Raw genomic sequence first — 72,089 nt, forward strand, 5'->3', positions numbered from 1 at the left:
AGCTTTAACTGTTTGTCCTAAACTTAGGCTACACGACACTTATAAAGTTTTTTTTTTTTTTTTGGGTAAAGGGTTTTTTTTTTTTTTTGGGTAAAGGGTTACCCCGGTGAATCTATTATAAACCGCAAATTAAGTACAAGTAGTGAGGATGAATTCCACACTAGTTCATATACAGGACATGCCCCGTATATGTAAGCCAACAAATAAAAAACACCTAAGACATTCACATCAAACCTAGCCTACTACACATCATGCACGATATCTAGTAGACAAAACAAAACATAACCTAAATCTTCAACCGCCATCATCGAAAATGAAGTTCCCACAAAAGGGCAGCCCCTTTAAACGAACCGACTGCAAACTAACCATTGAATCTCTTTGTCGAAGAGGTGCTTGCCCCTGTGCTAGAAGACGAAGTATATGTACCCGCATCTTTGGTTTCATCATAAACAACTTCAACCCCATCCTCATCTAAATCCACATGAGTGTGACTACCCCTTTTGGCTCTCTCTTGCGTTGCAGCCCCACGTTCTCCAACACACTCAAGAGCAGAAAACGGATTATGAGTTTGGACTTTATGGGAAGTAGAAACCTGCTGAGGCACAACGGCCTTTTTCTTCCTATCCACCGGTCTGTACTCAAATTTTGGCTTTTGGTTATTAACTTGAAAGCCATTCTTCTTTGCACTTTTCTTAACCGGAACATCAGTGAAACCATCCTCGTCTACTGTTGGCCTCGATGTTGTGCCAATACGAGTAGGACATTCCACAGAGTCATGCCCAAACACACAGCAGTGAGCACATCTCGGAGGTTCCCATTCATACTCCACCCGAATAGTAACCGTAACATAATTGTTCCCATCCAAATCAGGAATAGCCATGGTTATATTACTTTTCAACTCTTGATCAGCTGGTATTTCAATGAGAGCCCTAGCATAGCTGCTCCGACCCCAAGCATCATTACACATATCAACAGTATACGAATCCAGCCTCACAGGAGAACCAATTTTTGAAGCCAGCATGCTTAACCCATCATCAGAATATGCCACTAGAGGGACGTCATGCAATTTCACCCAAACCGCGACGTTTTTAAACTCTTCTTTCTTAAGGCTGTTTGTAGGGGACCAAATGTTGAGAAACAATGGTTTGTTACGAATCATCCAAGGACCCCCTTCAAGAACAGCGTCCATTCCCTTTCTATCTTCAAACTTGAAGAAGAAGAACCCATTTGAATTCATCATCGTTTTCTGAAGACCATGTTTCTTCCAATTTGTTCTCACAAAGTAATCAACAACCGGATATGCAATTCTATCCCCCAAGAAGTAACCATAAAGAGTATTAGCTAACCTGTTATTAACTTGACGAACAGATTCAATAGGCAGCACTACATCCACACCCTCCAATGAGGCATCCGAGCTTAGCTTCCGAAAATTGACTTTCGGTATTTGGTTAGCCACTTCATTGGTTTTCCTAGCACTTTCCTCTTCACTATGAGCCTGGTTTGTATTACCAACCCGTTTAGGGCCATTCTGATCAACCTGTTTGTTTAGAACCACATCAGCATACAACTGTTGCTGTACTCGAGCATTTTCAACCTGTTCCTGCTTTCGGACACGAGCCGGGCTGACATCATTTAGCGGAAGCACAAATGATACCTTTCTCTTATCAAAAACCATTGCATAATCCTCATCAGGTGAATCCGAACAGCCAAGAACATAATCAGTATCATTTAGCGGAACCATGAACCGAACCTTCTTATTCCCCACTTCTGAAACGGTAGGGATTTGTGAATTCTGTCGTGGCTCAAATGGTTTCCCATCAATGCTTCGGATCTTCCTCGCAAAGACGTTTGAATCATTCTCAGTTCGTTCATCCATTGATCAAACGTATGACGGCTGAAAACAAACCCTAAATCGTCCAAGAATTGAATCCGAAACAAAAGTTTGACACAATAACAGCCGCCTCAAACAAACCCTAATCAAACTGAAATAACCCCAAATCCACAATTACTCAATCGAATGAGACTTAATCTGAATTCAGAAACGATTGACAACCAAACCCTAGCGCACGTAACTCAATCTGATTTCAGATGATTTGAACCTAAAGAAACGAATTAGGAATCCTTAGACACTAACCAAAATCGATCGAGACCAAGTTGTGATTGAATCGGCTAGAGTTTCACGAATTCACCAAAGTCGCCCAGAGCTTCCCCATTCCGTACTCACTCTAGGGTTCAATTCAAGGGTGAGCCAGAACGAACACACCTACTAGACTTGGCATACCAAGCCTAGGAAACAAAATGAAAAACAACCAGAACACACAAACCAACCACAAACAGCCACTGAAACAACCACACACAGACACAAACTAGACCCTACAGAACGATCAACTCAGCCCGGGTCTTCATCCGACGCCCTTGACGGGATTTTCCACTTTCTTAGAACACGGTTGAGGTCAGAATGACCTTTGAACTTGAAGCCCATCAACCGAAAACGCACGGAACTTTTAATCTTCTCAGATACTTGAGTAGCTGAACATTGCATCCTGGAAAATAATCTGTTATTCCTCTCTTGCCAAATAAAGTATGCCGAAGCCGCTAGAACCAGCTTGCTAACGATATGTTCCAAGTTCGTTGAGCTCGAGTATTGCTACGACACTTATAAAGTTCAGACAACCTTATTCAACTCGTGTGTTCATCATCATCAAATTCGTTATTGATTATTAGCAGTTTATTATAATCGTTTTCTGCATGCATATCATGAAACCGTATATATATATGTATATATATACCATTCAGTATTCGATCATCAGAACAATCACACAACATCAGACAATTACACATCAGACAAGTGTGGGGGGGGTTTCCCCTGTTTGAAACTCGGATAACACATGACATAGCATACAACCTCGGGCATATAATTAACATACAAATTCGGACATGGATGATCATGTTTTAAACTCGGTCCACTAAATAGTCATTTAAACTCGGTCCAAACACCATTAAATAAACTCGGTCCAAGCTATATTCATTAAGCTCGGACAACTATATTCATTAAACTCGGGCAACCTATAGTCATTAAACTCGGGCCCAAAGACAATCCCTTAAACTCGGTCCAATTGTCATTTCATTAAACTCGGACCAAAGTGAGCTTAATAAACTCGGTCCAATCAACTTCCCTAAACTCGGACCAAAGTGAAGACATTATACTCGGGCCATATGGAAACACATTAAACTCGGACAGGGTGTTTCCCCACCCCAAACTCGGACCATGTAATAAAGAAGCTCGGGCCATGTATGGTTAAATAAACTCGGCCCATCATCCTCATTAAACTCGGACATGTTTACTTGCTTAAACTCGGACATGATTTAAGGATTAAAGTCGGACTATGTGAGCTTCTCATACTCGGACTTGCATTCAATACAAACTCGGTCCACAATCAAGTATAAACTCAGGCAACATTCAAGCATTAACTCGGGTAACATTCAAGTAATAAACTCAGACTCTTATACACATAAAGGTTACAAACTCAGACATTAACAATACGTTTCACAGGATCAAGAATATCAAATCAGTTACGTTCTATGTTATCAAAACCCTAATTCATACACTTCGCAGAACGGCAATTTATCATCAGGCAATCATTCTAACATTCCTTGAATCTTAACATCATGTAAATGATCATTCACTAATCAACATCATCATCACAATATTCAATATCAATTTAAAACGCAGAACCTTCATATGATAATCTAGGGTTTTTCAAGAATTACAAGAATCATGAATTTGTATCAATCAAACAATCAATTACTAACAACCAACAATGATTAAGCAATTACCTTGATGGATTCTAGAGAAAGAGGAATCAAGTGTGATGATTATCTTGTGCCAATGATGATGGTGGTGATGCTTACTAGAGGATTAGGGAGTTACAAGTACGTGCTTTGATTTTGAGAGAATGATTAGGGAGGAGGGGATTAGGGTTAAGTATAATTAAGTTTTCACTAATAACTCTTCACACCCTCAATTATTCTATTTTACAAAGGTACACCATCTCAATCAATTGCACAGTTTCACCACCAAGTTCACATATTTGACAAGTCTATCCCAATTAACAAACAACCATGCAAAGTCACACAACACACTTCATTGTATCAAAACATATACAATTTCATAACAACTAACTGTGAGATCAGTCAACTAAATAATACATGAACGTGCAATAAATGCGAAATAGAATCTTGGAAGTTCGAGTTGTCACATTATCCCCAACTTAAAAGAAATTTCGTCCCGAAATTTGGTACGCACTCACTGAGGAAGCTAGGTAAGTTATATCGTTCACTGGTTTTCCTGGGGTGTCACATCATCCCCCCGTTGATTTGGAATTTCGTCCCGAAATTCTGTAGTAGTAGCTTCAGCCTCAGTAGTGGTTGCACGGTTTTAGAATAACTGGGGATACTTTTCTGTCATCTGGTCTTCGCGTTCCCAGGTGTACTCTGGGCCACGTTTGGAGTTCCAACGAACTCGGACAAGAGGGATTCTCTTGTGTTTGAGGACCTTAACATCCCGGTCCGTGATTTCTACAGGTTCCTCGACGAACTGCAACCGTTCGTCGATAGTGAGTTCCTTAAAAGGAACTATGAGGGTCTCATCTGATAGACATTTCTTCAGATTCGACACGTGAAATACATTGTGAACTGCACCGAGTTCAGCTGGTAGGTTCAGTCTGTAGGCTACTGGGCCTATTATTTCCGTGATTTCGAACGGTCCAACATACCTTGGATTGCGTTTGCCTCGATTACCAAATCGAACCACACCCTTCCAGGGTGAGACTTTTAATAACACCCGGTCCCCGACCTGAAATTCCAAAGGCTTGCTACGCTTGACCGCGTAGCTTTTCTGATGGTCGCGAGCTGCCGCCTTGCGTTGTCGTATCTGTGCAATCTTTTCCGCGGCGTCCACTACAATCTCTGGACCCGTAATCTGACTATCCCCCACCTCTGCCCAACAGAGAGGTGACCGGCATTTACGTCCGTACAATGCCTCGAATGGAGCGGCTTGAATGCTGATGTGGTAACTGTTATTGTATGAAAACTCCACTAAAGGAAGGTGCTTTTCCCAGCCGTTGCCGAGTTCGATAACACATGCTCGAAGCATGTCTTCAAGAGTCTGGATCGTTCGCTCAGACTGCCCATCCGTCTGAGGATGATATGCTGTGCTCATGTCTAATCGTGAGCCGAAATATTTGTACTTCGCTTGCCATAGCTCTGACGTGAATCGTGCATCCCGATCCGAAATGATAGAGGTTGGCACTCCGTGCCTCGAAACAACGTCTTTCAAGTAGATGTCTGCTAAGGTAGAAAACTTATCCGTTTCTTTGATTGCCAAGAAGTGAGCAGACTTTGTGAGTCGATCAACGATCACCCAGATAGTGTCATTCCCGCGCTGGGATCTAGGAAGGCCAGTAACAAAATCCATGGAAATTTGCTCCCATTTCCATTGTGGTATTTCCGGTTGCTGAAGCAGGCCTGATGGTTTCTGATACTCGATTTTAACCCTAGCACAAGTTAAACACTTGCCGACGTAAGTTGCGATAAGAGCTTTCATGTTTGGCCACCAATAAGTTGTTCTGATATCGTGGTACATCTTATCCGACCCTGGATGTACCGAGTAGCGAGACTTGTGCGCTTCGTCCATCACAAGTTCTCGTAAACCGCCATAAAGTGGGACCCAAATACGCCCCGTTACATAGTAGGCGCCGTCTTCCTTTTGTTCCATTTGTTGCCTTGAACCGCGTAAGGCTTCAGCTGTGACGTTTTCGGGTTTCAGAGCTTCCATCTGAGCAGCTCGTATCTGAGAAGAAAGACTAGACTGAATAGTAAGCTGTAGCGCTCGCACGCGCTTAGGTAGGGTGTCTTTTCGACTGAGGGCGTCGGCCACAACATTGGCCTTGCCTGGATGATACTTGATGGCGCATTTGTAATCGTTAAGCAGTTCGATCCATCGTCGTTGACGCATGTTCAACTCCTTCTGCTTGAAGATATGCTCGAGACTCCTGTGATCGGTGTAAATTGCGCACTTGGTACCGTACAGGTAGCGTCGCCATATCTTAAGCGCGAAAACAACCGCTCCCAGCTCTATATCGTGCGTCGTGTAGTTCCGTTCATGAATCTTGAGTTGTCGCGAGCGTAAGCAATGACCTTATCCCGTTGTATCAATACACAACCGAGACCCTGTATCGATGTATCACCGTAAACCACAAAGTCATCTGTGCCCTCCGGCAATGAGAGAATAGTTGCGCTGCAGAGCCTGTCCTTCAGGTACTGAAAAGCGGTCTCTTGGGAATCTCTCCAACGGTGGGTGACACCTTCCTGTGTCAGCATAGTAAGCAGTTGCGCGATCTTCGATAAGTCTTTAATGAATCGTCTGCAATACCCCGCCAAACCCAAGAATTGGCGTATTTCCGTCGGTGTACGCGGTGCAGGCCAGTTTCTGATCGAATCAACTTTGGATGGATCAACATGAATCCCATCCCAGTTCACCACATGGCCTAAGGAGTGGACTTCACGAAGCCAGATGTCGCATTTAGAAAACTTTGCGTACAGTTGCTCCTTTCGAAGAAGTTCCAAGATAAGACGTAAGCGCTGCTCGTGCTCCTCCTGACTCCTGGAGTAGATCAGAATGTCGTCGATGAAGACAATGACGAACTTGTCAAAATAGGGTTTGCACACCCTGTTCATAAGGTCCATAAATACGGCAGGTGCGCTCAATAATATCAAACCATCCATCATACCAAACATAAAATATAATAGGTAAAATAATTCATAAAACCCAACACGATTAATGTTCAAACCAAACTTTGTTTGAGTAGCGAAAACATAACAATGAAAACCCAAAATAAGTTATAAGTTCAAATATCATTCATTGCATCTCCTCGTCCTAACACGAAAACTCGACCTCTTGCCTCGTTGCCATTGTTGTTGTTGTTTCCCCCGTTGTTGTTGTTCCCGTTGCCCTGGTTATTGTTGTGGTTCTGATTCTGGTTCAACTGGGGACAATCGCGTTTGTAATGACCTTCTGCCCCACACTGGAAACATCCCCGGTTTCCACGCTGTGGTTGCTGCTGCTGCGGGTTTTGAGGAACTGGTGGCGGAAGTTGCTGGTTCTGATTTGCTGGCCGAGAGCTTCTACAATCCTTAGCCTCATGACCCATCTTGAGGCATCTTTGACATTGTTCCCTGCGACATCTTCCGCTGTGGTGTCGGTTGCACTTATTACACAATGGGTGAATTCCCCGATATCCACCCTGCCCCTGACTGCCAGATGATTGCTGAGTCGAATTCTGGTAGTCATTTGTCTTGCGCTGCTGAGACTGAACAGTAACCGATCCCTTGCTGGAATCCCCCTCCCATTTCCTCTTGTTGTCACTGGGAGTAGCAGAAGTGGTGACAGCAGTAGCAGTAGCCTTGACACGCTTTGGCAGTCTGTTCTGATCCACTGCCTGATCTGTAATACGGTGAGCGAGGCGCTGAATAGCCTGAATGTTGTCAAGATTGGCCGATGTCACATGGCTCTGGATCTCTGGCGCCAATCCCTTGAGATACATCTCAATGCGTTTGTACGGAGGGTCTACCATAGTTGGACACAACACGGCCAGCTCGTTTGACCGTTTAGTATACGCTTCGATCTCAGATCCAACCATTTTCAAATTGTACAGCTCGTCTTCCAACTTGTGAATATCTTCACGTGTGCAATATTCCCTTTTGATAAGTTCCTTAAAATCGTTCCAGGGTGTGGCGTTAGCAGCTGCCAACCCTAAGATCTGTACTTGCGCGTTCCACCAAGTCAACGCGATTCCTTCCAAAGTGCCAGTGGCGTACTTGACCCTGCGGTCCTCAGGGCATTCGCACATTTCGAACACGGATTCTAGCTTCTCAAACCAATGGAGGAGTCCCACTGCCCCCTCGGTGCCGCTGAAAGTACTTGGACGACAGTCCATGAAGTTCTTGAAAGTGCAGACAGGTTGCTGTGCGTGCTGACCTATTGTGTACGAATAGGACAAGGTTAAATACGAGAGTTAATGTAGGATCTAAAGATCCTAGTGTGTGTCTATACTGCAGGGTATACTACCTGCTTGAGCAGCTGCAAGTGCCGCAGCAACTTGAGCTTGAACGAGAGCCTCTAGCTGGGCTTGAGTCATGTTAATTCGTCCGGCCATTGATCTTCACATCAAAGGCAACATAAGTGAGAAAGGTTCGCGAATAGTGCGATGACAGAAGAGTGTAAGCACGTAAGTGTTCTTAAGCAATAACAAGTAGTGAGCAAAGTAATGTAAGCATACTACGAGCAAAGTTCTATGCAGTTCTAGCAAGCAGGTAATAAACATAAACCTTATTACCTAGGATGTCGAGTCTTGCACGTGGAGCGAAGCGTCGTTGTGGATCGTTGAGAGCACTGTTCTGGTTATAGTCTGGTTTTAATAAAAACGTTTTCCCATATTAAAACCAAGTTCTCTATAACCAATGGCTCTGATACCAATCTGTCACACCCCCAAAATCCACACGCGGAGTATCACCGCTTGGAGGCGTGACTGACCAGGATCAAGCCACCAATCATATCGAACATCTAAGTAATATCAAATATAATAAATGTAAACCAATCATTCAATATGATAGGTGTTCAAAACATAATCATAGTTTATAAGTATAGCGGAAGCATAAGTACGAAAGCCCAAATGTGTAACATAAGTTCAATAAGTTCAAAACATAATCCATGCTCCACAACGACCTGCTCCTCCCTGTGCAAGCTCCATAAATATCTAACGACCTACAAGGCATGTAACAGAGGATCAACAAACTAGTTGAGCGAGTTCACAGTTAACAGTTCAGTAATAGTACAGTGTGAGTAGTAGTATGTTCGTTCGTTATGTCGTGTATCGTATTAGTTTCCATCGCGGCCTCCCAGGCAGGTATGCGAAGATATTAGGGGATGCTCATCCCGAGTATTCTAGACTAGGTTTATCCGTATCGCGGCCTACCAGGCAGGTGTGCGAAGATTAGTAAATTACAGTTCGCGGCCTTCCAAAGGCAGGTGTGCGAAGTCAGTCATAATATCGCGGCCAACCCTTGGCAGGTGTGCGAAGATCAGTTCAATAAGTGTTACTAGTCTAGTAGTAGTTAAATCAGCGGAGTATGTACCATAGTTCATCAAATCACATCACTACGTTCCAGTATAGATAAGTACCAGTAAATAATCAAATCCCATTCCCACCCTGGGAACCCCATGCCTTGGCTGTGTGAACTCACCTTGGTTTGCTCGGTATGTTATTGCTTCTAGAGTTAGTTAAATGTATAGGTCCGCTACACACGACCTAGGATGCATTGCACGTGATTCAATGTAAGTGTTACGTTCAAGTAGGGTTTACATGTTACTTATGTCTAAACAGTTGTGATCTGTGTGAGGGTTGTGTACAGGATGAGATGATAAGAATTGTTCGCACATATAAGATCATGTAGTACCATTCAATAGCATATAGTCACATATAGTACATGCAGTAAGCTTTAACTGTTTGTCCTAAACTTAGGCTACACGACACTTATAAAGTTCAGACAACCTTATTCAACTCGTGTGTTCATCATCATCAAATTCGTTATTGATTATTAGCAGTTTATTATAATCGTTTTCTGCATGCATATCATGAAACCGTATATATATATGTATATATATACCATTCAGTATTCGATCATCAGAACAATCACACAACATCAGACAATTACACATCAGACAAGTGTGGGGGGGGGGGTTTCCCCTGTTTGAAACTCGGATAACACATGACATAGCATACAACCTCGGGCATATAATTAACATACAAATTCGGACATGGATGATCATGTTTTAAACTCGGTCCACTAAATAGTCATTTAAACTCGGTCCAAACACCATTAAATAAACTCAGTCCAAGCTATATTCATTAAGCTCGGACAACTATATTCATTAAACTCGGGCAACCTATAGTCATTAAACTCGGGCCCAAAGACAATCCCTTAAACTCGGTCCAATTGTCATTTCATTAAACTCGGACCAAAGTGAGCTTAATAAACTCGGTCCAATCAACTTCCCTAAACTCGGACCAAAGTGAAGACATTATACTCGGGCCATATGGAAACACATTAAACTCAGACAGGGTGTTTCCCCACCCCAAACTCGGACCATGTAATAAAGAAGCTCGGGCCATGTATGGTTAAATAAACTCGGCCCATCATCCTCATTAAACTCGGACATGTTTACTTGCTTAAACTCGGACATGATTTAAGGATTAAAGTCGGACTATGTGAGCTTCTCATACTCGGACTTGCATTCAATACAAACTCGGTCCACAATCAAGTATAAACTCAGGCAACATTCAAGCATTAACTCGGGTAACATTCAAGTAATAAACTCAGACTCTTATACACATAAAGGTTACAAACTCAGACATTAACAATACGTTTCACAGGATCAAGAATATCAAATCAGTTACGTTCTATGTTATCAAAACCCTAATTCATACACTTCGCAGAACGGCAATTTATCATCAGGCAATCATTCTAACATTCCTTGAATCTTAACATCATGTAAATGATCATTCACTAATCAACATCATCATCACAATATTCAATATCAATTTAAAACGCAGAACCTTCATATGATAATCTAGGGTTTTTCAAGAATTACAAGAATCATGAATTTGTATCAATCAAACAATCAATTACTAACAACCAACAATGATTAAGCAATTACCTTGATGGATTCTAGAGAAAGAGGAATCAAGTGTGATGATTATCTTGTGCCAATGATGATGGTGGTGATGCTTACTAGAGGATTAGGGAGTTACAAGTACGTGCTTTGATTTTGAGAGAATGATTAGGGAGGAGGGGATTAGGGTTAAGTATAATTAAGTTTTCACTAATAACTCTTCACACCCTCAATTATTCTATTTTACAAAGGTACACCATCTCAATCAATTGCACAGTTTCACCACCAAGTTCACATATTTGACAAGTCTATCCCAATTAACAAACAACCATGCAAAGTCACACAACACACTTCATTGTATCAAAACATATACAATTTCATAACAACTAACTGTGAGATCAGTCAACTAAATAATACATGAACGTGCAATAAATGCGAAATAGAATCTTGGAAGTTCGAGTTGTCACACATTGGCTCTGATACCAACTCTTCTGTCACACCCCGGCCGCGTGTAACGTGCAACCGCGGCGGAAACGCCGGGGAGTGTTGTGGACAGAATTAATTGTTTCATGACCATGGCATACAAAGTTGTATTTTATTTATAAACAAGAGTGTTACATCGTTTCAAACTGGAAATACAAAGTTCATAACATAATTAAACTAGTCTATCTTCATTTTTAGGCTCTAAGGCACAGGTCCGCCCTAGTGTCATGATCATCATCCTATGGAATAGCTCCTGAAAACACATGTGAAAGTAGGTACGTCAGCATAAAAATGCCTGTGAGATACATAGGTGTCACACCCCCAAAATCCCACACGCGGAGTACCACCGCTTGGAGGCGTGACATGACCAGGATCAAGCCATCAATCATATCAAACATAGTATTTAATAATCAAAAGTAGTTAATACAATTCATAAAGATATGACTGATGTTTCAAAACCAAACATTGTTTAAGTAGCGGAAGCATAGTAATAAAATTCTCAAATGTAGTTATGAGTTCAATTAACGTTCGCGATCCAATTCCCACAACGACCTGCTCCCTCCTTGTGCAAGCTCCAATATGTACCTAAGGTCCTGCAAGGCATGCAGCAGATAATCAACAAACTAGTTGAGCGAGTTCACAGTTAATAGTTTAGTTTGGGTAATAGTGCGTTTGTTCAATTAAGTTTCATATCGTATCAGTTCCATCGCGGCCTCACAGGCATGTGTGCGAAGATTAGGTTCGTTAGTTCGCGACCGTAGTCTTTACCGACCAGGGTGTGTGCGAAGGCAATTGATCAGTTCGCGACCATAGTCTTTACCGACCAGGGTGTGTGCGAAGGCAGTTGAGTAGTTCGTTCGCGACCATAGTCTTTACCAACCAGGGTGTGTGCGAAGGCAGTTCGACAAGTATCATTTAAGCATGCACAAATAATCATCCAACCCATTCCCACCCTGGGAACCCATGCCTTGGCTGTGTGAACTCACCTTGGTTTGCTCGGTATGCTAGGTTATGCACTCACAAGTAATTAATCACGTCCTATTGTATGCACGTATAACAAATCAGTTCATGTTCGAAATGATACGCATGCAATTTAATGTTCACATAACAGTCAGTTTGCATATCGGCACAACACGTATTGTTTCACATCAAATCATCAGCTAGTGTACACGAATACCAATGTTAACATTCATCACCAAGCATGGCATGCCAAATAAATCAAGCATACATTCAATCATTCAAAGTATGTTCATAACCATATATCTTTCGATCCACTCTTATCTTTCGACACATTAGTGATCTTTCGACAAACAGTTATCATAGTTATCTTTCGGACCGAATGTTATGTTTCGAACCAGTGTCATCTTTCGGTCAATGCTATCCTTCGGTCAATGCTACTATGGTTCGAAGGACAAGTATCTTTCGGTCACAACAACTATGTTTCGAATAACTACCATCTTTCGATAAATATCAGTTACGTGTTTCCTAAATTTACTGAATTTGTTACATTGTTTCCAAACATAACAATTATCAATCAACAGGTTTCCAATTTCTCGATTAACATACAGCCGATCGAAACAAGCATATTTCATATATTCAATCTCAGGAACCCTAACCGAAAATCATGAACAATAACCATATTCATTCGGATTACTATTAAGACATAACAACCTCATGTAAACTGATTTCATAATAACCCGATTTCACTAATATATCAACAAGTTATCAATCCGGAGCATACATCGTCACAGTAACATAACAAGCATCATTGAATCGATTTAAACTTATTATCATGCAATACAACTACAAGATCATCTTTATACGATTCATATCATTCAACATACAATCAATTCTAATCGTTCTAATCAAAGCATGTAATAATAATAACATCATTCAATCACTAAAACACAATCAAACACTAACCGGATTAGGGGATTGAAACTAGTGGGGTTTCGGGTGCACAAGAACTTTCAGCCGACTACAAGACTTCGAGAGAGAGAGAGAAGGGTATTAGGGTTTTTGAAACTAACAGCCGGTTTACATGCATCACGTATATAAACGTATCACAGGAATGGGCCAAGCCCATTAGAAAGACTGGGCCGAAAGATGTCGAAGGATAGAGTCCTTGGTCGAAGGATATGTTTCGAGATCCTTCGAACCGAAAGTTGATCCTTCGAATCGAAGGATATGTTTCGAGATCCTTCGAACTGTATGTCATGTTTCGCGATCTAGACTAAGTGTTTTAATAATAATAATTCTAATATTATTTTCCACCACAGCAAGTAATCACATGTAGGCAAAACGACAATACGTTTCATTAAAACACAACGCGTACAATTTCAAGTCCACAATCCAAACAACTAAACAGTCAAAGTCAACGCGCATTTAATGCGAAAGTGAAAGTCAGAAACTCGAGTTGTCACATTATCCCCAACTTAAAAGAAATTTCGTCCCGAAATTTGGTACGCACTCACTGAGGAAGCTAGGTAAGTTACATCGTTCACTGGTTTTCCTGGGGTGTCACATCATCCCCCCGTTGATTGGGAATTTCGTCCCGAAATTCAGTAGTAGTAGCTTCAGCCTCAGAAGTGGATGCATTGGTTTCGAATAGCTGGGGGTACTTTTCTTTCATCTGGTCTTCGCGTTCCCAGGTATACTCTGGGCCACGCTGGGAGTTCCAACGAACTCGAACAAGAGGGATTCTCTTGTGTTTGAGGACCTTAACATCCCGGTCCGTGATTTCAACTGGTTCCTCGACGAACTGCAACCGCTCGTCGATAGTAAGTTCCTTAAAAGGAATTATAAGGGTCTCATCTGATAGGCATTTCTTCAGATTCGACACGTGAAATACATTGTGAACTGCACCGAGTTCAGGAGGTAGGTTTAATCTGTAGGCTACTTTGCCAATCTTTTCTAAGATTTCGAATGGTCCGACGTACCGCGGATTCAGTTTGCCTCGTTTACCAAACCGAACCACACCCTTCCAGGGTGAAACTTTCAATAAAACCCGGTCCCCGACCTCAAATTCCAATGGCTTTCTACGCTTGTCCGCGTAGGCTTTCTGACGGTCGCGTGCTGCCGCCATGCGTTGTCGTATCTGTGCAATCTTTTCTGTGGCGTCCACTACAATCTCTGGACCCGTAATTTGACTATCCCCCACCTCTGCCCAACAGAGAGGTGACCGGCATTTACGTCCGTACAATGCCTCAAATGGAGCGGCTTGAATGCTGGTGTGGTAACTGTTATTGTACGAGAACTCCACCAAAGGGAGGTGCTTTTCCCAACCGTTGCCGAAATCGATAACACACGCTCGAAGCATGTCTTCTAGAGTTTGGATAGTTCGCTCAGACTGCCCATCTGTCTGAGGGTGATATGCTGTGCTCATGTCTAATCGTGAGCCGAAGGATTTGTGCATCGCTTGCCAAAGCTCTGACGTGAATCGTGCATCGCGATCCGAAATAATAGAAGTGGGCACTCCGTGCCTTGAAACAACTTCTTTCAAGTAGATGTCTGCTAGGGTAGAAAACTTATCCGTTTCTTTGATAGCCAAGAAGTGAGCAGACTTTGTGAGTCGATCAACGATCACCCAAATAGTGTCATTCCCACGCTGGGATCTAGGTAGACCTGTAACAAAATCCATGGAAATTTCTTCCCATTTCCATTGCGGTATCTTAGGCTGCTGAAGTAGGCCTGATGGTTTCTGATATTCAACCTTGACTCTCGCACAGGTTAAGCATTTTCCAACATAGGTGGCGATGTGGGCCTTCATACTAGGCCACCAGTAAGTAGTACTGATGTCGTGGTACATTTTATCCGACCCTGGATGTACCGAATAGCGAGACTTGTGAGCTTCATCCATTACAAGTTCGCGTAAACCGCCATAAAGTGGGACCCAAATACGCCCCGTTACATAGTAAGCGCCGTCTTCCTTTTGTTCCATGCGTTGCCTTGAACCGCGTAAGGCTTCAGCTTTGACGTTTTCGGGTTTCAGTGCTTCTAACTGAGCAGCTCGTATCTGTGCAGGAAGACTGGACTGAATAGTAAGCTGTAGCGCTCGCACGCGCTTAGGTAGAGTGTCTTTCCGACTGAGGGCATCAGCCACAACATTGGCCTTGCCTGGATGATACTTGATGGCGCATTCATAGTCGTTTAGAAGTTCAACCCATCTCCGTTGACGCATATTCAAATCCTTTTGCTTAAGAATATGCTCGAGACTCCTGTGATCGGTGTAAATCGTGCACTTGGTACCGTACAGGTAGTGTCGCCATATCTTAAGCGCGAAAACAACAGCTCCCAGCTCTAAATCGTGCGTCGTGTAGTTTCGTTCATGAACCTTGAGTTGTCGAGAAGCGTAGGCTATCACTTTATCACGTTGCATCAACACACATCCAAGACCCTGGATGGATGCATCACAATATACTACGAAGTCATCTGTGCCCTCTGGCAATGAAAGAATAGGTGCGCTGCAGAGCCTATCCTTTAGATACTGAAAAGCGGTCTCTTGCGTATTACCCCATCTGTAAACGACACCTTTCTGTGTTAGCATAGTAAGTGGTTGCGCGATCTTTGAGAAGTCTTTAATAAACCGCCTGTAGTAACCCGCCAAACCCAAGAATTGGCGTATTTCTGTCGGTGTACGTGGTGCTGGCCAGTTTCTGATCGAATCAACCTTGGATGGATCGACATGAATCCCATCCTTGTTCACCACATGGCCTAAGAAGTGGACTTCACGAAGCCAGAAGTCGCATTTTGAAAACTTTGCGTACAGTTGCTCCTTTCGAAGAAGTTCCAAGATAAGACGTAAGTGCTGCTCGTGTTCCTCCTGACTCTTGGAGTAAATCAGGATGTCGTCGATGAAAACAATGACGAACTTGTCGAGATAGGGTTTGCACACCCTGTTCATAAGATCCATGAAGACTGCAGGCGCGTTCGTAAGCCCGAATGGCATGACAAGAAACTCGTAATGACCGTAGCGAGTTCTGAAAGCGGTTTTGGAGACGTCCTCATCCCGGACTCTCAGCTGATGATACCCTGACCTTAAATCAATCTTGGAATAGTAACACGACCCTTGCAACTGGTCGAATAGGTCATCTATGCGCGGAAGAGGATAACGGTTCTTCACTGTGACCTTGTTCAGCTCGCGATAATCGATGCACATTCTGAAAGTGCCATCCTTCTTTTTCACAAATAACACTGGAGCTCCCCAAGGCGAAGAGCTTGGACGAATAAAGCCCTTTTCCAAGAGCTCTTGTAACTGCTTCGACAGTTCTTCCAGTTCGGTTGGAGCTAAACGATACGGTGCGCGGGCTATTGGTGCTGCTCCAGGAGCTAACTCAATCTGAAACTCGACTTGACGATGAGGAGGTAAACCAGGTAAATCTTCAGGAAACACTTGAGGAAAATCACGCACAACTGGTATATCCTCCAGCTTCTTTTCCTTTGCTGATGCGTCAGTGACAAGTGCCAGAATGGCAGTATGTCCCTTTCGTAAACATTTCTGCGCCTTTAAGAAAGAGATGATGCCAACCACAGCACCACTCTTGTCACCTTGTACTTCGAGAGGTTCTTGACTGGAGCGAGGAATACGAATAACTTTTTCTTTGCATAAGATCTCCGCGTGATGTTGGGATAACCAATCCATACCGATGACGACGTCGAAACTACCCAAAACTATGGGTATGAGATCAATCGAGAAAGTCTGACCCGCTAGAACAATACTACAACCCTTGACTACCTGTGCGGCTTCTACACTTTTACCATTGGCTAATTCTACGACGTGTTTGGTGTCTAGGAGTGTTGGTGTACGTTTTAATAATTTACTCATTTTCAATGACATATAGCTTGTATCAGCACCCGAATCAAATAAGACAGTAACATAAATATCGTCGAGAAGAAACTTACCCATAACCACATTGGGATCATTCACTGCGTCACCCCGACCTAGCACAAAAGCACGACCCCGAGCTTCGTTGCCATTGTTGTTGTTGTTTCCCCCGTTGTTCTGGTTATTGTTGTTGTTGTTGCGATTCTGGTTCAACTGAGGGCAATCGCGTTTGTAATGACCTTCAGCCCCACACTGGAAACATCCCCGATTTCCACGCTGTGGCTGCTGCTGCTGATTCTGTGGAGCTGGCGGTGGAAGTTGCTGGTTCTGGTTTACTGGTCGCGCGCTTCTACAATCTTTGGCCTCATGGCCCATCTTGTGGCATCTTTGACAGCGATCTTTCCGACACCTTCCACTGTGGTGTTTGTTGCACCTGTTGCACCACGGATGATTTCCCTGATAACCACGTTGTCCCTGACTTCCCGATGATTGCTGACTCGGACTCTGGTAATCGTTGGTGCGACGTTGCTGAGTTTGGGACTGAACAGACACCGATCCCCTGCTGGAATCCCCATCCCATTTTCTCTTGTTGTCGCTGGGTGTAGCAGAAGTAGCAGCTGGAGTGACTGTAGCAGTAGCGCCGACACGCTTTGGCAGTTTATTCTGATCCACTGCCTGATCGGTGATGCGATGAGCGAGACGCTGTATTTCCTGGATATTGTTGAGGTTAGCCGAGGTAACGTGGCTCTGTATTTCTGGCGCCAAACCTTTGAGATACAACTCAATACGCTTGTATGGAGGGTCCACCATAGTTGGACATAACACAGCCAACTCATTCGATCTCTTGGTGTAAGCTTCTATTTCCGAACCAACCATTTTCAAGTTATACAACTCGTCCTCCAACTTGTGAATGTCTTCTCTAGTGCAGTATTCCCTCTTGATCAGTTCTTTGAAATCATTCCAGGGTGTGGCGTTAGCAGCTGCCAACCCTAAGATCTGCACTTGTGCGTTCCACCAAGTGAGCGCAATCCCTTCAAGTGTGCCAGTGGCGAACTTCACCCTGCGAGCCTCAGGGCATTCACACATTTCGAAAACCGACTCGAGCTTTTCAAACCAATGGAGGAGTCCAACTGCTCCCTCCGTGCCACTGAACGAACTAGGACGACATTCCATGAAATTCTTGAAGGTGCACCCAGGTTGTTGCTGAGCGGGTTGACCTATTGTGTAAGAATAGGGCAAAGTTAAGTACGAGAATTAATGTAGGATCTAAAGATCCTAGTGTCTATACTGCAGGGTATACTACCTGCTTGGGCGGCCGCAACTGCCGCAGCAACGAGAGCCTCTAGCTGGGCTTGAGTCATGGTAATTCGTGCGGCCATTGATCTTCACATCAAAGGCAACATAAGTGAGAAAGGTTCGCGAATAGTGCGATGACAGAAGAGTGTAAGCACATAAGTATTCTCATGCAATGACAAGTTGTGAGCAAGGTAATGTAAGCATACTACGAGCAAAGTTCTATGCAAATTCTAACATGTAGGCAATAAACATAAACCTTATTACCTAGGAAGTTGAGTCTTGCACGTGGAGCGAAGCGTCGTTGTGGATCGTTGAGAGCACTGTTCTGGTTATAGTCTGGTTTTAATAAAAACGTTTTTCCATATTAAAACCAAGTTCTCTATAACCAATGGCTCTGATACCAATCTGTCACACCCCCAAAATCCCACACGCGGAGTACCACCGCTTGGAGGCGTGACATGACCAGGATCAAGCCATCAATCATATCAAACATAGTATTTAATAATCAAAAGTAGTTAATACAATTCATAAAGATATGACTGATGTTTCAAAACCAAACATTGTTTAAGTAGCGGAAGCATAGTAATAAAATTCTCAAATGTAGTTATGAGTTCAATTAACGTTCGCGATCCAATTCCCACAACGACCTGCTCCCTCCTTGTGCAAGCTCCAATATGTACCTAAGGTCCTGCAAGGCATGCAGCAGATAATCAACAAACTAGTTGAGCGAGTTCACAGTTAATAGTTTAGTTTGGGTAATAGTGCGTTTGTTCAATTAAGTTTCATATCGTATCAGTTCCATCGCGGCCTCACAGGCATGTGTGCGAAGATTAGGTTCGTTAGTTCGCGACCGTAGTCTTTACCGACCAGGGTGTGTGCAAAGGCAATTGATCAGTTCGCGACCATAGTCTTTACCGACCAGGGTGTGTGCGAAGGCAGTTGAGTAGTTCGTTCGCGACCATAGTCTTTACCAACCAGGGTGTGTGCGAAGGCAGTTCGACAAGTATCATTTAAGCATGCACAAATAATCATCCAACCCATTCCCACCCTGGGAACCCATGCCTTGGCTGTGTGAACTCACCTTGGTTTGCTCGGTATGCTAGGTTATGCACTCACAAGTAATTAATCACGTCCTATTGTATGCACGTATAACAAATCAGTTCATGTTCGAAATGATACGCATGCAATTTAATGTTCACATAACAGTCAGTTTGCATATCGGCACAACACGTATTGTTTCACATCAAATCATCAGCTAGTGTACACGAATACCAATGTTAACATTCATCACCAAGCATGGCATGCCAAATAAATCAAGCATACATTCAATCATTCAAAGTATGTTCATAACCATATATCTTTCGATCCACTCTTATCTTTCGACACATTAGTGATCTTTCGACAAACAGTTATCATAGTTATCTTTCGGACCGAATGTTATGTTTCGAACCAGTGTCATCTTTCGGTCAATGCTATCCTTCGGTCAATGCTACTATGGTTCGAAGGACAAGTATCTTTCGGTCACAACAACTATGTTTCGAATAACTACCATCTTTCGATAAATATCAGTTACGTGTTTCCTAAATTTACTGAATTTGTTACATTGTTTCCAAACATAACAATTATCAATCAACAGGTTTCCAATTTCTCGATTAACATACAGCCGATCGAAACAAGCATATTTCATATATTCAATCTCAGGAACCCTAACCGAAAATCATGAACAATAACCATATTCATTCGGATTACTATTAAGACATAACAACCTCATGTAAACTGATTTCATAATAACCCGATTTCACTAATATATCAACAAGTTATCAATCCGGAGCATACATCGTCACAGTAACATAACAAGCATCATTGAATCGATTTAAACTTATTATCATGCAATACAACTACAAGATCATCTTTATACGATTCATATCATTCAACATACAATCAATTCTAATCGTTCTAATCAAAGCATGTAATAATAATAACATCATTCAATCACTAAAACACAATCAAACACTAACCGGATTAGGGGATTGAAACTAGTGGGGTTTCGGGTGCACAAGAACTTTCAGCCGACTACAAGACTTCGAGAGAGAGAGAGAAGGGTATTAGGGTTTTTGAAACTAACAGCCGGTTTACATGCATCACGTATATAAACGTATCACAGGAATGGGCCAAGCCCATTAGAAAGACTGGGCCGAAAGATGTCGAAGGATAGAGTCCTTGGTCGAAGGATATGTTTCGAGATCCTTCGAACCGAAAGTTGATCCTTCGAATCGAAGGATATGTTTCGAGATCCTTCGAACTGTATGTCATGTTTCGCGATCTAGACTAAGTGTTTTAATAATAATAATTCTAATATTATTTTCCACCACAGCAAGTAATCACATGTAGGCAAAACGACAATACGTTTCATTAAAACACAACGCGTACAATTTCAAGTCCACAATCCAAACAACTAAACAGTCAAAGTCAACGCGCATTTAATGCGAAAGTGAAAGTCAGAAACTCGAGTTGTCACAATAGGTTTTGTGAAAATGGGATTCATGACTTGAGTTTAAAGAAACTAAGGAACCTTAAGCCGTATATGAGAAGAATTTTGTTTGATCAGGGGAATCTCCATACAAAGGTGACTGAGTTGAGGAAAAAATTGGACGACATCCAGATGATGATTGATAAAGACCCTCTTGATGCTAGTTTACGGCAAATGGAGGTTCAATGTCTTCATGAGTTTCAATCAGCGGCATATGATGAGGAGAGCTTTCTGAAACAAAAGTCTAAGGTGGAATGGTTATGTGCTGGTGATTCGAATACAAGTTTCTTTCATAATATGGTGAAAAGCAGGAATGCAAGATGTAAAATTCATAGTATTCTGGATGCTTCGGGTAATCGGTATGATGGAGATGGTGTTGTGAATGCGTTGGTTTCTCATTATTCTAATTTTTTGGGTGTGGAATACCCGGTTGAATCGGTAAGCTTGGAGGATGTCTTCACCAATGTTCTCTCGGCTAATGTTGCGGGTTATATGGTGCGTCAGGTTACCCGTGAGGAGGTTAAGCAGGCTATGTTTAGCATTAGTGAAAATAAAGCCCCAGGCCCTGATGGGTACACTTCAGCGTTTTTTAAGCATGCATGGGATATTGTGGGTGACGAGGTTACTAATGCGGTGTTGGATTTCTTTGATAATGGTCAACTGTTGAAACAAATAAATCATACGATTCTGGCATTGATTCCTAAGAAAGATACGGCGGATTCAGTTTTGGACTATCGTCCAATCTCTTGTTGCAATGTTCTGTACAAGTGCATAAGTAAGATTATTACGGATAGAATAAAGGGTAGCCTGGAGTCGCTTGTGGGGATTAACCAATCCGCCTTTGTGCCGGGTAGGAAAATATCTGATAATATCCTTCTCACTCAAGAGCTCATGCACAACTACCATTTAAATAGAGGTCCTCCGAGATGTGCTTTTAAGATTGATATTCAGAAAGCTTATGACACGGTAAATTGGAGTTTTTTGGAGATAGTTCTTCAGCGGTTTGGTTTTCATAATAAGATGGTTAAGTGGATCATGACATGTGTAACCACGGCTTCGTATTCGGTCAGTATTAATGGTGATATCCACGGTTACTTCCCGGGGAAACGTGGCCTTCGTCAAGGGGATCCCATGTCGCCTTACTTATTCACGCTTATCATGGAGGTGCTCTCTTTATTACTTCAAAAGGCGGCGGAATCTTCGTTTAAATTTCATGCTCACTGTGCTAAGCAGAAAATCATTAACGTCTCATTTGCGGACGATTTGTTTATCTTTGTAAATGGTGACATCAGCTCGGTTAACAAGGTTAAAAATGCTCTTGAGTTGTTCACTAGTATATCCGGCTTAGTTCCGAGCCCTTCAAAGAGCACGGTTTTCATGTGCAACGTTCCTCCATCGGTTCGTCAGCAGATTCTGAGTGTTATGCCCTTTCAACAAGGTAATCTTCCTGTTCGGTATCTTGGGGTTCCGCTTATTACCACTAGGCTGAATTTTAAGGATTGCAAGATCCTTGTTGATCGGTTGGAACATAAAATCACGAGCTGGATGAATAAATCTCTGTCATTTGCGGGTCGGCTCCAACTTATAAATTCGGTCCTCTCCTCAATGCACATATACTGGGCCTCCGTTTTTATTATTCCTGTTCGTATCATTCATGATCTAGAGAAAAGAATCCGAAGATTTTTATGGAATGCGGGAACTGATAGTAGAGTTCGAGCGAAAGTGGCTTGGAAGGATGTTTGTTTACCCAAAAAGGAAGGTGGTTTAGGCATTCGTAGTATTGCCGATGTCAATAAAGCTTTAATTACCAATCATATATGGAGTATTATCACTAAACGGAAATCTTTATGGGTAAGTTGGATTCACTCTTATAAGCTGAAAGGCAAGTCTTTTTGGGATATTCCGAGTCGAGGAAACATGAGCTGGGGGTGGAGGAAAATCCTCTCCATTCGTGAGTTGGTTCGACCGCATGTTTGGTTTACTATTCGAAGTGGGACTCAAACAAATGCATGGAGTGATAATTGGAGTGAATACAGCCCGCTTAGATCCTTTATTACGCCGAGACACATTGCCAATGCAGGTTTTAACCTACAGTCTTCTGTTGCGGATCTGATTGATGATCACTCTCAATGGAAATGGCCTCAAGCTTGGAATGACTTGTACCCGGTTTTAATTAACTTACCGGTTCCGACTCTAGATCAAAATATGGAGGATAGAATCAGTTGGAAGGATCGGGAAGGAAACAAGTGTAGCTTCGGATCTGGGGTGGTGTGGGATTCTATACGCAACAGGGATGGAATCGTTTCGTGGGCAAACATGGTGTGGTTCGCTCAATGTATCCCGAGACATTCGTTTCATATGTGGCTTGTGTGCAAAGATAAGCTAAAGACGCAAGACAGATTGGCGGCATGGGAAGCAGGAAGCGAAACTAACTTAAGGTTAATGTGTTGTCCTCTTTGCAGGTACGGCCGGGACTCGCGTGATCATCTTTTCTTTCAATGTTCCTATGCGTCTAAAATTTGGAACAATGTAAAGACAATGGTGGATTTGGATAGTGTGTCTGATCAATGGAGCTCTATTATGGTATGGATGGCTCAATATGCTGATTCGAAGACGTTGGTTCATGTTATTTGCAAGATTCTTATAGCAGCATCTTCGTATTTTATTTGGCAAGAGAGAAACAACCGATTATTTTCTCAAAATTGCCGAACTCCCGAACAGGTGGCGCAGGTGATACTTCATACGGTCCGGTTAAAAGTGATGGGGTTCAAAAAGGACAGCAATCCGGGGAACAGGAGAGTTTTCGAGAAATGGAAGATCTCTACAGAGAATCAGCTAAATGATCCAGGCTAAATGAATTAACTAGAGTCTTGAGTTGTCTAGTTTAGTTGTGGCCGTTTTTGGTTTTGTTGTTCTGGGTTGTTTCTGTAGTTGGTTGTGTTTGTTTTTGGACTGCCTAGTCTTGGTATGCCAAGTCTAGTAGTGTGTGCCAATTCTTGTCACACCCTGTTTTGTTTTTTGATGATATATAAAATTCACCGGGGTAACCCTTTACCCAAAAAAAATGTTTAATAACAGTCAGTCATGAACCTTGTAATTTGTCTTGCTTTGTAAACCATTTGAAAAACGATAATATCAGATGATATGTATAGATAAGTGTAAGGTTAAACGAGTAACCAAGTAAAAGGAGTTGAATAAGATAAGTTGTTTGTAAAAATAATGTCTTGTGAAGAGTATGTTATTTGTGTAAAATGTAATGTGTCTAAACTGAAATGACTTAGATAACGCTACGATATGTAATATTATACAAGCATTTATATATAGGAAGTACCAGCGGCGTATCCACCATGTTTGTATCATATTACATACGCCACGTTAGTCTAACCATTTACCCAAACCATCCACCATGTAAATTGTTCATGTATAAATCAATTGTCAAGTGTTATTGTGTAAACCATATCGAAATGTCTATGTTCAATGTAAACCACCAAGTATGTATATCAATGTCAAAATGTTTATGTTTAATGTAGATCATGTAATGTGTACCCAAAATATATCTTGTATGGTAAGTGAGATGTATCAACTAAACCATATGTGAAGTGCACAAAACAAGGTATTGAAGTAAAACATGGTTTAAATCAACGTTATGTTTTGTGGAACAATGCATGCTCTACTGATATAAACATTTATGCGGTATTGTGAAATATGCATACATCCAAGCCTTGAGACTATGGCGATAAACCCTTAATCAAATTAAAGGTTTATCTAAGTTACGTATATCGAATTCGGTCATTCCTTCCAATCCAAACAAACCCAGGATTTCAGGAACGGGAGTTGTCAATTCCTATGGTACCACTACCTACTAACGAATGGCGTAGCTAATGTTAATGAATGTATTGTTCCATGTTTAAACAAACCAAATGTCATACCAAAATGAAGGCATGTGATGTAAACAATTGTACTAAGTATGCACACAATGGGCATAAATAGCATGAAATGTAATGTAAAGTACGCACACAATGGGCATACATAGCATGAAATGTAGTGTAAAGCAATGTACTAAGTACGCACACAATGGGCATACATAGCATGAAATGTAATGTAAAGCAATGTACTAAGTACTCACACAATGGGCATACATAGCATGAAATGTAATGTAAAGCAATGTACTAAGTACGCACACAATGGGCATACATACCATAAAATGTAATGTAAAGCAATGTACTAAGTACGCACACAATGGGCATACATAGCATGAAATGTAATGTAAAGCATGTACTATAATGTACTAACGAACATAGCAGGTTTATGATGTGAAACATGGAAAGCATGAAAGTAACAAGTAGGCACATGTGTTTCACCCCAAAACAGTTTGGAAAACAGTAAAAGAGGGGGTTCAATGTACTCACATTGACTCCTCGAAAACATGTAAAAGATGGGGTTCAATGTACTCACCTGAGATTGCTTTGAATTCCTTGTGTAATAATCACACAATGCTAGAGATCACGGGATATCAAACGGCACCTAATAGGTAGCCATATTAATATACCGGACCAAAATCGGAAGGATCGGATAGTATGCGGGTTCGTAAACCATACGAGTATGGAGACTCGTGTAATATGGTTTAACAAAGCCTACATACTAAAATGAAACCTAACCTAAGTGCTTGCGACCCATTACGACCCGTTTAGGTAGCTTATGCTACCTTAATGCGTCGTTCGCGTAGAACGCGTTTGGAACGCCTAACATCGTGACCACAAGGTATAACCTCGGAAGGTTACAGCTATGGTCACCTAATGTGTTTGGTCGGATCCTAATTATCGACCAAATGGGTCGGGTTCGAAAGTATAAGCGATGGTTTAGATCGCTTACCTTACGACCCTATACATGCACTAAACTAAAAGTGACGAGCTAAGCATGTTAGAACATGCTTAACTAAGTTTAGAAAACAGGTTTGGCATCAAAACAAACGGCTTTGATGCTCACGAGTAGTTTGGTTACAAAATACGCAAGAATGCGCATTTTGGACGAAACTACGACTCGTCACTGAGCCTAGATAACGTGGTAATCAGTAGGTATAGTCGCCACGGACTATAACCATCGTGATCACGCTCACGTTATGAAGTTCCATGAACTTCGTGTTGACCATAGGCTGGTCACACAGAAAGTCAAACAAAACTTTGACTTTCGGACTCGAAAAGCGAATAAAAGAACGAAAGAATACTTACGGAGGGTCCCCGAATGCTAATCTAGATCAAAATGGCTCAGGTATGAAACAAAGGTTCCAACTTAGAGCTCTTGATCAGATTTTTGTGGGTTTTACTCAAAAGGGGGGGGGGTATTTATAGGAAAAGTAAAGCCGTTAGGATCATTTCTTGAATATCGTGCCACGATCTTAAGCGTACACTTGTCACAAAGTTGTGGTGGCTCAAAATGACCCTTAACTCCTGAAATGGTGAAAGGGCATTGCCCTTTGGGATGTTTGAAAGGCCAATCTTAGCTAGAAAACAAAATTTTTGTTACTGAAGGGGCCATGCAGCCCGCATCAGGATCAGACAAAACTCAGGCGGGCCGCCTGGGCCTGTCTGATCTGCACATACGTTCAGAAATGGCAGTTTTGGTCCCTGTTGCGTATTTAAGCCATTTCCGACACTTCTAATGCCCGTAAAGCCAACTTTAAGGCCCTAAAATGATGCCTAAACATTGTGGACATGAAACATGCTCGAAGATATGTCGGATGTTAGTTCCTTTGGCCGTACGATCGCGATGTTCGCTTAATTACGACGGAATGCGCATAAGCGCGAAAGACAATCCAAATGACGCGACGAATGGATTTTTCTCATGCCAAACACTAAGGCATAATATTAGGATGCTTACATAAATTTTTGGATGTCCGGATATATTCAGAACGTAAGTTATGCGCGAAAGTGCAAACTTGTGCACTTTTTGACACTTTTAGTCCCTGAATGATCCAAAAGTTTATCTTAGCATACCAAACCCCTCAAAGCCTATTTCTAAGCTATGTAAAGGATATTTATGGTATGTTTAACCTATGGACATGTTCCGGAATGTTCGTTACGGTTCAAATTGGCATACTTTTGCAGTTTGTCAAGTTTAGTCCCTGTAAGCGAATTAACTTGTTTTTGCCATACCAAGGCCTTCAAAACTTATTTCTAAATTATGTAAAGGTTATTTAAGGTATGTTGAGTATATGTGGATGTTCCGGAGTATTTGTCGCATTAAACTGAGTACGTTTACGCACCAGTTTGCGTATAATTCTCCAGAAAGTGATGTAGAGTTTGAAATTGAACAAAAGTCAAAACATGAAAAATGTAAAACACAACCAAACAAACGTTGGGATAAAATAACATTGTTTTATTGATAACTGAACTGTTCACAATAATTAAAAGCACAAATGTTACATCTACTACTAGCGTCAAACAACATAAAATAATCATAACAAAACAAGTTCCATAAATTTTACACTATTAGTTAGTCTTTAACCACCAAGTTCATTTTCTTTACAAGACTTTAAACTTTGGCCTCTAGTGTTTATGATTTTTACCCGTTAAATCTCTTATTAACCACTTTAAACATGAACAAAAGAATGTTTAAAGACACTTACTACTAGCTCGAGGCTAGGGAAGAAACTAGACGAAAAATGGGTGGTTAATAGCGTCGTAGAGAGGTCCTTGTGATTCCGTAGGCACCGAGCTTGTTTGTAGGAACTCTAACACACTTGTATGTAGATGGAATTACCTTATCAATGTTTGAAAGTGGGTGGAGGTGGTTTGTGGTTCTCGGCCGTAGGTAGCAAAGGAGGGAAAAGAAATGCAATTTTTTTGTTGGTGAGTTTAGTGAATGAAACATGACTTTATGGTTTTATTTATAAATCATATTAGCCATTAACCAAAGTGTAATATGTACCCTTGATTCTAGGCAACATAGAATAAAATAATCAAAATGGGTGTGTGTGTTCCCTAGAAAAAAAAAACGATCGGATGGGGTGGTGGGCATTTAGTTGGAATTCTTAACTAGATAGTTTAGTGCTCTAGTTTGTTAAATTAAGTGATTAATTAGTTACTATAGAGTTATAATTTATAACGGGTGTTAGGGTATTCGGGGACCCTAATTAGCTCAGAAAAAAAGAAAAATAATGTCAATGTCAATATTTTAGTGTTCTGGGTAAAGTCCGGTTGTTCGGTTGGATATTAATCCGTTAAAGTGCTAAATTACACTTTTTAGTGACTTTAATGTATCCTTTTGTAACACTTATGATTCCCGACACTTAGGGAAATATTCTGACTGAAAAATTATATTTTCTGCATAATATTCGTGTGCTAAAAGCTGAATTATTGCTGAATTATACAAAATTCTGCACTTAAAGTGCGTTTCGGGTGCTTTTTAGTGCTTATTTTTGCTTCCGGAGAGTATAACTATTAAACCCTTGCATGTACTCTCGGGTTTTTATGTATTCTTGTCGTTGGACCTACACCTAGGCCCTAATTCCAACGTCTGACTGCTTTCTGCAGTTCTGCTGACACAGTGTGTCTTACCGGTGAGTTTACTACTGTTTCTGACGCAACGCTCTCGTTTATGCATAAAGCAATATTTTATAGTATACAACGTGCATGAATTCACTTGTTTAGCATCTAATCAGTCAATGTTGACATTTAAGCACATAATTGTAATCATTAAATAGTAATTAAAGTGTACGGAAGTTACCGGTTTTGTGCCATTTGTCACAGTCTCCCCCGTTAAAAGAATTTCGTCCCGAAATTCAGACTGAACTAACTCTCGCAAGAGTCTTTTTGAATAGGTGGGGATACTTTTCCTTGAACTGGTCTTCGCGTTCCCATGTGTATTCGGGCCCATGCTTAGAGTTCCAACGTACTTTGACAAGTTTCACACTGCTCCTCCTGGTCTTGTTGACTTTCCAGTCAGTAACCTCAATGGGTTGTTCTGTAAATCGGAGGGCGTCATCAATATGCACTTCATCCGCAGGGATGATCACGTTTTCTTGTGTTGGACTCTTCTTGAGGTTGGACACATGAAACGTATCATGTACTCCATTAAGTTCTTCCGGTAACTCCAACTTGTACGCCACGATACCAATTCTTTCCAAGATTCTGAATGGTCCGATGTATCGCGGATTCAGCTTCCCACGCTTTCCAAATCTTACTACGCCTTTCCAAGGTGAGACCTTTAACAACACTTTGTCTCCCACCTCGAATTCTAATGGTTTACGTCTTTGATCAGCGTAGCTCTTTTATCAATCTCGAGCCGCCTTAATGCGTTCTCGGATTTGCGTAATCTTGTCGGTTGTCTCTTGTACAAGCTCAAGACCAACCATATGTTTGTCACCAGCGTCTGCCCAACATAAGGGCGATCGGCACTTGCGGCCATACAGAGCTTCGAATGGCGCGACCTTTATGCTTGTATGATAACTGTTATTGAAGGAAAACTCAACTAACGGTAGATGAGTATCCCAGCTGCCGCCTAGATCCATGACACATGCGCGAAGCGTATCTTCCAATGTTTGTATAGTCCGTTCGCTCTGGCCGTTTGTCTGTGGATGGAATGCCGTGCTTAGATCTAGTTGAGATCCAAAGGCTTTTTTGGGTAAAGGGTTACCCCAGGTGAATTTTATAAATCAACCAAATAAGTACAAGGGTATGTCAGAGTGAGCATACCAACTAGGCTTGACATACCAAGACCTAGGAAACAAAACAAACTACAACCACTAACAAAGCCAAACAGAAAATCAACCAGACAACACAGCCCTAACACATCAAAACAATAAAAAACCGCCTGCTATATCTAGCCTGGATCGATCTCAGCGTCACTAGGAACTATGTTCCACTTCTTCAGCCATCTCTGATTACTCGCACCACTTTTGAGCTTGAGCCCCATCAGCCGTAGCCTAACAATTCCCTTGATCTTCTCCGAAACGACCTCCGCATTTACCTTGTTGTTGGAAAACAACCGATTGTTCCGCTCCTGCCATATAAAATTAGTAGAAGCCGCAATGACTAGCTTCCCTATTATACATTCCGTCTTTTTCGAACTCGCATTTTGATCCAACCAACCCATGATAGATTGCCACGACCCATCAATGTCTTCCATGTTCACCATAGACCTGACCGTAAACCATACTTGCTGAGCAAAGGAGCACCTAAAAAATAGATGGTCTCTGGAATCCCTGTCTGTCATGCATAGCGGACAACACATAAGCCTCAGATTGGTTTCACTCCCCGCCTCCCAAACTGCTAACCTATCCTGAGTCTTGAGTTTATTCTTGATGACCAACCATAGGTGAAAAGAATGCCTTGGAATACATTGGCTAAACCAAACCGCGTTAACCCACATTACCGGTTGTTTCCGAGAACGAATGTTTTGCCACACCTCAAGAGATCTAAATGGCCTGTTGGTACCATCCAAATCTTTCCAAGTCGTGCTATCGTCTAGACCCTGAATCAATTGAGGAACAGTCAACCCAATTAACACTGGATAAATATCATACCAAGCGCTCGGCCACTTCCATTGGCCATTTTCATCGATAATATCCGCAATAGAGGAGTTAAGCTGAAAACCCGCGTTAGCTATATTACGAGGGGAAACAAACGAATTCAGCGGACAAATCTGGTTCCACTTATCACTCCAAGCATTGGTCTGTGCACCACTTCGGATAATTTGCCAAATAAATGGCCGAATAGTAGCTCGAATTGCCAAAATTTTCCTCCAACCCCAACTAATACTACCCCTTGGCTGAACATCCCATAAGCTTTTGCCATTAAGTTTATGAGAATATATCCATTGGACCCAAAGAGACTTACGTTTAGTGAGGATACCCCAGACATGGTTAGCCATTAGAGCTTTGTTAACATCAGAAATGCTCCGGATCCCCAAACCGCCCTCATCCTTCGGTAAACATACCTCGGCCCAGGCAACTTTAGCTTTTGCCCTCCCTTGATTAGTAGCATTCCACAAGAAACGACGCATTAACTTCTCCAGCTCATTTGTGACTCTAGAAGGGATAATGAATACCGAGGCCCAGTAAATATGCATCGAAGACAGGACCGAAGTAATTAGTTGAAGCCTCCCAGCAAAAGATAGCGATCTATTCACCCAACTTCCTATCTTTTTCTCCACCCGATTAACTAACGGCTTGCAATCCTTATACATCAATTTAGTAGATATTAGCGGCACCCCCAAATACCTAACGGGCAACGTTCCTTGGTTATACGGCATAACCTGAAGGATTTCCTGCTTGACATGTTGAGGAACGTTGCAAAAATAAACCGTGCTCTTAGCTGGACTCGGCTTAAGCCCCGAGGCATTAGTGAACGTGTCAAGGGCATCCCTAACCCTCTTGACCGAAATGACATCCCCATGCACAAAAATAAAAAGGTCATCCGCAAACGCCACATTAATAATCTTCTGTTTCACACACTGGGCATGAAATTTAAACCCCGTCCCCGTGCATGCCCCACGCTGAAGGAGCAAAGAAAGAATTTCCATAACCATCGTGAACAGATAAGGAGACATAGGGTCACCCTGTCTTAGCCCCCTTTTACCCCTAAAGTACCCATGAAGGTTACCTTGGAGACTTACAGAATATGTGACTGAAGTAACACATGCCATAATCCACCCAACCATTTTAGCATGGAACCCGAAACCATGCAGAACGCTCTCCAAAAATGCCCAATTAACTGTGTCGTAGGCCTTTTGAATATCAATCTTGAATGCACATCTAGCTGGCCCCCGGTTCAAATGATAGTTATGCATTAACTCTTGAGTCAGTAAGATGTTATCAGATATCTTCCTTCCCGGGACGAATGCCGATTGGTTTATGCTAACCAGCTTATCCAAACTACCTTTAAGTCTATCTGTGATGATCTTGCTAATACACTTATACAAGACATTGCAACACGAAATAGGCCGATAATCTAGCACTGAATCCGGAGTTTCAACTTTAGGAACAAGAGCCAGAATCGTATGGTTAAGTTGTTTGAGGAGCTTACCATTGTCGAAAAAATCTAATACCGCATTAGTAACCTCATTGCCCACAATATCCCAAGCACTTTTGAAAAACGCCGACGTATACCCATCAGGCCCCGGGGCTTTGTTCTCCGCAATACTAAACATAGCACTTTTTACTTCTTCCCGAGAAACATGTCGGACCATAGCACTCGCCTCATTAGTATTTTTTTTTTTGGGTAAAGGGTTACCCCGGTGATTCTATATATTCACACCCAATAAAAAACCAAGTAGTGTAGGGAGTCTACACTAGTTCAATCATGGGACATGCCCCATGAAAGTAGAAACAAAGAAATCAACCAAGAAAAACAAATCAAACTGAAACCGAACCACTAGACTACAATCTAGACCAAACCAATGAAAAAAACACAAATTACTCAGCCACCATCATCTACAATGTCGTTGCCATGAATCTCCCACTCCCTCCAAAGTCTTCGCACATTTTCCGTTGTCTTCAATCTCGCACCCATTAGCTTGTATCTAACCAAACTAATGATATTTTCACTAACAGTCTCTGGAGGACGCATCCGATTCTTGAATATCCTGAAATTACGCTCCTGCCAAATAACATAAGCACATGCCGCCACCAGCAGCTTCGCAACATAATCAGATGCTAACTTTGATTTGGACCGATCACGAAGCCAATTGATGATATCCTCCCATTTAGGTTGAACCGTACTCATGCCCACTTTTTGCCTCACGATATACCAAACTTTCGTGGAAAATTCACATTCGAAGAACAAATGGCTATGAGAGTCATGATTAGCATAGCAAAGCAGACAACACATCATATTCATCGTCTTTCTACGAGAGATATCCCACTTAAGAATCTTATCCTGCGTGAGAAGTTTACCTCTCATAATCAGCCACATCAAAAAAGCATGCCTCGGGATACATTGGTTAAACCAGACAATAGTGCACCAATCTATTTCTGTACCTTTGAAACGAACCGAATTCCAAGCCTCCGAAGACGAGAAAACACTTGTGTTATTACCATCACGCCACATAACTCTATCAGGATTATTCGGCCGGATATTGACATGATCTAGCTGAATCAGAACAGGAAAGAGATCCCTCCAAGCAACCGGCCACTTCCACTGACCGTTGGCCTGAATGTCAGAAACCGAATCCTCTAACCGGAACCCAGCATTTGAAATAACTCTTGGCGAGATAAATTCCCCAAGCGGCCCAATGTCACTCCAACGGTCGTACCAAGCCGAAGCCAAGGCCCCATTGCCAATATCAATCCAAAAGAAATCCCTCAAAACCGGACGAAGATTAAGAATCTTACGCCACGAGTAGCTACACGAAGAGGGCATTTTGGCAATCCAAAAGCTCTTACCTTTTAACCTGTAAACATGAACCCAATCCACCCACAAAGACTTCCTCCTCGTAAGAATACTGCAAATGTGATTAGCCATAAGGGCTTTGTTTACATCACCGATACGCCGAATACCCAACCCCCCTTCATATTTAGGAAGGCAAACTGCTTTCCAAGCAACTTTAGCTTTGCCTTTCTGGAATACCATATCTTGCGACCACAAAAAATTTCTCATCTTTGCCTCCAACTCGAGAACAACTCTATTCGGAAGCATAAACACAGAAGACCAGAAAATATGCATAGACGATAACACAGAAACAATTAGCTGCACTCTACCTGCGAAAGAGAGAAGCTTATTTCTCCAATGCATGATTCTTTTGTCTAATTTCTCCAACAGGACGTTACAGTCTCTATATAACAAACCCGACGAGATAAGCGGGACACCAAGATACCGCACAGGCAAAGAACCCTCCTTAAATGGCATGATACTCAGAATAGCACTTTTAATATAACTTGGAACATTACAAAAGAAGACAGTGCTTTTCTGATTATTAGGGAGGAGACCCGACATCTTCGCAAATGTAGAAATAGAGTTCATAAGGTACCTAGCCGAAGCAATCTCCCCTCTAGCAAAGAGAAACAGATCGTCTGCAAAACAGAGGTTGATAATTTGGTGCTTTTCACATTTATTATGGAACTTGAAGGATGAGTCAATCCTTAACGAATGATGCAAAATGGCCGTTAAAACTTCCATAACAAGAGTAAACAAATACGGGGAGAGAGGATCACCCTGACGAAGCCCACGATTACCTTTGAAATACCCATGCACATTGCCATTGATACACACAGAATACGATGTAGTAGAGACACATACCATGATCCAGTTCACCATCAAATCATTGAACCCAAAACCAAGGAGGATATTTTTGAGAAATTTCCAGTCAACCGTATCATAGGCCTTTTGGATATCAATTTTAAAAGCACATCTTGGAGGGCCGACATTCCTATGGTAATTGTGCATCAGCTCTTGGGTTAACAAGATGTTATCAGAAATCTTCCTGCCAGGAACAAAAGCGGACTGGTTTATACTAACAATATTAGCTAGAACCCCCTTCAGTCTATCCGCAATGATCTTGCTTATGCACTTGTAAATGACATTACAACAAGCAATCGGCCTATAATCCGTAACAACGGATGGTGAAGGAACCTTAGGCACAAGCACAATAAGGGTATGATTCAACTCTTTGAGCAAATGACCGGTGTCAAAAAAATCAATAATAGCCTTAGAAACATCATTCCCGACAATAGGCCAAGCACTCTTGAAAAACTCCGCTGTGAAACCATCCGGACCTGGCGCTTTATTAATACCAATAGAGAACATAGCCTTTTTGACTTCATCTTCAGTCACTTGTCTGATCATATGAGTAGCAATCTGAGGATCCAATATTTGCGTGAAAAGGTCCGGAGCCGGACTGGTCGACGTATCTCCATTGCAGCCCAAAAATTTCTCATAATGATCCACAAAGGCATGTTGAACTTTATCACCTTCAAAAACGACACCTCCCGAATCTCTAATAACATCAATACGGCTATGGTGATTCTTACATTTAACCGAAGAGTGAAAGAAAGCCGTATTATTATCCCCAGCCCTCAACCAATCGACTTTAGATTTTTGTTTCAGAAAGCGTTCCTCATCCAACATAGCTTCTTGAAGTTCACTAGTACTAGTAGCCTCTTGAGTCCGTAAACTTTCATCATTCGGCTCCTTGTCAATTAGATTCTGCAGATTATCTAGCTTATCACGAAGGCTTTCCACTTTTTTATGTAAATTACCCTGCTTGAATAAAAGCGCCCTGAGAGGAGTCTTTAGAAGTCGAAGCCTTTTAGCAACACAAAACTGATGAACACCTTGAATTCTCGTCTCCCAAACCCTCTTCACAATCTCCATAAATTCTGGTTTGTAAACCAAAAAGTTAGCAAATTTAAAAGACCGCGGCTTCAGGATACCAGCATCAGGAATAGATAGGACGCAAGGACAATGATCTGAAAGCCGATACGGCTGAAAGATAGCAACTGCACTCGGGCATTGGGTTACAAATTGCGTGTTCCCCAGCACTCTATCAATCTTCTTAAGCAACCCAATCCCTTTCTTAGGCTTTTGATTCCAAGTATAATGCAAACCTGACCTTTTGATATCGAACATCTCAATCTTATCTACACAATCTTGAAACTCTTTCATACTAGCAGACACGGTCGAGGAGCCCATCGACTTATCTTCTAGATTTAAAGCAGAATTGAAATCACCCAAAACAACCCAGGGATTATTCCCGACAAACACTTTATGTAAAGCCAAATGATGCCATAATTCCCTTCGAGTAACATGATAATTAGCGGCATAAACAATCGAGCAAAAGATCATTTTCTTATCCAGCTTGAAAAAAAGTTGTAGGTGAATAACCTGATCCGTCTGAGATAATACCATGACATCAAAAACAGCTGGGTTCCACCCAATAATAATCCTTGTACCTTTTTTACACCGAGCACCATTAGACGTCCAATCCCATGAGCGAAAAATCGATTTACAAATGTGACCAAGTTTGCTGACATCAACATGCGATTCTAAGATAGCACATAAGCTCAAACTATAATCCTTGACTGCCTGACGAACCTCCGTTTGTTTCAGAGGGCGGTTCAACCCCCTAATATTCCATGAAGCAATGCTAACCATTGATAACATTCAGAGAAGGAGTGCTTGCCCCTTGTGGATTATCAGGTTTTAAAGTCCCACTAACCAGAAAATCATCGGTTTCATTATAAATTTCCTCAACTTCGTCGTCATCCGAACCATAAGGATCATCTCTATTTCCCACCCGTTCAGCCTCATTAACTAACTTGGAATCATTCAACACATCAAAAGGATTAGACGAGCTAGCCCTTGGATCAGATTTGCTACTACTTCCGCTAGCTTTAGAGGAGATAGGTCGGTATTCAAATTTTTGTTTCGGTTTAGACATAGGGAATCCTGTTCTTTTGGCCGCTTTTTTAGAATCAACATCCATAAACCCATCCTTGTCGATCATCGGTTTCTTTGAAGCCTCTTTATTCTTAGACACTAGTTGAGTTTGTTGAACTTTGCCAGGAGCTTTTGTGACCTGTCTGATCTGTTTCGGACAAGTATTATCATTGTGACCAAAAATTTTACAATAAGCACATCTATGAGGACACCATTCGTATTCAACGTAAACTTTCTCCTTAACAAACCCTTCACCTTCCAATTCCGGAACAGCAATAACAACTTCCTCTTTGAAATCATGCTCAGCCGAGACCTCCACTAAAGCTCTCGCAAAACTGCTCCTCCCCCAAGAGTCAAGGCACATAGAGGTAGTATACTTATCTAGTTCCAATGGAGTTCCAACAGCCGTCGCAATCATGCTTAACCCATCCTCCGTATATGCTGCAATTGGAACTTCATGAAGCTTAACCCAAACTTGAACATTCTTGACTTCTTTCTTTTCCAGTTTCGAAGACGGGGACCATATATTAAGAAATAAAGGTTGTGAGCGAATAATCCACGGACCCTCCTTCATAACATTCTTCATACCAATCTCGTCAGCAAATTTAAAGAAGAAAAAACCATTAGCGTTCATCATCGTTTTTTGAAGGCCAAACCTCTTCCAGTTATTCCGAACATAGAATTCAACCACCGGGTATGCAACACGATCACCTAGAAAGTAACCATATAGAGTGTTGGCTAGTTTATCCTTAACAGTTCTAACGGATTCTTTAGGTAAAACCACATCACAACCTGCAGGCCCAGCCGGACTCGTAAGAGCTCGAAAGTTAACTTTCTTATTAGTAGATACCCCAACTGACTCAGCATACGATAATGGAGATTTACCCAAATCCAATCTGCCACTTTGAAAACCCTCGGACCCTAGATTCTCCAATGGATTAACAGGAACAGTAACCTTAGTTAATTCGTCAATAATATTAATCTGCTTCGGATCAGATTGAACAGTTTGCACCGTACCCCTCCTAGGCAGCAGAGGGTTACCATCAATGTTCACCACTCTACTCGCTAAACCCTTAACCGGTAAAGGTGGCTTACCTCGATCATCCTTAGCAATATCATCAGACTTTGAGAAGATATCCATTAGACAGCAGACAACTCTCCCTTTAGACAGCAAAAGAAACAACCATGCACGCAAGAACCCTAGAAACCAAGAAACCCAGCCGTACGTAACTCACAAGAAACCCTAGAATAGCTTGACGATAAAACAGAAAAGAAAACCCTAGATTCAACTTAATCCTTCCGCTAACTAGTTCGAATCAGAAATATTGATGAATCAATACTCCGATGATCAGACTGTTATACGAAAATCATGAAGAAAAATCCAAGGTAGGAAGAGGGTGCAAGATCGCCATAGCTAGAGAGAGAAACTAGGGTAAAAAAAAAGAGTTGAAACTCCACTTCGCCCCATTAATTCCCAACTCCTCAAAATTAATAGTCGAAACATGGTCCTCTCGACCCAAAAACCTTTCATAATGCTGGACAAGGGCGGTAGGCACACTATCTCCTTCTAACCGATTGCCTTCTACATCTCGAATAGACTGAATAGCGCTCCGAGCATTCCTGCATTTAAGCATGTTGTGGAAAAATTTCGTGTTCGAATCACCAGCACACAACCACTCAACCTTAGACTTTTGCTTTAAAAAACATTCTTCATCATAAGAGGCCGTTCTGAACTGAGCAAGACAATCTGCTTCCTTCTCTCTCAAACCGACATCCAACGGGTTCTCATCGATTTGTTTCTGAACAACATCAAGCTGCTTTCTAAGCTCCAAAACTTTTATATGCAAATTACCTTGATTGAATAAAAGTTGACGCATAAGCGGTTTCAGGTTACGGAGCTTCTTAGTTACCGAAAACATGGTAAAACCCTCTACCTGTTGTGACCATATCTTCTCGACAAACACCCTAAAATCCGGCTTAGACGTAATAAAGTTTGCAAACTTGAAGGGTTTTTGTCTCTTAGTGACCGAGTTGACCAAATTAAGGATGCACGGAGTATGATCCGAAATCCTGAACGGATGATACCGGACAAAGGCTCCCGGGAGCATATCAACGAATTTTAAATTACCCATAACCCTATCAAGCTTCTTTAGTAAGCCGATGCCCTTCTTTGGTTTCTGGTTCCACGTAAAGTGCAACCCATGACCCGCAATATCAACAAGCTCTGTATGCTGGACACAATCATGAAACTCTCTCATACCAATAGAACTCGTTGAAGGCCCATTTAAAGAATCATCCACATGAAGGACCGAGTTAAAATCCCCCATGACCACCCACGGCTTATCTTGACAAAAATTGCTGTGCATACATAGATTATCCCATAAGCATCGTCTTTCCTGATACGTATTCTTAGCATACACAAAAGAGGCGAAGAATGACGCACTACCATTCTTCGGACATAATTGAGTATGGATAACTTGCTCCCCACTAGACAATACCATAAGATCCACAACCTCCATATTCCACCCTAAGATGATTCTAGTACCACGATCACACACATCACCATTCGAGGTCCAAGCCCAATTACGAAAAACAGCTTTACATACCTTAGTCAAATTTGTAACATCCACATGAGATTCCAGAATAGCACAAACAGCAGACCGATTTTCAGACAATAGCATACGAACCTCCTTTTGTTTCAGGGGATGGTTCAAACCCCTTATATTCCATGAAATCAAACTATCCATTTAAACCGACAACACCGGGGGTGCTTGCCCCCTCAGAAATTGGACGTTTTTCATGCCTCATGAACTCCGATGATTCTGTTGGCATTGTTTCCACAACCTCATCCTCTGACAACTCATGATTACCACTATCATTTCCCCTACTCGGCCTCTTCTCATGCACCGACCCATTACCACTCTCCGACTCCCCCGGGATATCAGATAGCACCTCAAACGGATTTCTAGTAGCAACACTTGTTCCCGCCTTATCTGCCACGTTAGGATTCCCACTAGCGTCCGACGTACCATCTTTCGTACCTGATGAGCTCGCACCCAAGTTCCCTACCTTCGGCCTATACACAAACCTGGCCTTTTGCTTCTTTGGCATAGTCCCCATTCGGGCCGTTTTCCTTTTGTCCGTTATAAATCCCTCATCATCTACGACAACTTGCTTGGCTTTAGTTACTATATTCTTAGGGCATGACTGGTCATTATGTCCAAAAACACAGCACACCGAGCAACGCTGAGGCTTCCACTCATACTCGATCTTCACCTTTTCAGTAATATATCCCTCCTCATCCAGCTTCGGAATGGCGACCGTAATAAATTCCTTCAACTCAGTATCCGCATTCACCTCAATCAGGGCCCGGGCAAAGCTACTCCTCTTGAGACAAAGCGTCCATCTCTGTCTGAAATAATGGAGATTGGCACTCCATGACGTGCCACAATTTCCTTCAAATATATCTCTGCCAGCTTTCCAGTGCTATCCTTTTCTCGGATTGGTAGGAAATGCGCAGATTTCGTTAGCCGATCGACTATCACCCATATCATATCATGCCCTCTAGGGGTCCTAGGTAACTTCGTTATGAAGTCCATCGAGATTTGTTCCCACTTCCATACGGGAATCTCTGGTTGTTGTAGTAGGCCAGACGGTTTCTGATATTCAGACTTAACCTTAGCACAGGTCAGGCACTTTCCAACATAGACAGCAACGTCGCTTTTGAGTCTTGGCCACCAATAGTATTTTTTTAAGTCTTGATACATCTTGTCCGACCCTGGATGGATCGAGTATCTTAACTTGTGCGCTTCATCAAGGATGACTTCTCGTAGGCCACCATAAACCGGTGGAGTTGAATACTGCATGTGGAGGGAATAACTCGGCGGCGATGAATGCTTCCCATGCAAACTCTAGTGGAGTATCGAACTTAAACCCTAGCACGGCCGATAAGGGTGTCTTGGGCAATCAGCTTGGTGTGCAAGGAAGTCAGAATGTTCGTAGGGATTCAGGTAAGTCTCTGATATCTTACGCGGATTCTATTTGGGTGTCTAGTGCCAGAAAGGTCAATTTTAGAACGCTTGCAAGTCCGGTAGAGCAGGAGGGTTGTGATGTAGTTCTGCCGAAAGAATCTGTTAGGGTTGTTAAAGATAAGCTTGCTAATACGTTATATGGATACTTTCTTGGTGATCGTGTTGCCTACCCGGTAGTCGAGTATTTCGTGAGGAATAACTGGAAGAAATTTGGCCTCCAAAAGTCTATGATGAATGCTAGTGGTTTTTTCTTCTTTAAGTTTGCTGATGAAAATGGTATGATGAATGCTATGAAAGAAGGTCCTTGGATCATTCGTTCACAACCGCTTTTTCTTAATGTATGGTCTCCATCTTCGAAACTGGAAAAGAAGGAAGTTAAAACTGTGCAACTTTGGGTTAAAATTCACGAGGTTCCTCTTGCGGCATATACAGAGGATGGTTTAAGCATGATTGCAACGGCCATTGGTAACCCAATAGCTTTAGACACGTATACTACCTCAATGTGCTTAGATTCTTGGGGTCGGAGCAGCTTTGCGAGAGCTCTAGTCGAAATCTCGGCAGACAATGACTTCAAAGAGGAAATTGTGATTGCAGTTCCAGATTTGGAAGGGGATGGGTTTGTTAAGGAAAAGATGTATGTGGAGTACGAATGGAGCCCTCATCGATGCTCTCTTTGCAAGGTCTTTGGGCATAACGATGGGGATTGTCCGAGGCAAATCAGGCAGGTTACGAAGGCTCCGGCCATTGTTCCAAAAGCTCCTAAAGTTCCTAATTCTAAAGGGCCTTCGAAAAAACCAGCGGTAGACAAAGACGGGTTCATGGATGTGGATGCTAGGAAAACGGCAAAGAGAACGGGGTTTCCGGTTAACAAACAAAAACAGAAATTTGAGTACCGTCCGGTTGGGTTAAAAACCAGTGGAGAGCCTAATAAATCAGCCCCAACGTCGAGTTTCTTTTCAAATAACCCCTTTGACGTGTTAAATGATTCGAGGAATGACCATGAAGCTGGTGGAAGCGGAGTAGGGGATATGAAAGATGATTCGGACGATGACGAGGTCCAGGAAGTCTACAACGAGACGGATGATTTTCTTGTTAATGATGCGAGGAAACCTGTAACTAAACAAGGGGCAAGCACTCCTTTTTCAGCGGTTAATAATGGTTAGTCTTGCGTCATGGAATATAAGGGGGTTGAACCGCCCTCTGAAACAAACGGAGGTTCGACAGGCTGTTAAGGATTATAGTTTGAGTTTGTGTGCAATTCTAGAGTCGCATGTTGATGTTAGTAGACTGAGTCAAGTGTGCAGATCTGTGTTTCGCTCATGGGATTGGACGTCTAATGGAGCTCGATGTAGCAAAGGTACTAGGATCATTATAGGATGGAATCCAGCTGTTTTTGATGTTATGGTGTTGTCTCAGACTGATCAGGTTATTCATTTACAACTCTTCTTCAAGAAAGATAACAAAATAGCTTTTTGTTCGGTTGTTTATGCGGCTAATTATTATGTGACTCGAAGGGAGCTATGGCACCATCTTTCTATGCACAAAAGTTTTGTTGGCGATAATCCATGGGTTATTATGGGAGATTTCAACTCAGCGTTAAACTTAGAGGATAAATCGGTGGGGGCTTCTTCGGTTACTCGTAGTATGATAGAGTTCCAAGAGTGTGTAGATGATCTCGAAATGCTTGATATTAATCGAACCGGTCTTCATTTCACATGGAGTCAGAAGCCGAAAAAGGGAATTGGTTTACTAAAGAAGATTGATAGAGTTCTCGGTAATACCCCCTTCGTAACCAAGTTTCCGAATGCTGTTGCTTTTTTCCAGCCGTATCGTCTCTCGGATCATTGCCCGTGTGTTTTAAAGCTCCCAGATGCAGATATCTTGAAACATCGGTCATTTAAATTTGCAAATTTTCTTGTTTTTAAACCTGAATTTCGTGATATTGTGAAGAGGGTGTGGGATACTAGAATAAATGGAGTGCACCAGTTCTGCGTTGTTAAACGTCTTCGGCTTCTAAAGAAGCCTCTCCGTGCACTGTTATTTAAGCAAGGTAACTTGCATAAAAAAGTTGAGGCTCTCCGAGAGAAGCTTGATGTCATTCAGAATTCTATTGATAAACAGCCGGATATTGCGAGGCTTCGGGTTGAGGAAGCTACTTTAAGTGCTGAATAACAAGAAGCCTTATTGGATGAGGAGCGTTTTCTGAAACAGAAATCCAAGGTAGACTGGTTGAGAGCTGGGGATATGAACACGGCTTTTTTCCACTCATCGCTTAAGAGCAAAAATCATCGTAGCCGTATAGATGTTATCCGTGATACTGGGGGTGTTATCCATGAGGGCAATCAGGTTTATCAAGCTTTTGTTGATCATTATGAAAAGTTTTTGGGTTGTAGGGGCGATACATCACTAAATCCGGCTCCGGATTTATTTACTAATGTATTGGACCCGAATATTGCTAATCATATGTGTAGACAGGTTACTGAAGATGAGGTTAAGAATGCTATGTTCTCTATTGGCATTGACAAGGCTCCTGGTCCTGACAGCTTTACGGCAGCTTTTTTCAAGAGTGCGTGGCATATTGTTGGTAATGATGTCTCAAGGGCTATTATCGATTTTTTTTGACACGAGAAATCTTCTCCGAGAGTTAAACCATACTCTTATCGTGCTAGTGCCAAAGGTTCCTTCCCCATCGGTTGTCACTGATTTCAGGCCGATAGCTTGTTGTAATGTCATATATAAATGCATTAGCAAGATTCTTGCGGAGAGAGTGAAGGTGGCTTTGAATAATATTGTCAGCATAAACCAGTCTGCGTTTGTCCCAGGAAGGAAGATTTCTGACAATATTCTGTTAACCCAAGAATTGATGCACAATTATCATAGAAACTCTGGTCCCCCAAGATGTGCGTTTAAAGTTGATATCCAAAAGGCCTATGATACAGTTGATTGGAAGTTCCTTAAAAATATCTTGCTTGGCTTTGGATTTAGTAACAAGATGGTCAATTGGATCATGGTGTGTGTCTCTACTGCTTCGTACTCTGTTTGTGTAAACGGTAATGTACACGGGTATTTCAAAGGTAACCGGGGGCTTCGTCAGGGTGATCCGCTCTCCCCGTATCTATTTACTCTGGTGATGGAGGTTCTCACGGGCATTCTGCATCATATGATCAGGATCGACTCTTCATTTAAATTTCATAACAAATGTGAGAAGCAGCAAATAATCAACTTATGTTTTGCTGATGATTTGTTCCTGTTTGCTAGAGGGGAAATTGCTTCGGCCAGGTGTATTATGAATTCTCTCTCTGATTTTTCTAAAATGTCGGGGTTGGTGCCTAGTATCCAGAAAAGCACGGTGTTCTTTTGTAATGTCCCAAGTTATATAAAAAGTGCTATTCTGAACATTATGCCGTTTAAGGAGGGATTCTTGCCTGTGCGTTATCTTGGTGTGCCCCTAATCTCTTCAGGGCTCGTTTATAAAGACTGTAGTGTTTTGATGGAAAGCCTTGACAAACGAATCAAGCATTGGCGAAACAAACTGCTCTCGTTTGCTGGAAGATTGCAGCTCATTGTTTCCGTCTTGTCTTCTATGCACATTTTCTGGTCGTCTGTCTTTCTTTTGCCGAATAGAGTCATTCATGAATTGGAAGCAAAGATGAGGAATTTTCTGTGGTCCCAAGATGTTGCGTTCCATAGAGGTAAAGCGAAGGTGTCTTGGAAAGTCGTTTGTCTTCCCAAGTATGAAGGTGGTTTGGGAATTCGGCGATTATGGGATGTAAACAAAGCTCTCATGACTAATCATATTTGGAGTATTGTCACGAAGAGAAATTCATTGTGGGTGGAGTGGGTGCACAGCTACAGGTTAAAAGGTAAAAATTTCTGGATCTCAAAGATTATTTCGAATAGCTGCTATTCTTGGAGAAAACTTCTTCAGCTTAGACCGCAAATGAGACAATATTTTTGGTCGGATGTCGGAGATGGTACTAGGACCTCGGCTTGGTATGTTTCTTGGTGTGAGCTAGGGCCGCTTGGGAATTTCATCTTGCCTAGAACCATTGCTAATGCAGGTTTTCGGCTTGAGGATTCTGTGTCTCAAATCCAGTTAAATGGAGAGTGGAAATGGCCGGTCGCTTGGAGGGATTTATTCCCAGTCCTAATTCAGCTAGATCAATTCCACATTACTCCGAACAAACTTGACAGAGTCATGTGGCGAGATGGTAATGATAGGAACGATTTTTCGACCTCGTGTGTGTGGAATTCGATTCGGTATAAGGAAACGGAAGTGGAATGGAGTACTATTGTCTGGTTCACTCAATGTATACCGCGGCATGCGTTTCTCATGTGGCTGATCATGCGAGGTAAATTACTCACGCAGGATAAGATTCTAAACTGGGATTTATCTCGTCGGAAAAATATGAACATGATGTGTTGTTTATTATGCTATGCTAATCACGATTCCCATAGCCATTTGTTCTTTGAATGTAATTATTCGACAAAAGTTTGGGATATGGTGAAACGAAAGGTGGGCATGGATTCGGTTCAACCCAAATGGGCAGATATTGTGGATTGGTTGATTATTCGGTCCAAATCTAAGCTAGCTACGGATTATGTGGCTAGAGTGGTGGTTGCGGCTACGGCTTACATTATTTGGCAGGAGCGCAATGCTAGGATTTTCAAAAACCAGCTAAGACCTCCAGAGACTGTTGGTGCTCATATTATACAATTGGTTCGATACAAATTAATGGGTGCGAGACTGAAGAATACTGGTAATGTTCGCAGGCTTCTAAGCGAAAGGGATGTTCATGGCAAAGAGATATTGGACGATGGTGGCTAACTAGTTATTGAATTGTATTTTGTTTTTTCCTAGTTGTCAGGCTAGTTGTTTTTGTGTTGGTTTTGTAGTTGCTTGAGTGTGGTGTTTTTGGCTTACTTTCATGGGGTATGCCTCATGATTGAACTAGTGTAGACTCCCTACACTACTTGGTTTGTTTTGTTTGTTGATATATAAAATCACCGGGGTAACCCTTTACCCAAAAAAAAGTATAAGGCTCCCTCTTCATTTGGCGTCATGTACTTCAATGCACCCCAGAGGTATTCAGCTTTGCGGTTTTCCACCTTAAGGGCTTCTTGTTAATCGTGACTTGAACTCGAACCAATCCTATTTTTGATCAAAGCAGATTTAATGGCTTTTCTCTGGTCCTCTAGGCGATTTTGGCGACAACACTAGGAACCCTAGTTCTTGATTTCTTCCTTAATTCCAATTGATCTGGGTTAGGTATTGGGGTGTTGTCGATCCTTCTGAGTAAGGTTCTAGACTTCAATCCTGGTTTCTAATCTTTTGAAGTTGTTATTAGGGTTTCGTTTCTTTTTCTTACTGCTAGGGTTTCAGTCGTTCTTGATCGTAGGGGTTTAGCCTTCGTTTGCTTGTCCGTTTTGCATGCTAGGGTATTCTTTGAATGGAGAGGAATCGGGATAAGGGTTTGGACGACCTAGGGTTCCAATCGTTTTCTGAAAAGATGCATGGTGATGTGTTTATTACTTCAAAGGGATCAAAGCCGTTGAATATGCAGGATTTACGTGATAAACCTTCATTATTCAGCAAACCTTTGAACATTGATGGGTCCCCCATTGTTGGCTCGGCGTGGTGTTACTCAGCAAGAACAGAAAGTCATCAATGTCATTGATGAATTGGAGAAAGTGACAGTTCAGGTTCCTCTAGTGATATCTCCTAATGGTAGTAACGATGGGCAGAATCAGGAGTCTTCTCAACCTGATCAAAATCCGGAGGAGGGAGAAAATGTCAAGGGTTTCCGAGGCTCATATGCGGATAGAGTGAAGATCAATAAGTCAGTTAAGCGTGAGGTAAATTTCAGGTTGCTTGAATCGGTAGAGAGTGTGGAGGAGGCAGACGTTGTTATCCCTAAGGAAGCAGTACGTCAGGTACAAAAGAAGTTTGAAAATGTTCTTTATGGTTACTTTCTAGGTGATAGGCTGCCTTTTCCCGTTGTTGATTACTATGTCAAGAATGTATGGGCAAAGTATGGGTTTGTTAAGCTTATGATGAATTCAGACGATTTTTTCTTTTTCAAATTTGATTCCAAGGAGGGTATGCTTAAGGTTCTTGAGAATGGCCCATGGCTGATTAGGAAAATGCCATTGTTTCTGAATGTATGGAGTCCGACTGCAAGTTTAAAGAAGGAAGGTATTAAGTCGGTTCCAGTATGGATCAGGTTACACAGTGTTCCTTTGGCCGTGTACACAAATGATGGTTTGAGTTTGTTAGCCTCTAAGGTGGGGATCCCGAAAAGGTTAGATAGTTATACGGCGGATATGTGCATTGACAATTGGGGTAGAACTAGTTATGCACGTGCTATGGTCGAGATAAATGCTGATAAGGAACTTAAATCTCATGTAGTGGTTGCTATCCCTAAAATGGATGAAGAAGGATTCGTGATGGAAAGAGTTAGAGTTGAATATGAATGGAAACCTCACCGTTGTGAAACTTGTTGTTTGTTTGGCCATACTATGTCCTCATGCCCAAGGGCTTCTAAGGAAAAAGCTAAGCAGGTTATAATCGATGAGGAGGGGTTCATTATGGATAAAAGAAAGACTGCCAAACATGGCTTTCCGCAAAAGAAACCGAAGCCGAAGTTTGTTTACAAACCTAAGCAAAATACGGCTGGCGCTAGTACTTCGGGAACAAAAAACCAAGGAGACGTAAAAGAAGCTGAACCGGTAGTGAGTTTACATAACAAATACGATTTGCTAGGAGAGGGTGCGTCCAATTCAGGAAACCTAAATGGCCAGAGCTCCCCAGAGCTGGGCAATAATGCAGTGGATGGAAGAAGTAAAGACGAAAAGAATTCAAATAATCAAAAGTCGAACTTGGAGGGGGATGAAGAACTAATAGACCCATGTCACCCGGAAATTTCATCATTCATGTCAGCGAACAAGTCGAAGGGCAATTCTGAGGGGGCAAGCACTCCCGGTGATACGGGTTTTTATGGATAATATTGCAGCATGGAATATAAGGGGCTTGAACCGGCCCCTGAAACAAAGAGAGGTTCAGCAAGTAGTGAAAGATAATCGGTTGAGTGTTTGTGCCATTCTGGAGTCTCATGTGGAGGTGTCTAAGCTTTCTAAGGTTTGTAATAGAGTTTTCCGGCAATGGGAGTGGACTTCAAATGGTGGGGTTTGTAATAGAGGTACTAGAATTATAATAGGTTGGAACAGTGATTTGGTGGATCTTATGGTTCTGGCCCAAACGGATCAAGTCGTGCATGTCAAGCTCAAGTCTATAGCTCTGGACACTCATGTTTTTGTGTCTTTTGTTTATGCGAAGAATACTTATCAGGAGCGTAGGGAATTATGGCGTGATTTGATGATGCATAAGTTGGTTGTTAATAACCAGCCGTGGATTGTCCTAGGGGATTTTAATTCGGCTCTCTACTTGGATGATGTTTTACATGGCTCGTCTAATCCGACTATAGGGATGAGAGACTTCTTCGAGTGTGTTCAACAGACGGAGCTTCTTGATATCCCCGGGCATGGGCTTCACTTTACGTGGAACCAAAAACCAAGGGAAGGGATTGGTATCCTTAAGAAGATAGATCGGGTTATGGGGAATGTTAGTTTCTTGGATGTGTTTCCTAATGCTCATGTGCTCTATCACCCTTATAGGGTGTCGGACCATACGCCGTGTATTCTTAAGATGGATCAAGTTTGCCGTCCTAAACCCAAGCCGTTTAAATTCGCTAATTTTATAGCCAACAAAGAGGAGTTTAAAGCTTGTGTTGTTTCTGAATGGAGTAGAAGTATAGAGGGCATCCCGATGCTTTCTGTGGTAAAAAAGCTTCGGAATCTTAAAACCCCGTTAAGGAAACTGCTTCATGATCAAGGTAATTTACATACTGAAGTCAAAGAGTTGAGATTGCAGCTGGATGACATCCACCGTCAAATTGATCTTAAGCCGTTTGACACTTCGCTTCGGGAAAATGAAACTGAACTTATAAAAAAGTTCCATATTGCTTCTTATGATGAGGAATCTTTTTTAAAACAAAAGGCTAAGCTGGAATGGCTAAGTGCGGGAGATGGCAATACATCTTTCTTTCACAATTTTGTTAAAAGCAGGAATGCCAGGAATAAAATCCACTTGATTCGAGATGCTAAAGGTATTCAGTATGAAGGTGCGGATGTTGAGAAAGCTTTAGTTGACCACTATACTAATTTCTTGGGTATTGAAGCTGAAGTAGAAGAGTTAAACATGGACGGCCTTAGTTGTACATGGCTTTTCTCTCTGGCTTAGGCGATTTTGGCGATCTCTTGTAGTAACCCTAGTTCTTGTTTTTTCAACCTTAATTTTGATCTATCTGGGTTAGGTATTGGGGTGTTGTCGATTCTTCTGAGTAAGAATCTAGACTTCAATCCTGGTTTCTAATCTTTTGCAATCAGAGTTAAGGTTTTTCGGTTCTTATTTTCTAGGGTTTCTTGCCGTTTTGCCGTGAGTTTAGATTGTGTTGGTATTGCTTGTGTGGGTGTGTTACGTTGCATGTTTGTTGCCATCTAGAGTTTCTTTGCCACGAGTTTTAGCTGTTGGGGTTTGCTTAATTTGTTTGAGTCTCGTTGCATGATTTGCTGCCGTCTAGGGTTTCTTGTTCAGATTCTTGCATGGAAAGAAATCACGACAGTAGTCTGGAGGATCTAGGGTTTAGGTCCTTTTCGGAAAGAATGCAACAGGATGTGTTTATTACATCCAAGGGGTCGGTTAATGTTCAAGATATGCGTCAAAGTTCATCCTCGCTGAACAAGCCGATACGGATTGATGGGAACCCGTTGATTCCTCGTCGAGGTGCTGTGCCGAAAGATCCAAAAGTCATCAATGTTATTGATGAATTGCAGAAAATCACGATCCCAGTCCAGCTGCCTATGAACGGCTCTAATGATCAGGATAATCAGCATGGGAAGTCGTCGGTGTCATTGGATGACCCGGTTCAGAACTTATATGCAGATAATCATCAGGAGGACCAGGTTTCTTATGCGCAAAAGCTGAAGTCGAACGCTAAGCCTATGCGTGAAGTAAATTTCAGGAAGATGCATTCACTGGAAGCTCATCAAGAAGCTGATATCGTGATTCCGAAGGAGGTGGTCAAAACTGTGCGGGACAGGTTTGATAATGTTTTGTTTGGCTACTTTCTGGGAAACAGGTTACCTTTTCCGGTTGTTGAGTACTATGTCAAGAACGTATGGTCGAAATTTGGTTTTGCTAAAATTATGATGAATGCGGATGGTTTTTTCTTTTTCAAATTTGATTCTAAGGAAGGAATGAATAAAGTTTTGGAGGGTGGTCCTTGGCTGATACGAAAGGTTCCTCTTTTCCTCAATATCTGGTCACCTTCGGTAAGTTTGAAAAAGGAGGGAATAAAGTCGGTGCCTATTTGGGTTAAATTCCATAATGTGCCTATTTCCATCTATACGGATGATGGGCTGAGTCTGTTGGCATCGAAGATTGGCAGTCCTAAGAGATTGGATAGCTATACGGCGGATATGTGTGCGGACAGTTGGGGTAGGAGCAGTTTTGCTAGAGCCTTGATTGAAGTTAGTGCGGATGATATTCTTAGGGATCATATAGTGGTGGCCATTCCCAAACTTGATGATGATGGGTTTATCATGGAAAGGGTTACGATAGAATATGAATGGAAGCCACACCGCTGTGCCAACTGTTGTATTTTTGGTCACAATGACCAGAATTGTCCTAAAACTGTTAATGAAAATCCGAAACCAAGTGGTAAGCAGGTTACTGTTGATGATGAAGGGTTTGTCACGGATACTAGAAAAGTAGCCAAGTATGGTACAGGGCAGAAAAAACAAAAAACGAGATTCGTGTATAGGCCAAAGCCGAATAAAAATGGTGCGAGCACATCAGGTTCAAAAAAGGATGATCGTGTAGGTGTTAACGATAATCAAGTTAAAACGTCAAATGCCTTTCAAGCGCTCGATTCGGTAGATACGGAGGTGAGTGATTCTATGGCTGGAAAAACGAATGGGGATGAAGGAAATAGTCTAGATGAGGTTATGGAAGGGACGCCTACGGAAATGGCGAGTTTCATGGCAAATGATAAGCAGGTCAATACTTCTGAGGGGGCAAGCACTCCCGGTAACCAAAGTTTAAATGGGTAGTATCATGACATGGAATGTAAGGGGATTGAACCGGCCCCTGAAACAAAGTGAGGTTCGCAACATTGTGGCGGAAAATAACTTGCAGATGTGTGCTATTCTTGAATCGCATGTGGACGTAAGTAATTTGCCTAAAGTTTGTAACTTTGTTTTTCGCAATTGGAGTTGGACTTCTAATGGTAGTTTGTGTAGTCGTGGGACGAGAATAATTCTAGGATGGAATGAGGATTATTTGGATGTGATGGTTATTGCTCAAACTGATCAGGTTATTCACACTCAGGTGATTTTTAAAGATAGTAAAAAAGTGCTGTTTTGTTCGTTTGTTTACGCGGAAAATAAATATAAAGATAGGCGAATGCTCTGGGATGATTTATGTAAGCACAAAGTGTTGTGTCATGATAAGCCTTGGGTTGTTATGGGTGATTTTAATGTTGCTTTAAACATTGAAGATGCGTTATATGGAACTTCAACTCACTCTATTGGCATGCGGGAGTTTAATGATTGTATCTTTAATGCTGAATTGATGGATGTTAAGGCTCATGGGTTGCAATTTACGTGGAACCAAAAACCAAAGACTGGTGTAGGGCTTTTGAAAAAGATTGATCGTATAATGGGGAACGTGGCTTTTTTGGACCAGTTTCCTTCGGCTTATGCGTTATTTCATCCGTTTAGAGCCTCGGATCATACTCCTTGTATATTGAAAGGTCTGGGTACCTTTGGAAGTCGGCCTAAACCTTTCAAATTTCCGAATTTCTTAGCCTCTAAACCGGAGTTTAAAGATACGGTGAAAAGCGAATGGGCAAAGCAAGTTGAGGGGGTCACTATGTTTTCAGTTGTTAGCAAACTGAAAAACTTAAAGCCAAAGATGAGGAAAATGCTGTTTGATCAAGGTAATTTGCATGTCAAAGTCACTGAGTTACGGAAAAAGTTGGATGACTTGCAGACTCAGGTGGACCGAAACCCTCTAGATGCTCAGTTGCGGCTGTTAGAAACTCATTGCTTGAAACAGTTTCAACAAGCTGTGTACGATGAAGAATGTTTTTTAAAACAGAAATCGAAGGTAGATTGGTTGTGTGCGGGTGACTCGAATACGAAGTTTTTTCATAATACTGTGAAATCAAAGAACGCTAGAACAAAAATTCATAGTGTTGTAGATATTTCGGGTACGAGATATGATGGTGACACGGTTGCAGATGCTATGGTGCTGCACTATACTAACTTTTTGGGTAACGAGACTCAGGTGGAAGAAGCGAATTTAGATAATTTGTTCCCTAAAGTCCTTAGTAATGAGATGGCTGAGCTTATGATTCGTCCTGTTTCTCGAGAGGAGGTCAAAACAGCCATGTTCAGTATTGGAGATGACAAAGCGCCAGGGCCTGATGGATATAATTCGGTTTTTTTCAAAAAAGCGTGGGATATTGTCGGTAAAGAAGTGACGGATGCGGTTCTGCAATTCTTTGAAAATGGTAAAATTCTGAATCAGATTAACCATACTGTCCTTGCTTTATTGCCTAAAAAAGACGTTCCTGATTCGGTTTTGGATTATAGACCGATTTCTTGCTGCAATGTTTTGTACAAATGTATTAGCAAAGTTATTTCGGAAAGATTGAAAGGAAGCTTGGGTTATCTTGTCAGCATCAACCAATCGGCTTTTGTGCCCGGCCGAAGGATTTCGGATAATATTCTTCTCACCCAGGAGCTCATGCACAATTATCATCTTAATAGGGGGCAGCCTAGATGTGCTTTTAAAATTGATATTCAGAAAGCCTATGATACTGTCAATTGGAGGTTTTTAGAAGGTATTCTGGTTGGGTTCGGATTCCACGCCAAGATGGTCAAGTGGATCATGACATGTGTAACCACAGTGTCGTACTCTCTGAGTATCAATGGGAATTTGCATGGTTTTTTCAAAGGTAAACGTGGGCTAAGGCAAGGAGATCCGTTATCCCCCTATTTGTTTACTTTGGTCATGGAGGTTTTATCGTTGTTGCTTCGTCGAGCAGCTGTCGGTCCGTTTAAGTTTCATGCTCATTGTGCCAAAGATAAAATAATTAATGTCTCTTTTGCGGATGATTTATTTATTTTTGTTCATGGCGATGTGGTCTCGGTCAAGAAAATCAAAGACGCGATGGAGAGGTTCACTAAGATGTCTGGTCTCGTCCCTAGTCCTGCTAAGAGTACAGTTTTCTTTTGCAATGTCTCTCATTCGGTAAAGCAAGCAATTCTCAATATTATGCCTTTTCAAGAAGGTACGCTTCCGGTTCGGTATTTGGGGGTTCCTCTTATATCTTCGAGACTTGTGTATAATGATTGCAAGGTTCTTATTGAGCGTATGGAGAAAAAGATCGTTAATTGGGTTTCTAAGTCGTTGTCATTTGCCGGGCGGCTTCAGCTCATTATTTCAGTCCTTTCTTCCATGCACATCTACTGGGCTTCGGTTTTTATTATGCCTGCTCGTGTTATTAGTGATCTAGAAAAGAAGATTCGTAGATTTCTTTGGAATGCAGGATCGGAAGGCAGAATTCGTGCTAAAGTAGCGTGGAAACATGTGTGTTTGCCTAAACAGGAAGGAGGTTTGGGTATTAAGAGCATTGCTGATGTAAACAAGGCCTTAATGGCTAAACACATTTGGAGTATTCTTACCAAAAGGGATTCTATTTGGGTGAAATGGATTCACGACTACAAGATTAGAGGAAGGAATTTCTGGGAGGTGCCATGTAGAGGGAGTATGAGTTGGGGGTGGCGTAAATTGTTATCCATCCGAAACATCATTCGGCCTCATGTTTGGTCGGTCATCAAGAGCGGTTCTCAAACGAATATTTGGAGTGACATGTGGTGTGCGAGTAGTCCTCTTATTTCATTTATCTCGCCTAGAAACATAGCAAATGCTGGGTTTTCGCTAAATTCAACAGTTGCGGATATGATTGATCAGGATGGTAACTGGAGATGGCCTCAAGCTTGGCTTGATCTGTTTCCGGTATTAATCACTATACCGGTTCCGACAACTGAGCCTAATGGTGACGATTCTCTAGTATGGAAAGATGTGGAAGGTAAGATTCAAGACTTTCAATCGGCTAGTGTTTGGGATTCGATCCGGCATCGGGAAGGGCAGGTGATATGGGCTGATATGGTTTGGTATACGCAATGTATTCCTAGGCATTCTTTTCACCTATGGTTGGCTTTTAGAAACAAGCTCAAAACGCAGGATAGACTGTCTATTTGGGAAGCGGGTAGTCATACCAACTGGAATTTAATGTGTTGTCCGCTGTGTAACCATGATAGAGATACTCGGGATCATCTGTTTTTCCAATGTTCTTTTGCGGCGAAGACGTGGAACGATGTTAAGAAGCTGGTTAATTTGAGCAATGTTAATGATTCATGGTCGTCGGTCGTTTCTTGGGTGGAGCTACATGCTAAGTCTAGGAGTGCCGATCATATTGTGTGCAAACTTGTGATTGCTGCTTCGGCTTATTATATATGGCAAGAGCGGAATAACAGGCTTTTCAAGAACAACAAAAGAACGGCTGAACAAGTGGCGGAGGTTATTAAGTCTTCGGTTCGGCTGAAGCTCATGGGGTTCAGGTTTCGGCTTGCTTCGGTTAAGCGAAGGATTTTCAAAACATGGAAGATTGAAGATAATGGAGCGGACCCGGGCTAGAGTCTTAATTTTTGTTTTTTTCGGTTGGGTCTGGTAGTTTGTGTTATGTGCGTTTAGAATGGTTTTGTTTTTGGTTGTGGTTTGTGTTTTCCTAGGCTTGGCATGTCAAGTCTAGTTGGTGTGTTACACTGACACGCCTTTGTACTGATTGGTTTATTTATAAAATTTACCGGGGTAACCCTTTACCCAAAAAAAAAAACATGGACGGCCTCTTTGTGAACACTGTTAATCCGGACCTTGCTGATCAAATGATTCGGCCAGTGACTCGTGAGGAAGTCAAGGCGGCTATGTTCAGTATTGCTGATAACAAGGCCCCGGGTCCTGATGGATATACATCGGTGTTTTTTTAAGAAAGCTTGGGATGTAGTTGGTGATGAAGTTTCGACTGCAATTCTTCAATTTTTTGAGAATGGTAAACTGCTTCAGCAGGTAAACCATACAATAATTGCCTTGATTCCCAAAGTCTCTACTCCCACTTCGGTTTTGGAGTATAGACCGATATCCTGTTGCAATGTCATTCTTAAATGCATAAGTAAGATCTTGTCGGAGAGAATTAAAGGTAGTTTGGGTAGCTTGGTTGACATCAGCCAATCGGCTTTTATTCCGGGCAGGAAAATTTCGGACAACATTCTTCTTACGCAGGAGCTTATGCACAACTATCATTTACATAAGGGGAAGCCGAGATGTGCTTCAAAATTGATATCCAGAAAGCTTACGACACTGTCAGCTGGAAGTTTCTCAATTCTATCCTAACCAGGTTTGGTTTCCCTCCTAAAATGGTGGGATGGATTATGACATGTGTCTCTACTGTGTCGTTTTCGCTTTGCATTAATGGGAACCTTTGTGGTTATTTCAAAGGGAGGAGGGGGCTTAGACAGGGTGATCCTATATCACCCTATCTTTTTACTTTAGTCATGGAGGTTCTTTCGTTATTACTACATAAGGCAGCCGATGATCATCCTGCCTTTCGGTACCATGATAAGTGTAAGCTTCAGAAGATTATTAATGTGTCCTTCGCTGATGACTTGTTCATTTTTGCGAATCCGGATTTGGTGTCCATCCGTATTATGAGGGATGCGTTGGAGTTGTTCACGAGAACCTCGGGTCTTAACCCGAATTTAGCGAAAAGCACGGTTTTTTTCAGCAATGTTTCGGCTCAGATGAAACAAGAGATTTGTTCCTTTCTTCCGTTTCAAGAGGGAGAGCTCCCTGTTAAGTACTTGGGAGTTCCGCTGATTTCAACCAAGCTTTCCTCGAAGGATTGCAAAATTCTAGTGGATCGGGTAGACAAGAAAATTGATCATTGGTTAAACAAGTCGCTTTCTTTTGCAGGAAGGCTCCAACTTATTAATTCGGTGATTTCGGCTATGCATGTTTACTGGGCATCTGTTTTTATGCTTCCGGCCCGTATAGTTACCGACATTGAAAAGCGTATGCGTAATTTTCTTTGGAGTGGTGGGGTGGCTAAGGGTTCTACTCCGAAAGTTGCGTGGAAGAATGTTTGCCTTCCAAAATCCGAAGGCGGCTTGGGTATTAGAAGAATTCATGACTCGAATAAAGCGCTTCTTTCTAATCATGTGTGGAGTATTCTTACTAAGCGGGATTCTCTCTGGGTAAAATGGGTTCATTCGTACAGGATCAAAGGTAGAAACTTTTGGGAGCTTCCTTTTCGGGGTAGTATGACATGGGGATGGAGAAAAATCTTGTCTATCCGTTCTTGTATTCGTCCGTTCATTTGGTTCTTGATTCGTGACGGTACGGAGGCTAATGCTTGGAATGACAACTGGTGTGCTTATAGCCCTTTGCGGGATTTCATTACCCCTAGACGAATTCATGGGGCGGGGTTTAGCATGCGATCTTCAGTTTCTGAGCTTTTTTTTTTTTTTTTTTTTTTTTGGGTAAAGGGTTACCCCGGTTAAAATTTTATAAAGAATCAAAAAACAGGGTGTGACATGAGTTTGACACACACTACTAGGCTTGACAGGCCAAGCCTAGACAACACAAAACAAACAGCCAAAACAAAACGGCCCAAAAAACAAACTACAACCCAACAAAACAAACTATCTACAAGTTATACTAGCTCGCAATTAGCCCGGTTCATCTTCTTTTACTCCCCATGTTTCCAACAGCTTCCTATAGTGCATGTCTCTTCCGACCTTGAAGCCCATTATACGAAGCCGAACCATGTCCAAGATAATCTGTGCCACTATCACTACCCCATGTTTCTGAGCTTATTGATACTCATAATGGGTGGAAGTGGCCGATTGCTTGGTTTGACCTTTATCCAGTTTTGATTAATGTAATGCCTCCGAATATTGTTCATAATGTTCCTGATAAACTCGTGTGGAAGAATAGGCAGGGCAACGTCTCAGATTTCAGTGCTAGTGAGGCTTGGGAGAGTATTCGGGTGCGCGGTGAGGAGGTGGATTGGGTTAATTTGGTTTGGTACGGTCAGAGTATTCCAAGACATTCTTTCCACTTGTGGCTTGTGATTAAGAATAAGCTAAAAACCCAGGATCGAATGGGAGTTTGGGATGCTGGAAGTGCAACTAACTTGAATCTTATGTGCTGCCCTCTGTGCAATCAGGGTAAGGATTCTCGGGACCATTTATTTTTTCGATGCTCCTATGCGTTGCAAGTGTGGAATCGGGTTAAGGATATGGCCTATATGGATTCGATTGATGAAAATTGGGATTCCATAATTGCTTGGCTTTCTCAACATGCTAGGAATAAGTCAGCGAAAAGCATTGTCAGTAAGTTGGTGGTTGCGGCTTCGTCTTATTTCATATGGCAAGAAAGAAACAACAGGCTGTTTACTAGAACTCAGCGAAATGCAACAGTGATCGCAAACATTGTTCTTCATACAGTTCGCCTAAAGCTGATGACTTTCAAGGCTGGGAAAGGTATGAAACACCCGCTGATGCTAGAGAGATGGAAGTTCCAAGTGAAGACGCTAGTTATTGATCCGGGCTAGAGTGTTTTGAGCTAGCGTTTTTTTTTAGTTGCCAATGTTTGGCTTCGGGCTGTTTTGTTTTAGTTGCTGTGTTTTGTTTTGGTTTTGGTTTTGGTAGGTTGGTTGTTTTTGTTTGTGGTTGTTTGGTTGTGCTAGTCTTGGTATGCCAAGTCTAGCTCTTGTGTGCTACTTTTGGTACACTTGCGTGATTCTTTATTCTTTTTAATAAAATTCACCGGGGTAACCCTTTACCCAAAAAAAAAAAGAATACGTGAAGTGAGGTTCGTTCGAATAGTCATTTCCAATGCTCGAACCCTTAGGGTCTTAACCCTTTCTTTCTGACTTAAAGCATCCGCTACAACGTTTGCCTTTCCAGGATGGTACTTAATCTCACAGTTGTAATCATTTAACAGTTCGACCCATCGCCGCTGGCGCATGTTCAGTTCCTTCTGATCAAGTATGTGTTGCAGGCTTTTGTGATCTGTGTAGATTGTACACCGAGTACCATATAGATAGTGTCGCCAGATCTTCAAGGCGAATACCACTGCGCCCAGCTCCAAGTCGTGAGTGGTATAGTTTCTTTCGTGTACTTTCAATTGTCTTGAAGCATAAGCGATGACCTTTTGGCGTTGCATGAGCACGCAACCCAAACCTTGTCGTGAAGCGTCGCAGTATACCACGAAGTCTTCTGTGCCTTCGGGCAGTGACAGTATTGGTGCATCGCATAGCTTGTTTTTGAGTAGCTGAAAGGCTTCTTCCTGTTTAACTACCCAGTCGTACTTCTTGTCTTTTTGCGTAAGGGTCGTTAGCGGCTAAGCTATTTTTGAGAAATTCTCGATGAATCACCGGTAATAGCCCGCTAAGCCCAAAAATTGCCGAACTTCAGTCGGGGTTTTGGGAGCTTCCCAATTCTTTATGGCTTCAATCTTGGACGGGTCTACATGAATGCCCTTCTCATTCACCAGGTGACCAAGAAATTGTACTCCGCGAATACAGAATTCGCACTTTGAGAACTTTGCATACAGTTTCTCTTTCTTCAGTAGTTCTAGGATGGTTCTGAGGTGTTGTTCGTGCTCTTCTTTCGTCCGTGAGTAGATCAAGATATCGTCGATAAATACAATCACGAATTTATCGAGATATGGTTTGCATACTCGGTTCATCAGATCCATAAAGACTGCTGGTGCATTCGTCAGCCTGAATGGCATCCCAAGAAATTCGTAGTGCCCATAGCGTGTTCTGAATGCAGTCTTTGGAACGCTTTCCTCTTGGATTCTCAGCTGATGGTATCCAGATCGAAGGTCGATCTTGGAATAGTATCTTGATCCTTGCAGTTGATCAAATAAGTCATCAATCCTCGGTAGCGGATACCGATTCTTGATAGTGAGCTTGTTCAGTTCCCTGTAATCGATACATGATGTGCGTGAATTATATATATTTTTAATTGAGTTTTTCTTCACACAAATTTAGTTTTAAAAATGGTTTTTCACCTAGGAACTAACTACACACACAAAGGGCAAGTGTACCCGTTGGGTGGTAATATAGCTAATCGGCAAGAACCGGATATCAATCCGTGGATGCGGTGTCTCGATACTAAACTTTTGCTACTTTAAAGCCTTTTCAAATGTTGGGTTGATTTTTCTAACTTAGCATGCAAATAAGTAAACTATTAAAAATTCTAACAAGAACAATATCTAAGAAAAGGTTGCCTAAACTAAGTTTCCACTAACAAACATATGACAACAAGGTGGAAGATTTGTGATGATGCAAGTTCTAGATTTAACTAAGTCCCCAATCAAGGCTTCCTAGTCTATAATTCTTAGGAAAATTAAAAATGAATTAACATTCTAATCACCTAAAAATTATTCTTTTAAGCTCACTTGCTAAGTTGATGTTAATCTTTAATCATGAGTTATTTGTTTGTCAAAACTCCTAACTCTACAAATTAGGGAAAACTAAAATGAACAACACACTAATCACCCTAACTTGGTTTCAAGTAGTTGGCACTATCATCATGTTCTTGATATGAACCACAAGCATGGTCATGCTAGCTAACAACTTTGGCCTAAATCATCAACATAACATGAACACAAACTATAGAATTCAAATAAACATACTTTTGATCTTTCCAAATCTAGATGCAAGAATTCACACACAAGCTCAAATCATTGTTCATATCACATTAGCACTCACCATTCCTAGTTTCATGCTATGAATCATACTAACAAGTTAACAAGATTCAATAATCATAATCTCTACATGGGCTTTCCAACACAACATGTAAATACTTATGAGCAAACATTCAAGAACAAGAACTTTAAGCATGCATATGAATTCCAAGAACAAAACTAAGTGACAACATGTAGATTAACAAGAACAATCATCACATCTACTTCCATATTATCATATGTTCATAAGCTTCAACATAGTTTAGACAACACAAGTGTTTAGCCCATAAGGCTCATGAATACCAAATCAAGCACAAAGAAACATAAATTGTTCATAATGTAGTAAGCTAACCAAGTTAAAGACAAGATTAAAATGATGTTTGAGTAGATCTTCATCCTCTTCAGGCTTCCTCTTGGCTCCAACAAGCTTCCAAGACCAGATTCTTGAGAGAAAAAGTCACCAAAATGCTCCAACTCTCTTGCAAATGAGCTAGAAACTCGTATTTAAACTGCTGGGCGTTTGGCACTACCATGCCACCTTTTGGCACGGTCGTGCTTGGCAAGTGTCAGGGTCACTTTTCGTCTGTCAATCTTGTTTGCTGCCATTTCTGGAAAAATCCCGCTCAAATGTTCCTGAGGTCGCACGACCGTGCTCGGAGATGCTCTGGTCGTGCGAGCCGGTAGTGCTCGGTAACAGTCACATCGTTCTCGGAAACAAGCTGATCAGGAGTTGACTTTGGCCTGGCACGGTCGTGCCACTGTTTGGCACGGTAGTGCTCCCCTGAATTTTGATGATTTGGCTGATAGATGCTAGTGCTGGCTGAGAGTGCCGATGTCGGAGGGCTTGGCACGGTCGTGCCACTGTTTGGCACGGTAGTGCCATATCTGGCAGTTTGCTGGAATGCACCATTTTAGCTCCATTTTGCTCCAAAAGCTTCCGTTTCATCACCGGGCCGAAGCCCGGACCTGTATTTTCACAAACAACTCAAATGAGTACCAAAATCAATGAAAATACAAAGAGTTTTCGCATGAACGGGGCGTATTTGACGTTTAAAAGATGTATAAATTCTTATACATCAAACATCCCCACACTTGAATTTTGCTTGTCCTCAAGCAAACTAAAATCAACGAAACTCTCTAAATGGCAATCATCTCAACTAGCATTTCATAAGCACAAACAAATAACTCGGGTCAAAACAATCAAGGAGTGCTCAATATAAAGAAACAACCGAAAAGAGATATGTAAAATAAGTTTATGAGCAATGGTCCATCTTAGAAATCCCTACCAATTCACCAAGCATCCTCACAATGTTCACACACACTCGGCTTAATATAGGTGCACATACAATTCATGGAGTATGTTTAGAACACGCGATGCCAAGACGATAACTATGCGATATCATAAGCTTGTGGAAGGATCAAATCTAATCACTCGGCGAAAATATAGCATAAATCATGAGGTCTTGGTTGGGTTGTAACTTGGCTTGGGTTAAGGGTGTGGAAATGGATTTTGAAAAGTGGCTAAAACGGTTGTAACCCGACGGTTTGACTAACCTAAAGCATAAGAAAAATAGAACTATTCAACTAAATAGTAACTAACCGAGAGCTAACCAACAAGTATTTCTTTTCGCTCCTAAAATCGCTCTAGCAAAGCCATTTGATAAGGCTTTTTCAACTATATTTCTTTCGTTTTTTCTTTTTTTTTTTAACAAGAACCAACCCATGCTTTGGAGAGAACTAAGTACGTCTACCTAGCTAAAAACTCTTGAACATGAGGGATATAACAACTAAGAAGAACTATACAAAAGCTACAAGTTAATCATAACCGAACCGGGCTTCCAACCAAAAATGGGCTAAAAATATAAAAGGCTAATTTGGCTAAGTGGCTAATGTTTTGGGGTTTTTAAGAAACGAACGGGAAAGGCTCAAATTGGTTTAACTAGGGGAATAATTCGGGTAGGGAGGTGAATGAAAATGGCTAAAATGAAAAGGTTTCCTAATGCCTCAATCACTTCTATGCTTGTATTCTCGCTTTGTGGCCTCGAAATGCATGCCTAACACAAGTTCTAAATCGCAAAAGTTATCCGGCTCACTCAATCTTTGCCCGCAAAAACATGAGCAAAAATAATCTAAAGCTATAAGGCTCAAAAATAACTCACGGAAACGGGCGTATTGGGTAAATATGCAAGGCAAACAAGTAGGTCAATCGCTTGATTTCTCATGCTCGATTTTATACAAAAAACAAGTTACTTAACGGTTTTTTTTCTCTTACACGAGTGAACCCCCTTTTTGTGTCAACCCAATTTTATTTATCAAAAATTTTGGTGCTTATTTAGATACTTATGTTGATTTGATTTATATGCCACAAAAATTGTTAAAAGAGAGCTTTGCATTATTATTTTATTTTATTTATTATTATTATTATTATTATTATTATTATTTATATATATATATGACAACGACAAAGCTCAAGCGATAGACCACCTCCCCACACTTGAATTGTACATCGCCCTCGATGTACAACAAAAAAAATGGATAAGCAAAAGAATTGCGAATTCAATACAACTAAAGTGTCACCTAGTGTCAAAACGCACAATCCGTTTGATGTTCTATCGGATACGGGTAAGAATGTGGCTAAAAATGGTGAAGCTCAACATGACCAGCAGGAATCGGATGAGGAGGAGGTTGAAGAAGTCTACAATGAAACTAGTGCATTTATGACATCGGGCACTCATCCTTTCTCCTCGAAAGCAGGGGCAAGCACCTCTTCTACCAAGTCCTCGTATGGATAGGCTAGCTGTTTTTCGTCTGAAGGGGCTGCTGTTTTGTGGCTACTTTATATTTGATGATGGTGGTTGAGGATTTTGTTTTGTGTTTTTGCATTGTTTGTCTACTAGATGTCGTGTCATGATGTATAGTAGACTAGGATATGGGGTGTTTTTGGTCTTTGGTTTGTTTTGTTTTACATATATTGGGGCATGTCCTGTATATGAACTAGTGTGGAACATATCCTCACTACTTGTACTTAATTGCGGTTGCATTTTAATAGAATCACCGGGGTAACCCTTTACCCAAAAAAAAAGGAAGGGGGAACACGAAAACTCCCCTGAAACATGAAGCTAGAAGCGGAACAAGATGAAGTAACTAGGAGCATCCACAACGAACTACCAACCCTTCCACCAAGCCAACACCTCATTTAACCCAACACTGCACATGTAGCAAACAAGATCAAACACATAGGAAGTTTACCCAACCCATTTCTTCCCTTGCCTTTGTTTATTAATTTAACCCACTAATAAAGCGATAAAAACTAACACCTAAAACGGAGGGATGTACGTACGATGGAAAATGGCACATCCCTCAAACACGAAATAGTAATACAAATACGAGATGAGGGCGGGACTAAAACCTCCCACCGGATCCCGAAGGACCGGTGTCGTCCCTGCGATCAAACCTGGATCTACGCGCAAAATGCGGAGGCGGCTACGTGTATGGATGGTTGAGTGAGTTCGCGATATGCTGCTGCGAACCGAACAACCAATCCATGCTTCGTCGGTGCTGCTCGTGCAACTCCTCCAAATAGTTGCCCTGCCGGTGTTGCTCCGCGCGTATGAGACCCACATCTCGCCTCACTTCTTCTTGGTCCAATGCCAGTCCGTCCATCCGCCTCCAGAGGTCCAACGATGACGGCTCGGAAGGACCGTAGGCGCCATAACCACCCTGTGCATAACCTCCACCACCAAAGCCACCATACACGTTATCCCAATTCGGGCTATCAAACCGATTAATCACATATCCAACCTGCATGTGGGGGTCCGCTCCCCCAGCGCCCCCATGCTGGCCCTGAACCGGGATATCGTGCATATGCACATCATGATCGCCGCCATCACCATCATCACCACCATCACCACCACCCTCCTCAACTACAAGTAGCGGGTCCCAAATTCTTCCCATTCGGTCAACGAGCTTCGGAATCCCGTTCACTTTCCTGGTAAGATGCATCGAGTTCAGCTGTTGCAAGTCGAGAAGGCCGTAGTCGCAGGCCTCGGTTAGGTGGTCTAACCGAACCCGATAAAATTTGGCAAGCTTAGTTGCAAAGGCTCCTCCACAAATCCGTGACGTGGGTGTCGAACCAACGCCTCGAAATATCGACTCTGCAACGTTGACCGCTATGTTGCAGTTTGAACCAGAGATGATGCAGTATAGGTGAAAGAGGTCACGGGTGGTGATGTTCCCTGTGCTATCACCCCGACCTCCGATCACGTGGAAAATGGCGCGCTCGATGACTCTATGTAGCGGGTCAAGTATCCATGTAGCTTTGGCTCTACGAGGGTCCCAAATCCGACCCGGCACAGTGATCTCCTCCCAAAAGGCTGCCTTGTTTGCATCCGGCTCCCAATCCTGTAGGCTCCCGTGAAACAGTTCCGAGTCTATTTCATCGTCTTCGTACAACCCCAACACCGTCCCGAATCGACTTATTGATTGGTGATGCCATTTCCTTCCCAACCGGTATTTAACACCAACCTTTTTGTCGTAGACATCCGGACATGGGAAAGTGAATCGGAATGATGCGAAAAACTCGATAACCAGCTCCACGTATTGCGGTTCCGCGATCTCAAAAAGACGAGACCACGGGGGAGTCATCAGATCATCGAACCTCTCGGACTGTCCGAGCAAATCCAAATCCACCAACTGCAGCTTCCTCATGGGCTCGATAAGGTGTCGTCGGGCCCACAATCGTTCCACTTTCGGAACACAATACCCTTCCCTGGCATTGTTTGAGAACTGCAAGTAGGGGTGGTCCATCTGCAAGATTGAGACAAGATTAATCAGCAACCAAAACAAACAGGCAAAAATTTTGGGACTGGACGACATGGCACGGTCGTGCCACCATATGGCACTACCGTGCGAGACCTGCAAATCAGTGAGTTTATGAAGTTTTCTGGGAATTTTATGAAGTCTGGGTTTTTATTCCCTAGGAGCACGACCGTGCCTTCCCACAGCACCATCGTGCTCGGCCGTAAACGGCTCGGATTTGAACCAATTTTGCGAGAAGCACGGTAGTGCCACCCATTGGCACCCTCGTGCCGGACCGATCTCCGAGAACAGTTACGGGCGATTTGAGCGATTAACAGGCAAGCACGATCGTGCCATACGGAAACACGACCGTGCCATTTGAATTTCTGGGCGAATTTTATGAAGGTCCGACGAGTTTATGAAGGGCACGACCGTGCCGTTTGGAAGCACCCTCGTGCCAGACCTGGAATTCTGGAAAATTTATGAAGTTTAGATGAATTTATGAAGATCACGAGCATGCTATAGCAGGTCACGACCGTGCTCGTCAGAAACCAGGCCCGGAAATTCGCTCAAAACACCCCCGAAACCCCGATTTTTCCAACTTTTTGTTTAGGGGTTTTGTAAATCGGTCCATTGTGGTTCAAATCAACACAAAAAACACTAAAATCGGGCTTGAATCGGGTGATTTAGACCAAGCCCTAAAAACCTAAAGAACTAACTATGAAGAACATGAAGAACACAACAACAAAACACATGAATCTAACTAGAAAAAGGGTGAATCCGTACCTGGAATGATGTTGGGATGAAAGAATTTCTTGGAGGAAGCTAGGAGATACAGAGGATCTGTGAGTGCTTTGAATGGGTTCAAGGAGGAAGATGTAGTTATGAAGAAAAAGATGGGGGTGGTTGGGTTTTATTCAAAATGGCCCTATTATTGATCTGCAAAGGGCTGACACATTTCTAGTAGTGCCAGAATTTTAATGGTGGTGCTAATTTTCGGATTTAAATTTTTTTTTTGAGGGTGTAGAAAGTGAACATCTTTATAGACAAACTCCTTGAACCCGGGGCACTCACAAAGCATCTCCTACCAAGAAAAAGAACCGAACTAACATACCTGAGAGCCGGCAACAAGCTCTAACATCCCTCGCGACCAGAACGAACCGCAACCTGAAAATAAATAGACAACCACACACAAAAATAATAACAAAAAATAATAAACACATAAACATGCTAAGTTTATTTACGAGTCTTCAGCTAGACTCACCACCCCGAATTCATTTGTTCCTGGGGTGGAGGGTAACAACCTCCTCACTCGGGTCAACGGGCCCTCCAACATAAGCCTTTAACCTATGCCCGTTGACTTTAAACAACCGGCCATCCTCATGGCCTATCTCCACGGTCCCGTAAGGAAACACTGATCGTACAGTGTAGGGACCCGACCACCGAGACTTTAGCTTGCCAGGAAACAATTTAAGACGTGAATTATACAACAACACACGATCACCCACTCGGAATTCTTTCTTGTCCTTCAAGCGGGCATCATGGAGCGTCTTAGTACGTTCCTTGTACAGCTTGGAGCTTTCATACGCATCGTGCCTAAGCTCCTCAATCTCGTGAATCTGCACAAACCTGTTCTCACCCGCAGCAGCCATGTCAAGATTAACTGTCTTCAAAGCCCAGTATGCTTTGTGCTCGAGTTCAACAGGCAAATGACAAGACTTCCCATAGACCAATTTAAACGGTGTGGTGCCTATAGGAGTCTTGTAGGCTGTCCGAAAAGCCCACAGTGCATCATCCAATTTCTCGGACCAATCCTTACGGCTAGAATTAACCGTTTTCTCCAAAATCCGCTTGATACCCCGATTAGTGACCTCGACCTGTCCGCTCGTCTGCGGATGATACGGTGTAGAGAATCGATGTTGCACACCATATCGGGACAATGCTTTCTCAAGTTGAGCATTACAGAAATGCGTCCCACGATCACTAATTAATGCCTTCGGGGCACCAAAGCGAGCAAACAGCTTTTTCAAAAATCGCACCACTACCCTCGCATCGTTAGTGGGCAAAGCCTGTGCTTCAGCCCACTTTGAAACGTAATCAACAGCGACTAGGATGTAGCGGTTGCCAAAAGAGGTCGGAAAGGGGCCCATGAAGTCTAGCCCCCATACGTCAAAAACCTCACAAACTTGGATGCCGTTTTGTGGCATCTCATGGCGTGCAGAAATGTTGCTCGCCCTCTGGCAAGCATCACAGGACCTCACCCACTCATGGGCATCACGGAAAATAGTCGGCCAAAAGAATCCGGCATCAAACACTTTCCTCGCCGTGTTGTTCGCTCCGTGGTGGCCTCCCGTGGGTCCCTCGTGACAGTGGCGTAAAATATCCCTCGCCTCGTCACCATACATGCATCGCCGGATTATCCGATCCGCTCCTACCCTAAATAAGTAAGGGTCATCCCAGAAGTAATGCTTGACATCCGCAAAAAACTTTCGCTTCTGCTGGTGGGTCATCCCCTTGATCAGGATGCCACTAGCTAAGTAGTTTGCAAAGTCAACAAACCATGGGGAATCATCACTAGTCTCGATCCTCATGAGGAACTCGTGGGGGTAATTGTCATTGATGCTAGGCCCACGAGTTTCCTTTTCCTCGGAATGCTCAAGTCGAGACAGATGATCGGCTGCCAAATTCTCAGCCCCTTTTTTATCACGGATTTCGATGTCAAACTCTTGCAGCAGCAAAATCCAACGTATCAGTCTCGGTTTAGCATCCTGCTTGCTAAAAAGATACCGAAGAGCTGCATGATCCGTGTACACAATGGTCTTGGAAAGGACAAGATATGACCGAAACTTATCGAAAGCAAAGACCACAGCTAGGAGCTTTTTCTCTGTCGTGGTGTAGTGCTCCTGAGCGTCATTCAAAGTCTTGCTTGCATAGTAAATCGGATGAAAGTGCTTATCTTTCCTTTGACCCAAGACAGCCCCGACTGCGAAGTCACTCGCATCACACATCAACTCAAATGGCAGCTCCCAGTCGGGAGCAACCATGATCGGGGCATTCACCAACTTCTCCTTCAACAAGTCAAATGCTCGAAGATGGATGCTCTATGGCTCTGGGCGATTTTGGCTCTCTCCTGAAACCCTAGCTTTCCTCTTCATCGTTCCTGCTGATCTTCTTCTTGATTGATTTGGGTTAGCGATTGTGGTGTTGTCGTTCCTTCTGAGTAAGGATACTAGACTTCACCGTGGTTTCTAATCTTTTGACGTCTGGATTAGGGTTAGTGTTCTTTTCCGTTTTTCCTGCTAGGGTTTGTCAGATCGCTTGGGTTTTTTCTTATTCGTTCGTGATTATTCAACGTTGCATGCTGGTTATTGGGTAAGATATGGATTATACTCAGTTAAAGGTGCCGGAATCGGATGCTAGGCATGTGAAGCCGCCGGATATTCTGTCCTCTTCGTCAAACCCTAATAAGGGTTTTGCGTCTAGGTTATTAAATATTGACGGCAAGACTTTCTGCCCGCGTAGAGGGGTTATATCTGATCATCAACAGGGACCAAAGATAGTGAACATTATTGATGAACTCTCCAAGATCACTGTTCCTGTTGACAATAAGGCTGCTGATCGTGGTGTTAACAATTCGGAAGGTGTGCATGAAGAGATGTTTTGGGATACCTTAAGTGGCGAAAAATCAGGTTCATATGCTGAGAAAGTGCAGTCCGTTCGTAAGAAAAGAGAGGTAAACTTCAGACATATGGAACCTAAGGAAATAAGAGAGGATGCGGACATTGTTATTCCAAGAGAGGTGGTGCAGCAGGTCCAACACAAATTTGATAATGTGCTCTATGGTTACTTTTTAGGGAATCGTTTGCCATTCCCGGTGGTTGAATATTATGCGAAGAATGTTTGGGCTAAATTTGGATTTTTAAAACTTATGATGAACGAATCAGGATTCTTTTTCTTTAAGTTTGATTCAAAAGAAGGCTTGACGAAGGTTTTGGAAGGAGGACCATGGCTAATACGGAAGGTTCCGCTGTTTTTAAATGTATGGTCACCCAAGATTACTCTCAAAAAAGACAGCATTAAAACAGTTCCTATATGGGTTAAGTTGCACAATGTGCCAATTGCAGTTTATACGGATGATGGATTGAGTTTGCTGGCGTCGAAGTTAGGAACCCCCAAAAGGTTAGATTCTTATACTGCTGACATGTGTGTTGATAATTAGGGTAGGAGCAGTTATGCTCGTGCTATGATTGAGATAAATGCTGATAATGAGCTAAAGGATCACATCATTGTGGCTATCCCGAAAATGGATGAGGAGGGGTTTATTTTGGAACGGGTCAAAGTTGAATATGAGTGGAGACCGCTTCGATGTAGTTCATGTTGCTTGTTTGGCCATGATGATCATTCTTGTCCAAAAAAACCTAATGGTAAGGCTAAGGGGATAACGGTTGACGAGGAGGGCTTTGTTACTGATAATCGGAGGATGGCAAGGTATTCGTTTCCTCAAAAAAAGCAAAAACCAAAGGTTGTGTATAGACCTAAGGTTAACAAAAATCATGCTAGCACGTCTGGTACGAAGGGGGATGCATCGAATGAGCCAGTGTCAAAGTCTGATAAAGGCAAGAGTATTAGTGGGAATGGCAGCAATGGAAATGATTTGAATTTACGCAACTCTTTTTCGGCTTTGTCGGGTGAGCATGTTGTTGATGGAGACCCGGTAATCGACGTAAGCTATAAGGGAGGCTCGAACAGTATTACGGATAATGATGATGGAGTTTTTCAGTATTTACACACTGAAATTTCAGACTTTATGGCAGCTGAGACGAACGCAAAACCTTCTGAGGGGGCAAGCACTCCCGGTTCAATGGGTGTTAATGGATAGTACCATGGTTTGGAATGTTAGGGGCTTGAACCGGCCCCTGAAACAAAAAGAGGTTCGCCAATTAATAACCGATAATCATGTTAATATTTGTGCTGTGTTGGAGTCGCATGTCAATATTTCGAATCTGGATAAAGTGTGCAAAGGGGTTTTCCGTAGTTGGGACTGGTGCTCGAATGGTAGTAGCTGCTTGAGGGGCACTAGGATTATAGTTGGCTGGAACAAGGATATGGTGGATCTTATGGTTATCCACTATACGGATCAGGTAATTCATGCTCAAACTAGGAGGAAATCGGATAACAAGCAGTTGTTTTATTCGTTTATCTATGCTGAAAATAAGTACCAAGACAGAAGAGTTTTATGGGAAAATCTTTGCAAACACAAAAGCTTTGTTCGTAATAGGCCGTGGGTGGTGATGGGTGACTTTAACTCAGCTCTATCTATGGAGGACTGTCTTGTTGGATCGTCGACGGTTTCCATTGGAATGAGAGAGTTTTATGAGTGCATCCAACATAATGAGCTAATCGATGTCAAGAGCCATGGGTTGCACTTCACTTGGAACCAAAAGCCGAAACAAGGAGTGGGTGTGTTAAAAAAGATAGATAGGATCATGGGTAATGAGCACTTCTTGGACTCTTATCCTGATGCTTATGCCTTATACCAACCTTATCGTGTTTCGGACCACACACCGTGCATTCTTAAGTTGCATAGTTTGAAATGTGATAGGCCAAAACCTTTTAAGTTCGCGAATTTCCTGGTATCCAAGGAGGGTTTCACTCAGTGTGTTTCTAATGAATGGGCTAAGAATATTCATGGGGTAACTATGTTCTCGGTGGTTAAGAAGCTCACGGCCTTGAAGTCTCCTCTGAGACGTCTTTTATACAAGCAAGGCAATCTTCATGAACGGGTTAAGTCTTTGAGGTTGGAGCTGGATGACCTTCAAAAGGCTATTGATACTAATCCGCTGGATCTTATGCTTAGAGAGGCCGAGGCTAGGTGTCTCAAGGAGTTCCAATCGGCCTCTTATGATGAGGAGTGTTTTTTAAAACAAAAAGCTAAAGCCGAATGGTTGGCGGCTGGGGATTCTAATACGAAGTACTTTCATAACTGTGTGAAAACCAGGAACGCGTACAATAAGATTCATAACATCCAAGATGCTAACGGTACTCAGTTTAATGGCGATGACGTTTATGCCGCTTTTGTCAACCATTATTATGATTTTTTGGGTAAAGCGCGTAATGTAGATAAGCTGGACTTTAATGATTTATGCACTACTGTCCTCAATCCTAACATTGCAACGTCTATGATTCGGCCTGTTACAAGTGAGGAGATTAAGAGTGCCATGTTTTCCATAGGTGAGAACAAGGCTCTGGGTCCGGATGGGTTCACATCGGCGTTTTTTAAAAGTTCTTGGGAGATTGTTGGGAATGAGGTTACGAAAGCTATCCAGGAATTTTTTGTTAACGGGAAGCTGCTGCAACAAGTAAATCATACCATCATTGCTTTGGTTCCAAAGGTTAAAACCCCCAACTCGGTAGGTGATTATCGGCCGATTTCCTGTTGTAATGTGCTGTATAAGTGTATCAGCAAAATTATAACTGACAGGATTAAAGGTAGTCTGGATGTCTTGGTGAATATAAGTCAATCTGCTTTTGTTCCTGGTAGAAAGATATCGGATAATATCCTCCTGACACAAGAGCTTATGCATAATTATCACCTGAATATTGGCCCTCCTAGATGCGCGTTTAAGATTGATTTACAGAAGGCATATGACACGGTGAGCTGGTCCTTCCTTGAGGACATCCTGATTGCGTTCGGATTCCATCACAAAATGGCTAGCTGGATAATGACTTGTGTTAGCACAGTTTCTTATTCGTTGAGCATTAATGGTAATTTACATGGGTACTTCAAGGGCAAGCGGGGGTTAAGACAAGGTGACCCGATGTCACCTTACCTTTTTACTTTGGTTATGGAGGCCCTCTCGCTATTACTTAGGAATGCAGCTACTTCTAGTAATGCGTTTCGGTACCATCTTCACTGTAAAAAGCAGAAAATTATAAATATTTCATTTGCAGATGACTTATTTATATTTGTCAACGGTGATGCTACTTCGGTCAAGGTTGTGAGGGATGCTCTTCATCAGTTTTCTGTGGCCTCGGGTTTGGTCCCTAATATGTCTAAGAGCACGGTTTTCTTTGGTAATGTTCCGTGCTCTATTAAGCAGGAAATTCAAAGCATTCTTCCGTTTCAAGTCGGTGTCCTTCCTGTTCGCTATTTGGGGGTTCCACTAATTTCCTCTAAGCTTTCGTATAAGGAATGTAAGATTTTGGTTGAAAAAGTAGAAAAAAAGATTCATAACTGGACGACTAAAACTCTTTCCTTTGCGGGTAGATTACAGCTAGTGAAATCTGTTCTCTCGGCTATGCATGTATATTGGGCTACGGTGTTCATGTTACCAGCTCGAATTATAAATGATTTGGAAAAGCGCATGCGGGATTTCTTATGGTCTGGTAATTACCATCGGTCTGCTAAACCAAAGGTAGCTTGGAAGATTGTCTGCCTTCCGAAGGACGAGGGTGGGTTGGGAGTTCGTAGCTTATCGGATGTTAATAAAGCCCTTTTGACGTCTCATGTCTGGAGCATCCTTACAAGTAGGAAGTCGTTATGGGTTCAATGGATACATAGTTACAAACTAAAAGGTAGAAACTTTTGGGAGGTTCCTTGTCGTGGTCGCATGACATGGGGATGGAGGAAGCTTCTTGCCATCCGTAGCCTGATTCGGCCGTTCGTGTGGAAATCTATTGGTAGTGGGTCTGAAATAAATGCATGGAGTGACATTTGGTGTGATCCCGGTCCTCTTCGTAACTTTATTACCCCAAGAATTATCGCTAATGCAGGCTTTAATTTACAATCTTCGCTAGCGGATATAGTTTCTCCGGATGGTGAGTGGAGGTGGCCGATTGCCTGGTACAATCTTTTCCCAGTTTTAATTAATCTAGTGTCTCCTATTCTACGGGTGAATGTTCGTGATCGGCTGGTTTGGAAAGACTTAGAAGGAAATACATGTTCATTTACATCTTGGGAGGTTTGGAATAGTATTCGTCACCATGAAAGCAAAGTAAACTGGGTGAATATGGTGTGGTTTAAACAATGTATCCCTAAACACTCGTTCCACATTTAGCTTGTTATTCGAAACAAACTGA

At 42.2% G+C, this 72,089-nt stretch overlaps 2 protein-coding genes across 2 annotated transcripts; both read left to right on the forward strand.

The window, feature by feature from the left end:
• Nucleotides 1–40,128: 40,128 nt before the first annotated feature.
• On the forward strand, nucleotides 40,129–42,442 carry LOC110924693. Its single transcript, XM_022168687.1, has 2 exons — nucleotides 40,129–41,428; nucleotides 41,535–42,442. Exons 1-2 carry the CDS (start codon nucleotides 40,129–40,131, stop codon nucleotides 42,440–42,442), a joined length of 2,208 nt encoding a protein of 735 aa, XP_022024379.1.
• A 3,438-nt stretch (nucleotides 42,443–45,880) lies between these two features.
• LOC110924692 lies at nucleotides 45,881–48,569 on the forward strand. The gene is made up of 2 exons (XM_022168686.1): nucleotides 45,881–47,225; nucleotides 47,284–48,569. The coding sequence occupies exons 1-2, from the start codon at nucleotides 45,881–45,883 to the stop codon at nucleotides 48,567–48,569; spliced, it is 2,631 nt and encodes an 876-aa protein (XP_022024378.1).
• The last annotated feature ends 23,520 nt before the right edge of the window (nucleotides 48,570–72,089 follow it).

This window comes from Helianthus annuus, chromosome 17 (genome assembly GCF_002127325.2).
Source record: "Helianthus annuus cultivar XRQ/B chromosome 17, HanXRQr2.0-SUNRISE, whole genome shotgun sequence".
Classification (NCBI taxonomy): Eukaryota; Viridiplantae; Streptophyta; class Magnoliopsida; order Asterales; family Asteraceae; genus Helianthus; species Helianthus annuus.

Coding starts and splice junctions, on each gene's coding strand:
- LOC110924692 (XM_022168686.1), top strand. CDS start 45,881: ATGGGTCCCCCATTGTTGGCTCGGCGTGGTGTTACTCAGCAAGAACAG. Junction 47,226..47,283: donor GTCAGCGAACAAGTCGAAGG/GCAATTCTGAGG, acceptor ATAATATTGCAG/CATGGAATATAAGGGGCTTG.
- LOC110924693 (XM_022168687.1), top strand. CDS start 40,129: ATGAATGCTTCCCATGCAAACTCTAGTGGAGTATCGAACTTAAACCCT. Junction 41,429..41,534: donor TTTTTCAGCGGTTAATAATG/GTTAGTCTTGCG, acceptor GTGCAATTCTAG/AGTCGCATGTTGATGTTAGT.